This window comes from Diabrotica virgifera, chromosome 4 (genome assembly GCF_917563875.1).
Source record: "Diabrotica virgifera virgifera chromosome 4, PGI_DIABVI_V3a".
In the NCBI taxonomy this organism is placed as follows: domain Eukaryota; kingdom Metazoa; phylum Arthropoda; class Insecta; order Coleoptera; family Chrysomelidae; genus Diabrotica; species Diabrotica virgifera.
In genome coordinates this window covers 91,563,739-91,624,686 of record NC_065446.1, presented here as the reverse complement: position 1 = coordinate 91,624,686, position 60,948 = coordinate 91,563,739, and the positions used below count along the sequence as shown (strand labels likewise).

At 33.2% G+C, this 60,948-nt stretch overlaps 1 protein-coding gene across 1 annotated transcript; it reads left to right on the top strand.

Annotated features, from left to right (window-relative positions):
- Window positions 1-580: 580 nt before the first annotated feature.
- On the top strand, window positions 581-56,282 carry LOC114327237 (vesicle-fusing ATPase 1-like). The gene is made up of 15 exons (XM_028275782.2): window positions 581-711; window positions 811-899; window positions 5,506-5,715; window positions 13,655-13,800; window positions 14,697-14,835; window positions 22,850-23,010; window positions 28,749-28,930; window positions 29,035-29,200; window positions 29,346-29,515; window positions 32,551-32,739; window positions 32,814-32,946; window positions 38,005-38,162; window positions 40,647-40,831; window positions 43,870-44,028; window positions 44,205-56,282. Exons 1-15 carry the CDS (start codon window positions 709-711, stop codon window positions 44,335-44,337), a joined length of 2,223 nt encoding a protein of 740 aa, XP_028131583.1. The 5' UTR covers window positions 581-708; the 3' UTR covers window positions 44,338-56,282.
- Window positions 56,283-60,948: the final 4,666 nt, after the last annotated feature.

The following is a 60,948-nucleotide window of genomic DNA, read 5'->3' as shown; positions in this document are numbered from 1 at the left end:
CTGACTTCCATTCGAACTGTTACCCGATCGCAGTAAACTCACGCAGGTACAGTACTGTGGATCAGATCTATATTAAAAATGATGTGAAGAAATTTTAAACGATATGGCATTATTGAAAAAAGTCCTTCTCGCCAAAAACTCACAAGAAGCGCCTTGTCATTGATTATTCTCAGATTAGGATTCGCACAACTTAACTTGATGCCTATCCACATACCAAATATCATATTAGAAGTTACATACATATTTGCGGTGGTATTCAGTACAACTTTTTTAAATACGCCGCACTAGTCGTAATCGTAATACATACCAAAATGATAAGGATATGAAGGACACATAGGATATCCATTTGGTTAATATTGCTAATATTATAAAGAAATGCTACGGCACTGTCTATTTAAACAAAAAAATAATTAAAATCATTTTGTTCTTTCTTATGATTTTTAACATGAATATCATACTTCTGTTCATATATTCTATACATATATTGTATATATTCATGATATTCATAATTTTTTATATTATAAAAAAAATTTCTGCTTACACAAATCAATGCATTTTCAATACTAGTTGAATTTTGCACTGACAGTTGAGGTTGAGGTTATGTTCATGTGTCATCCAAAATCCAACCCAACCAAAATATTGTTGAAGTATTGATTTTCAAATCGTTCCTCCGCCTGCATTGCACCATAGTAGTTAAATACTTCGAATATGGTATGAAAATAAAAACAAGATTGTTTAAGATTAATTTACTTAGTTTAAGTCGGTCAAATACGAATAGAAAGATTTGACATTAAAATTTTCAATTTTTAGGCTGTCTTCAAAGTAGCAAAGTGTCCAACAGATGAGTTGTCTTTGTCAAACTGTGCTGTTGTAAATGATGGTGATTTGCCTGGAGCAAAGTGAGTAATAATTTATTTTTAACCAAGGGGCTCAACTAATTAACGAGACTGTGTTCCTATGGGATTTTTATTTTGCTTTTGGTGTGATATGTGAAACCATGTTAAATATATACCTATACCTAATTGATAGTCACTCAGAATCTGATTAATTCTTCACAAAATAGAAATTCATCATCAACATCTTTCGCTCTACAACCCATAGTGGATCTTGGTTTGTTCTAACTGCTTCTGTTCCTTCCTATCATTCGCCATGGTTTTCCAATTCGTACTCTTAACACTTGTAAGTTGTGTTCCATGTGGCTCTTAAATCATGCTCTAAGCCTGCCTCTTTTCCTCACTCCATCTGGTCTTTAGTTATAAATGTGCTTAGATGGCTCCATCTCATTAATTCTCGTTCTAGGCTCAGTAGCCTAGCCACTGCAGACTATTCATTTTGATGGACCTATCAATACTAAGTTCACTTCAAAGGCAGTAAAACTCGAAATAGAAATTAGTGTATTTTTTTTAATTCAGAGAAACCAAATAAAGGGTACATGGAAAAACCAGCTAAGTCACAGATTAACCATTTTGAGTTATTGGATGTACTGTATTGTATCTACTTTTGAATATTTGGAAAATATAATAACAGAGGATGGGAAAACAGACTTGGCAATAAGTAATAAACTGAAGAAGGCAACTAACGTGTATTACTTTTTAAATAATACAATTTTTGGAAAGTCTGAAATAAACAACAAAACTAAACTCAGAGTATATAACAGCATAGTAAATCCGATAATGACATATGGGGCGGAAACATGGATTGTGCAAAAGAAACATGAATCAATGATAAACACGACTGAGATGAAATACATGAAAAGAATAGCCGGAGTTACGAAGTTTGATAGATTCAGAAATGAAGATATAAGAAGAGAGCTGGAACAAGAACCGATAATGAGGAAGATCGAAAACAAACAATTAAGCTGGTTTGGAGACATACAACGAATGGAGCAAAAAAGACTTACAAAGAAGGTACATGAAGCCAAAATGGGAAACAAGATATAGGTGAAAGGAGACACATGAGTATGAGGGATATGAAGAACCTGGCCACCAATAGAAGCTATTGGAAGAAATGCATAAAAGGCGGAACCCGACAAGAAAGGAGTTATTGGATTAACGCATGGACTTAGCTTATTTTTCTCGTGTATGGGCATATATTGATGGGATTTTTCTCGTGACTTGTCTTGTTATTGCCTTGTTTAAAGGTTTCAGAAGATGCAAACTGGAATTTACTACAAAATGGCATACAAAATGCAATTTCTACAAAAATGGACCTAGCCGGTTTTTCCCATGTACACTTCAAATAGTATGTAAAAAAAACAATTTAGTGTAGTTTTAATTTGAAACAGTTTAATATTGTATCTTTTATTTATTTTTAATCCATCAATCATTTCAGGGCTTTCTTATGCATAAGAAAGCCCTGAAATTAGTCTTCCCACTATCACAGAAAAAACCCAGCAAAGTTCATACCAAACCCTTCTTTCAGTGCATCAACGATACAATGTCAAAATATACTAACCTAAAGTCCATTCATTTTACAGATTCCCAACTGTAATCAAACGCGAATGGAAGCTAAACAAGGTCGTCCTGAAGTGTATCTTAAAAACCAACACGCTACATACAATTTGAATTTGCAGACTGACCAGTCTGGACCTGTAAAATGAGAATCCGCCTCGTTTAGGGCAATAAATTACATTTAACAGCCTCTTGATGAATGAGACGGCGAATAGTAGCATGTGCGTTTGTTTATAGTTGGGAATTTGCTATTTGAATGTGGTTTAGAACGACAATTGTAATTTTATCCCTTGCCATTGTGAAAGTAGGTAACTATCCATCAATGAATACATAGTTTTCTGAGTTCTATATATAATAATCATGATACAGAAAATTCAACTAACTATGATGCACTGAAAAAAGGGTTTGGTATGAACTTTACCTATCTTCTGCTCTATCACATATGCAGGGTATCAGCCAAAATAGCTAGATACATAAAAAAGAAAGGAATAACACCACCTTTCAGAACTAACAACCACTTAGGCAAATACAGTAAGAACAATAAGAGCCAAAAGAAAAAGGAATTGCAGAGTGGTGTTTACAAACTGACATTTGGTGACTGTCCAAAAACTTACATTGGTGCTACTATAGTATGAGGTCTACCTATCCCTTTCTATTATAGTGTGTATCCCTTTCTAATTATGGCGTATTCCCAACTAAAATAGTAAATTGATATGACAAAGTATCAATTTATAAAATTTAACACTAGAAAGTCGGAGGGGCCAATTTGGCCCCTGTTGCGATTTGAAGTTATTGTAGTTTTTTTATTTGAGGCAATAATAATTTCATATTTTATGACTTTTAATATTTTGATACAAAGACTTATTTAGCACAAAAAAATATTGTTTACTAAAATTAAATGGTTTTTCTAACAAATCTACCATAGAAGTCTAAAGGGGCCAAATTGGCCCTGTGTAAGTTATTATCATTTTCTGGGAAATTCGACGAGCCTTTCTTTCAAATTCCTGTCGGATGGGTAAAATTATATTTATGTATGTTTATTGAATATGGTTACCCTTATACTGGTACTGATCATCTACGTAATAAAGATAAAATTGTTGGTGAACACAAAGATACAATTGTGGGTGTAGAGGCCAAATGACGCGTCTTTATACTACAAAAGTAACTTCAAGACGATGGCCTATGTACGTGTTTTATAATACTCTTAACTTGGAAGCAATAAATGCATGGATTATTTATAAAGAAATAACTGGAAGTAGACTCAGTCTTTGTAAGTTTATTCTTCGGCTGTGTGAAGAATTATGGGCCCCATACCTTGCCTCCCGAAATCTGGAAGTACGCCTAGCAACACCAGGTCTACCAACAACTATCACTGTTACTATCCAAAAACGACAAAAATATCAGTTGAAAATATTTTGTAAGGGAAATCATACTTCCAATCATTGCCGCGGCTGTAACAAGGCAATGTGTGGCAAATATCAAAAACTGCAAACTGTATGGTGTTCCGAATGTTTTTGATAGGCAGCGAATGTGTTAAACAATGAAAGTAAAAAATAAAATCAGATTCTATCGTTTAGAGTAGATTTAATTTCTTTAAACTGAGTTTTAATTGATTAAAGAATGTGGGACCAAAATGATCCCTTCTGGCTTTCTAGGTAGGTAAGCTAAGCCCGACTTTCTAGTGTTAAACAATAATTCTTCGTATTTATGAGCAATATTCACTTTGTAAAGATTTTTTTTGGCTGGAACTGTGTACCTACCTGTGTGGCTAAATAATACCATAATCTTTTTGAATTTTTCAGAAGGGTTAGTACACTATACTGAAAATCTTTAAAAAGTGAATAAAAGGCATAAATCAGTAGAATTACTATTTTAATTCTACAAACTAATATTTTGTCATATCAATTTATTATTTTATTTGTGAATAAGCCACAAAATTGGCTTATTCCCAACTAAAATAGTAAATAGAGATATACCAAAAGATTATTTGTAAAATTAAAATAATACTACTACTATTGTTTTACAGTGTTCTCTGACGCCTTCTGACCATTCTTCTCTGTTTAGCCGACCTGGAGGATTTCTCTTCCCTCTAGTTCTTTTTCAATTCCCTCCCCCCAGCTTCTTCTCAGCCTTCCTCTGTTCCTTATCCCTTGTGGTGTCCACGTCAAAATCTGTTTAGGGATCCGGTTATCTAGCATTCTCTGTACATGGCCTTGCCATATGAGTTGTTTTGTTTTTATGTCATCAATAATTGTATGTGTGACTCCCATCATTTCTCGTATTCTCTCATTTGGTATACGATCTCTTCTTGATTTGCCTGTTGCTCTTCTCCGGAAGTCCATTTCTGTTACCAGTAACATTTTCTCTGTTATTTGTTTGAATGGCCAAACTTCACTGCCATATGTGATTATACTTTTAAGTATGGTATTGTATATGAGCTGTTTGTTCACTTTAGATATTGTTTGGTCCCACATAATTCCGTTCATTGTGGATATGGCTTTTCTACCCTGTATGTTTCTCTCAGGTACTTGTATTCACCACAGTGTTTAATTTCTACCTCATCTTCTAATGCTAATGTAATGGACTGCTTTGTCCCTCCAATTTCTTTTTCTTTTTGTTGACTCTGAGACCCAATTTGTTATATTTTTCTATTAGCTTCTGCGTCATGTAACTACTACTCAAACTCAAAAAATCTAACTAAAAAAATTAAAATAATAATTTTTCTTATTTAGGCTTTTATAAATGCAACGGTAGACCGCATACCATAGTAGCACCCTTACATTGGTCAAACTAGTAGAACCTTTGAAAAAAACAACATTTTAAGAAAGCCTAAGGCTACAATTGAGTTTTAATTTAAATATTTTATATCTGCTAGAATATTCCACAGGGTGTTCCCAGCTTTAAGAAAAAACACAGTATGATGAGTACAATTCAGCGAGTGAGTCTATTATTTTGCTCTCAAGTGTAGTTTTAAGAAGAAACCAATAGTTAATCAGTACAATATTTTTAAATCATACTCAGAAGTTTCATACACATTAATTTTTTTCATTTTCAGACACGTAAAAGTTAATACAGGAGGAGGTCAAAACTTTGTGTTTTCCATCAAAGCTCATCCCAGTATTCCTAGGTACCATGTTGGATTTAGTTTACCTCAACGGAAGTGGGCTGTCCTGTCCCTTAACCAAGAAATCAGTGTTGAACCATACAACCCTGATGAATATATTTCATCTATTGTGTTGGAGGCTGATTATATGCAGAAAAAGACGTAAGTAAATATTTTATGTATCTATAGATTTGCACAGTTCCAGATTACATTAGATTTCTAGCGGTGTACATCCAAAACTATTAGCACTGTTTGTCTGATATACAGAATACAGAGTATATTATAGATTTGTGCTAATTTAAGCTGTAGTCCAGAGAAATAAGGATTTTCTCATGACACTCCAATATACAGGTAGCTGACTACTTTTTCAGTTATTGGAGACCTATAGGAAGAAAACCTACCTCTTTCCTAGAGTTCGCGTTCGTTTTTTAATTATTAACAATTTAGTGCAAAACGCTCAAGCGTCAATATACACCATTGACCTCAAGCGTTATTATCCTTATAATACCCTTGGTATCTTAATAACTATAATTAATAAACAGTCTAAATTCTTTAAACAATTCTTGAAAATATATATTTTTTACAAAAATCTATTTTTTTAATCATAGTATCATTAATGATCATAGAAAAAGTTAAAGTACACTTTAATAAATAAATTATTGTTATTAGATAATTATTTATTGAATATAATTTGTTTATTCAAGTATACCTAAACTTTTTCTATGGCTAATAATGATAGTATGATTAAAAACATGGACTGTTCGGAAAAAATTATTTTTTCAAAAATTGTTTAAACAAATTAGGCTGTTTATTAATTAATAAATGTCTAGACAAATCGCATACTTGTAATGTGCAGAAAAATTACATACAAATTAAAAAAAGAAAGATCAAAATGTATTCAGTAGATCCCGAGATTATAGCAAATTATAGTAGTTTTAAGTTGCCTTTTTTAGTTTTTGAACTCGTGCATTTGTAGGCTTCCAGCTCCCCCTTCACTTGCCATGACTAGTCACCAATTGGACTACATTTTTAAAAATTCGTGTAAAATACCAGCTTTTCGAATATGTAAATTGATTTTTTCTACGGACAATATTTTTAAAGTTATTCTAAATGTTTATAAACTACAAAATTTCAAAAATTTGGCATTAGGAATTTTGACTATATTAGATAATTTTTTTATCTTTTTTTAATACATTTTGATAATATTTGCTATACGCAGAATTGCCCTATCTTCATTATTTTCTGCTTTATGTTATTGCAAAATAATGATCTCTGGAACAAACAAATAGAATAACTTTTAAACTAATTAATGGATCGGTCTCAAATTTTGAGAGTTTGTTAAGTACCCCAATACCCAACTTTGGGTGAAACACTAAAGTTCTAAGATAGTTTTAGTAAAAGTTATTAACAAATAACGATTTTCACTTATTCTGCAGTTTGCATAGCAACAAATTAACTTTTATCTTTCAAAAACCGGCATTTTGAAGGTTTTTCAATGTTCTAAAAAATTAAATTTTGTAATTTTATGTCAACTATTTAGCTTTTGAATGGGGTGCAATAAATCGAAAAAATCGCGTCTTTTGCACTAAATTGTTAATATTAAAAAAAAACGGACGCGAACTCTTGGCAGGAAACAGGTAGGTTTTCTTCCTATAGGTCTACAATAACTAAAAAAAAAGAATGTGTGTGTACTTTGTACGCACGTAAGAAGTTATACTTCTATTATAATATAATTTCAACGAAATAAATATACCTACTTAACAGTTTCAATACAAAAAATTAACAATAATTACCAAAAATGAACCAAAACTTAACAATGCCAAATATTAAAAAAAAAAAAGAAAAAAGTATGAATCTTCCGGGATTTGAACCCGCAATCTCGCGATTTTTTGATCTCTGGTCCAATGCTCTACCAACAAGGCCATCAAGCCGCATGCTAGTTACCTTTCAGATATACATAATTATACATCACGGTGACAAGTGAAATATAAAAATAGATGTTTTATTATTTTACGCCCAAGGAAGACAAATCCAAAGACACAAAATTATAATAAAAAACCTTTTAAACCACCTTTTTCAAATTGCGCAAGTTATATTATTATTATTAATGTTAATAAATGAAATATAAATATTTTGACGTTTCACAATTTGACAATTCACTTTTAACTGCAGTGCCTTAAAATTTTTAAAGCACTATTGCCTTAAAGTAGCATTTTTAACGCTCCTATGGAGTCCTAAAAATTGCATTTTTAACACGTTTGTAGAAAAATATATTTAAAAACACTAATATATTCTTTCCACACCTTTTCTGGACTGATACATACATAAATTAAAACATTTTGAAGTATAACTTCAAAAATATAATATGAAAACTATTTAAAAAGGCAGTATAATTATTAATTAACCTTTGTTGTTTCTCTTCCCACAAATTTTAAAACGCAACAACCATACATAACCAAACCGTCAACCGTCCAAACCACAGCTGCGGTACAGCTGCCATATTGGATAATTTTTGACATGTCATTTGAACATCCAATCAGAACAAAGTTATAATGCGCATGCGCCCGGATCGTAGGTTTTAACATATAAAAATTCACCCTCATATCGCGCGTAAAGAAGTATAACTTCAAAAAGTAGTCAGCTACCTGTATATTTGAGTGTCCCGAACCCGAACACGGTCTATTTCTAGCTTATTTCCCTGGAGTACTGCCTAAGTGTGGGTATGCTACTATTGCTATTGCCTCTGCCTAAAATATGTTAGATACTTTCCCCAGAACTCTTCAAACAGAAAATCTTGGTTATTCACACCCTGGTCAGCTCTTCTAATTGTCTGTGAACCAACCATCTTTGTATCAATGAGGAATAAGCCCTTCTGAAACTTGAATTGAGCTTACATGATTATTTTAATCTGTATAAACTAAAAATAGCACATACACTTATCCGCAAAATTTTTGTACCATCAAAAATATGCGTATTTTCATATTGCCTCCTCATTAATTTGCATATTTATTACGACTGGTTCTTGCGATGTTACCATGGTCTTCGTCTTATGTGTATTTATCTTCATACCCTGTTTACATAATGCGTGATTCCATGCTTGCAGGTTATTTTGCAGGTCTTCTTCTTTTTCTGAGATAACTACTACATCGTCTGCGAATGCACATTCCGAAATGGTTACGCTATGGAGATTCCTGTACCCTATATGCAATTTCTTTAGTTGTGGTGTGCACTCTATCATGATTTCGTCCATAAAGATGTTGAAGAGGGTTGGGCTCATGACACCTCCTTGCCTTAGTCCTTCAGTTGTTTCGAATTCTGTTGATTTCATGTTTTTATGTATTATGTAGTTCCTATTTCTCTTATAAAGACTTTTGATGATTTCAACTAGTTTATCGTCAACCCCTCTTCTTATCAAGCTGTCCCACACAGTTTGTCGTTTCACCCTGTCGAATGCCTTTTCCAGGTCTATGAAGGCCATATATGCTTTCTTTTTAGACAGTAACGTTTTTTCAATTATTTGTTTTACCGTGAAAATATGGTCTTGTACTCCACGTCCCTTTCTAAAGCCACTCTGTGCTTCATTTAAAGTAGTTTCTGTAAAGTTCCTCAGCTTTTTTTCTAGTACTGTTTCATAGACTTTGAGAGAGGAACATAACAGTGTAATTCCTCGATAGTTGTTTCAATCTTTGTGGTCTCCTTTCTTATATATCGGCACTATTACTCCTATCTCCCAGTCCTTCGGTATTGTTTCTTGTTTGCTTGCTTCTTTGAATATTTCAGCTAATTGTTTTACGCCTTTCAGTCCCATGTACTTCAGCATTTCCGGTGGTATATGGTCGTGTCCAGGTGCCTTTCCGTTTTTAAGTTTTCCTATTGCTTCTATTGTATCTTCGATTGTTATCTCGATGCTTGTTCTCTGTTCTTCACTACCTGTCGCGTTACTGTTTTCTTTATTCCTATCCTCTTTTGTGGTAGTTAATAATTCTTGGAAGTGTTGTCGCCATCTTTCAATAATTTCTTTTTCTTCTGTGATTATTTTTCCTTCTTTGTTTTTAATTCTCATATCCTTACTAGGTTTGTCTGTTCTCAGAGATTTTAATGTTCTATAAAAAAGTTTTTGATTTTCTTTGCTATTGTGTTCCAGCTGTTGTCCAAATTGATGCCAACTCTTTTCCTTTTCTGTTTTTATCATATATCTTACTGCAGTTCTTGCCTCTTTGTATTTGTTGTAATTGTTTACTGTTTTGTTTCCTAAATAATTATTCCAAAGTTTTTTCTTAGTTTTCACTTGTTGTTTTATTTCGGCATTCCACCAGTTTGTTTGTTTCACCTTGTCATTCCTTTTACAAATGCCACATACTTTTTTCGCCGCTTCCAGTAATATATTTTTAAATGATTGCCATTTTTGTTCTAGGTTGTTACTATCATTTGCATTTTCCAGAGCTGTTATTTCTAAATCAACCATTTCTTTGTATCTTAGGGCAATCTCTTTGTTTCTGAGCTTGTAAGTTCTGATTGATTCGTATTCAATTTTTCTTTTGTTTTCTTTTGTATGTTCCTGGGGTTTTTTGTTTTTATTCTTTATTCTAGCTTCCAACAAATAATGGTCACTACTTATTTCTGGTCCTCTTCTGACTCTAACGTCTTGAATTACCTTTCGATTGTCGCGTTCTACTAGTATGTAATCAATTATTGATTTTTCTGATTCTCTTGGTCCTCGCCTAGTAAATTTATGTATGTCTTTGTGTTGGTAGTGTGTGTTTGTTACTATTAAATTATTTAGTACGCAGAATTCTATTAACCGTTTTCCATTATCATTTCTCACTTCTTCACCATACCTTCCAATTACATCCGTTACTGTCTCATCTTTGATTCCTACTCTTCCGTTGAATTCATCAATGACGTAAATCCGCCCTTTACTGTTTTCTATTGCTATATTTAGGTCTGTCCAGAATTTTTCTTTGATTTCTTTTTTCTCATTTTCATCGGGTCCATATGCCGTAATTATTGTCTGTGGCTCTCCCTGTTCATCTTTCATCTCAAGAGCGACTATTCTTTCTGACCAGCCTTTCCAGTCCTGTATATTTATTACTTTTTCTTTTTTAATTATAGTACCTACTCCTGCAGCTGCTCTCTTTTCCGGTGGAACACCGCTATATATAAGCAAATGACCGCCTTCTAGGTATATTTCACCAATTCCTTTCTTTTTTGTTTCTGTAATACCTAATATTTCTATTTTGTTTTTATCGAACTCGTAGCTCAATTCTGTTTCTTTACCATTTAGTCCTCTGATATTCCACGTTGCTAGTCTCCAAATATTTTTCTTATCCTGTTTGCCATTGTCATTACCTATTTCTTGCCTTATCGTTTCCTTATGGTCCTTGCACTTGCTTTTCCTTGCAGTTAATTTGTCCAGTTTTTTGTATTGGCTATGACTTTTGATTAAAAAATAAAATAGCAATTCTGCTTACTGCATTTGAAAGTTTAAGTCAAATTCTATCGGTTTTGATTATTTGCATTGAAAAAAATTAAGTTTTTATTTGTTAAACGAAGCCATAAACACATAGTATTTCCCGTGCCCAGTGCATGCGTTTTAATGTACGTAATCTACGTAGAAATTGCCTGTATGCGCGCCTACTCGTTCGATTTCAAATGGGAAATGCATTGAAAACATCATTCAATCACTATGTGTTTATGGCTTTGTATAACAATAAAAAAATTAATTTTTAGCAATGAAAGTAATCAAAACCAATAGAATTTAACTTGAACTTTCAAATGCGGTAAGCAGAATTCCTATTTTATTTTTCAATCAAAAGTTATTCGAGTTCAAAAATTGCAATTTTTCGATTTTTTGAAAGTTCAACCGCGTTTATGTAGAAAACTATGCATCCTACGAAAAAACTTGTAAACACATTTTTTGCTTAGGATGACCCAAAAAATACAAAACAACGTTTTGTTTAGCGAAAAATCGCGGTTATGTGATTCCTCAAGTTCTTTGTTTATAACAATCTTATCGACATCCGGATCGACTGTTACCCAAAAAATTAGTGTTCTACGGGTCAAAATACATAAAAAAAAACTTAGGTAAGTCCATCTGAATTAAGGAGGCCGTTGTACCCCCACTGGCGACAGGACTATACTCCCGAGGAAGACAAATCCAAAGATACAAAAATTATAATAAATATATTTACAAACTAAAAACACTAATATATTTTTTCCACACCTTTTTTGGACTGATACTTGTAACTTAAAAGATTTAGCAACGAACAACATTCTGTGCGCATGCGCGCAGAATAATAAAAATTCACTCCCTATCGCGCCTAAAGAAGTATAACTTCAAAAACATTAGCAGAATCTGTTCATGAGAAAATCAACTATAAAAATGAGCATATTTTTTTTGTGTTGCAAAACTTTTGCAGTTAATTGTATATTTACAATATAAACTTGCATGCATAGGAATCGGCCCACTTAAAAATTTGGTCATTTTTGATGTCTTGAATTTCCCAAACCTGTTGTCCGATTTAAGTGATTTTTTTAATATGTTATAGCCTTATTCTTTAACAATATCGCTGTAATAATATTGTTGCTAAACCAGTAAATTTTCATTGTATACCGGGTGTACGAATCAAACTGTGTTTTTTCTCAAAGTTCTAGCATTTGTAAAATACTGAAATTAAAACCCAACTATAGCCTCAGGTTTTCTTAACATTCTGTTTTTTGATTCATTCATTCGCTTTTGTTGGATAATAAAAAAGTTAGGTACTTTAACAACTAGCCATGTTCTTCATCAGTACAGGGTGTTTCTAAATAAGTACGACAAATGTTAAGGGGTAATTCTACATGAAAAAATAATGACATTTTGCTTTATAATCGTATGTCCGCAAATACTTCGGTTCCGAGATACGGGATGTTGAATTTTTTCTTACAAACTGACGATTTGGGTACTATGATGGGTCATATTACCCGTATGCGCGCCAATGGTGAATATTAAATTCTTAATTGTATGTCAAAAAAATGTGCAATAACTACGTCTTAAAACCCACCAAAGGACCAGGCAACACTCCTTATGGAAAAGTGGTCCCGGTCAAATTTGATGAAAGTTTGGTCAATGATACTTCTTGATGTGTAGATTAAAAAAGTCCATGGCACCTGGGTCTGAATAACTACTATTCTCGAGTTATAGCCTTCTGAAGTTGTTGGATTCGAGTGCTCGGTTTACGTTAAGTGCACTAATTTACGGTCAAGTGAACGAAAATATTTATTATTAGAAGAAGACAAACTCATGTTCTTCATACATACTTGCGTGTTGTTTATGAATTCGTGGTCAAAAATAGTTGGATCGTAAGATCGTATTTTAGTCTTCAGAAAACCTCCGAAAAGTCTTCAGAAAACTAAAGAAGTGCGGTATAAAAGGTGCTGCTAGATCGATATAAGCATTATCATGTTTTCATGAATGCTTCTTGTTATGGAATACCAGCAAGACTACAGTTCCGCCTTATCTTTAGAAAACTACTGAACAGTGGCGGATCTAGGGGATGGGGGTAATTCCACTCGTAACATGTTCCAGAATAATTAAAGAAAACATTGTTGAAACATAAAAAAATACATTAGTTAACATGAAACTTGTCCCGGATATCAGATATAAGACAGGTAGAGAACATGGACTTAATGAAAAAACATAATGTTAAACATTATACGTGAGAAAAAACATAATGTTAAGAAAACCTGAAGCTATAGTTGGCTATAGTTAAAAAATTAATTTTAGTATTATTTAAATGCTAGAATATTCCACAGGGTGATGCGAACTTTGAGAAAAAAACACAGTTTGATTCGTACACCCAGTATACAATGAAAATTTACCTGTTTAGCAACAATATTATTACAGCGGTATTGTTAAAGAATAGGGCTATAACATATTAAAAAAATTACTTAAATCGGACAACAGGTTTAGGAAATTCGAGACATCAAAAATGACCAAATTTTTAAGTGGGCCGATTTCTATGCACGCAACTTTATTATGTGTTCATCTCATCTCTTCTACATCAAACATAAATAAATTAGTAATTATACATAGTTTAATAGACTCGTGGTTTATTTTCAGAACATCACAAGAACAGTATGACACAGATGAGATGGCAAAAGAATTCCTGTATTCTTTTCCCAATCAGATGTTTACTGTTGGACAACAGCTAGCTTTTGCCTTTAAAGACAAAAAGCTACTGCTTCTTATGATCAAAGATATTGAAGGTAAGATCAAAACTATTAACAATAACTTTGGATTGGATTTTCAATAACTGAAACAACAGTCTAATATAATCTGTAATTGACTATATTTTTACTGCTTAATGCTGCTTCATACTTACAGTGAAGTGAATTGACATTATTTCTATTCAATAACAGCAACCTACAAACATTAATTTAAGTGAATATGTAAAACCAATCAGTCTTCTGCTGATTAAGTAGCTTTTCTTATCTTATTCACTCTGTGCGAAGTTCCTCGACGAAGTACTAGGGAAAGTTGTCCGTAGTGCATCTTTACACACTCATTTAACTTCAAGGAACACATCTGCGCTGGGAGAAACTAACTTCGAGTCCTTTGACTCGGTCTCAAAAACCGACACAGAATGGAAGTAGCCCGAGGCGAAGCGAAATCGCATGAAGTACCTTTCTAAACTCTCGTGCTCGCGGAACTTGGATCAACTTTGCGAGTAGTATCGTCGGCGCTTTACAGATATATTAAATTGCTTTCCCGACTTAAGCAGAAAAAACAAAATAGAAATAGTCTTTATTATTGTTGTCAGTCACATACCCTGATTGTGGTCCTGTGCTTTAGCTAAGTCTCTCTTCACCACCTTAAAATATTCCACCACCTTTTTCTATCAATGTAGAGGTACCTTCGAGAATTTACGGAGTTAGAGAGTATTGTTAATGTAATTAGTAATGGTGATATTTGTAATTAAGTGAGTTTTGACTTAAATAAAGTTAGTTAAACCACATTGTGCTTAACTTGATTATGAATCTTGAGCCGTTTATGACAAATCTTAATTTAACATTTTAAATTCAATTATTGATACAATTTGTACTTTATTAAAGACAAAAATCCACGAATTACATATATAGTTATTAATTTCTGTTGTTTACAGTTGTGGACATCTCGAAAATAAAAGCTGGTGGTGATGTCAAGCCCAGAAAAGCAAAACTTGGTCAGCTGATACCAAACACTTTAGTGCAATTTGAAAAAGCTGAAAGCTCTTCATTGAATCTAGTTGGAAAATCTAAAGGGTATGTATGTACAATTCATGAATTTTATATCTGACTTGTCGCGCCTTCTTAGATATTGTATAATAAATATCAGGGGCCGTTTATTGTCCTTTAAAGAAAAGGGACATAGAATGTCAAGCTAGCAGGTTGCTTCGATAGAATTCAAATGACTGAAATGTTTTGTATTAACCACCGATATACGAAAGGATATGTTTTTACTCCGTCTTTACCAAAAAGCTCTGTCTGATGAGCTAATAATAGCGAAATATATATCATATAATGGGAGGTAGACAAGGTGTGAATATTCGTTTTCATATATCGCACCTTGAAAACCATATGGCAATATCTGCAATTTTTTCATGAAATGACCTTTGAATGAAGTCTAATAGGAAAAAAAATATTTTTTAATGCTATGTAGCTGCATCTGCAACTAATTTTAAGTTCGGCACCAGAAAGATACGCCCCTATGGCTTTCGTAAAAAATCGATTCGTCTTTTTATATCATCAGGCATTATCTGCAGTTGTTGCTCAACGGTTCTAAAATAGGAACAAAAACTCAGAACTATATGGCACTATGTGCAAAATGTGACCCACGCTCGTAAAATAAAAGTAAGACGTACTGAGGAAAAATAATTTTAATGAAAAAAAAACAGCACAATTTCATTGCAACACTGGAAATAAGCGACGCTACAAGACTATAACAAATTAATATACAACGTCGTACTGTAGATCAGTGGTTCTCAACCTGGGGGCGTGAGAGAATTTCAGGGGAGGCGTGAGGGTACAAAGAAAAAAAAAATTAAAATTAAAAGATATATAAAAAACTGTAACAAGAAGTAAAACCACTTCTATGTAAATTGGTATATTTATTAAAACTTAAAAATCCCAATGGATTGAATAAAATATGTCCAATTCAGAACGTTTTCAGACCTATCGGTCCATCATCAGTGAATCTACAATAAAATAAGTAATCCCACTATTAGAATTGAAAGATGGTTGAAATTTTTAAAAAGCTAAAAATGTGGTTAGATTACTTACGTGCATACTTGCTAAATAGCCCCAGAACCAAACGATGGTTGAATTTAAAATTCAATTTACATTATTTAAAAATAATATTCAACAGGCTAAACGCCGATGTTACAGGATATTGCCTATGGGAACATGGTGAAACCCTACCAAAACCTCAATCAACCATCTTAGGCCAACTTTGACTATAAAGTGACACTAGTGTGTATGGAACTGTTTGAAGTGACATTGACAGTAGAGAAAAAGGTAGTCGATTTTAAAGTTAATTAACCAAAAGGTCATGACCCACAACAAATGATAAAATTTTTTTAATATCTGAAAATGTCTAACATTTTAAATCTATTGGTTATTGAAAAGAACTTGTGATATACAAAATTAATTTAGAATATAAGATTATTTATATTGACTGTATACCATAACATTAGATTGATCAAATTGATAGAAAGAAAGTTGAGCTGCTGTCAATAATGATAAAAAGATAAAAATAGATGAAGGTGAGAGAAGAGAAAGAATCAGTATTAGTTGGAATGTTATTGTACAAAATGAATAAATTGGTAGGCAATTTAATCTAGTCTATATTGTATTGGTGGTTGTATATGTAAAAGGAAAATATTGTTATTTAAAAAATAAATGCAAATTTTTGTAAATAATGGATTTGAGTTAGGATACAGTCAAATAATTAAAAGTGTGTAATATGTGAATGAAAAAGATTTGTGATTATTATGAGATGTTTTATTTTTTAATTTTATTTCAAAAGTTTTGAGAGAATTCTTGTGACAAAGTGAGGGTATGTGAAGTTAGAGATAAAGAAAAGTATGATTATAGCTGTTAAGTCCAGTTGATACACGAATGAAATTAAAATGAAAATAATATTGAAAGTGTACTGAATAAAATAAAACCAAAGTAAGAAAAAGAATATTGATATAATTTAATTGTAATGATAATGGATCTGAATGTGAGAACTGAAATTAAGTGATGTGATGTTAGTTGGAGAGGTAAAAATTTTCTTGGAAAAGTCAAAGACAAAAAGTAGAGGGCTGTGGTGTAGGGTATAAAGACAAGAATTTTAAGGGAAAGAGAGGGATAAAGAAAAGATGAGGTGTGGAATTAAACTGAACGAAGTAATGAAATGAAAAAGAAGTAAAAAGATAGTAGGGTGAATTAATGAGGTGATGGTTAATAGGGTTCAGTAGTTAATAATGTTAGTCGGGTAAAGGAGTTTAAAACAGTGAAGGATAGAGGAAATTTTGAAAAAGAAGGGAGAGAAAGTCGAGAGAAAGTTCTCTCCCTTCTTTTTCATGAAATTTTATCATTTGTTGTGGGTCATGACCTTTTGGTTAATTAACTTTAAAATCGACTACCTTTTTCTCTACTGTCAATGTCACTTCAAACAGTTCCATACACACTAGTGTCACTTTATAGTCAAAGTTGGCCTAAGATGGTTGATTGAGGTTTTGGTAGGGTTTCACCATGTTCCCATAGGCAATATCCTGTAACATCGGCGTTTAGCCTGTTGAATATTATTTTTAAATAATGTAAATTGAATTTTAAATTCAACCATTGTTTGGTTCTGGGGCTATTTAGCAAGTATGCACGTAAGTAATCTAACCACATTTTTAGCTTTTTAAAAATTTCAACCATCTTTCAATTCTAATAGTGGGATTACTTATTTTATTGTAGATTCACTGATGATGGACCGATAGGTCTGAAAACGTTCTGAATTGGACATATTTTATTCAATCCATTGGGATTTTTAAGTTTTAATAAATATACCAATTTACATAGAAGTGGTTTTACTTCTTGTTACAGTTTTTTAACTATATGGTATACAGCCAACCTAGGGAACTTCCCTTTTAGTTTAAAAAATATATATTTTGTTAAAAAACAAAATATTTTGTATTTCGTATTTTTATTTTGTTTAGAAATATTTCTTTATTTAAACGTGATAAAAATCGTTTTACTCAAACACACAACCTGAGTTAAACACGACAGTCTTGTGTATGGCAACATCGTAGGAGCGCAAAGTATATTTACCAACACTATATTGCAAGCACTCCTGGCTCCAGTTCAGTGACTCCGTCTCACGCGTCAGTCTCAGTCGACAGGTCTGTGTGCTATTTGTAGCAATCAGTGTAATCGTTATTTAATAACAGAGTGATTGTTTGTGAATTATTTAATAGTGTTGTGTAACAGCTTTGAAAATGGCTAAGTCACTTCCAAAGAAAAGATTGTATTCAGACGATTGTATCAAGTATGGTTTTACCTTTATGGAGAAAAAGGCAGTCATTTACCCCAGTGTGTCAACTGCCATGCTGTTCTTAGTAATGATGCAATGCGCCCCGGACGTTTGGAACGGCATCTAATTACAAACCATTCTTCTTTGAAAGATAAAGACCCAGAATTTTTTTATTGCCAAAAAAGCAGCCTAAAACGTGTGCTCTACTGCAAATTTTCGTGTTAAAAATGAGAAAGATGTGGAAGCATCATACAAAATAGCACTTTTGATAGTTAAAGACAAGAAACCACATACTATTGGTGAGTCACTAATTAAACCTTGTTTACTTACTGCTTGTAGTACCGTACTTAGTGAAGACAGTTGTAAGAAAGTAGAAAAAATGTCTCTCTCAAACGACACAGTAAAACGTAGAATTGATGACATGGCCCTGGATTTGAAAAATCAACTATTGCAAAAATTAAAAGGTTCGCAGTTTTTTTCTTTGCAGTGTGACGAAACAACTGATATTTCAAAGCATGCACAGATATTGTTTTACTGTCGATTTAGACAGAAAACGGTTCCTGGAGGAAATATTGTTTTCAACATCTCTTGAAACAACAACAACAACTAAAGCCATTGACATATTTTCTGCTCTTGAAGATTTTTTAGTAATCAATGAACTTCTATGGGAGAAAGTAATTGGCATATGTACTGATGGGGCCCAAGCCATGACAGGATGTCGATCTGGATTTATGGAATTGGCAAAAAAGAAGAACCCTAGGATAATTGGTTCTCACTGCATTATTCACAGACAACCTTTAGCTAGTCAGACTTTACCTGAACTTCTCAACGTCACATTAAACTTAACAATTAAAATAGTTAACCACATCAAATCCAGCGCATTAAATACTAGGCTCTTTCAGGCACTATGCCAAGAACTGAATAGTGATCAGGAAACCCTCCTGTTTTACACAGAAGTCCGGTGGTTATCCAAAGGAAATATGCTTGCAAGATTATTCAATTTAAAGTCAGAAGTTGAAATTTTGTTAATGACTTCAAAACAAGAAGATCTTCACAGAAGATTTACAGATGATAAAAATATCTTTTACTTGGCTTATTTGTCTGACTTTTTTGAGACACTTAATGTCCTGAATCTGAAGCTTCAAGGCCGTAAAAACCTCTTAAACACTTATCCTTAGTTCCTTTGGCTTAGTTCCAAGCCAAACCTTTCCTCTTTTCCTAAACTGAACGACCTCCTCGATGATATTCAAACCCTTCCACTACATCTAGTTTCGGATTTGAAAGAGGTCATATCACGACATTTGGAAGAACTGAAAAATTAAATTCGAAAGTACTTTCCAGATGTTAGCTCGGAAAACTGGGAATTTAAGTTGACAAGAGATCCTTTTCATATCGAAGTTGACATTCTTCCAGTTAACCTTCAAGAGCAGGCAATTGACCTAAAATGTGATTCACAAGCAAAAGCAGATTTTGCAAACATGGACTTGGAACAATTTTGGTTAACCTACTTTCCTGTTTACCCAGAAGTGGCTTTAGTATCTGCGAAGTTATTAGTCCAGTTTTCATCCACATATCTTTGCGAATCTGGTTTTACTGCATTGGCGTATATAAAATCAAAATACCGTTCAAGGCTGGATTTTGAAAGTGACTTGAGGTGTGCTCTGACACAGTTTTAACCGAATATCGAAAAACTTGTCAAGAACAGACAATGCCAACCCTCTCATTAAAAGTGCAGGAACACTCATATAAATAAGACTTTCAACTTTATATGCGTATTTGATTTTTTGATTATTCTTTTTCTCAAATAAATAAACAATGTTAAGTTTAATGAGACATCAAATAAACTTTCTTATTTAAATATATCTGGATTTTTATTTTGCATCCCAGCTTTTGCTAACGTAGAGTTAGCATCGTCAGTTTCACAATTTCACTGTTCTAACTTGAACCAACCAATTATTGACTGGAGGGGAGGCGTGAGCTATCTTCAGTGTTCAAAGGGGGCGCCAGTGCTAAAAGGTTGAGAACCGCTGCTGTAGATGGTTATCTCAAAAGAAAAGCGAGGAACTCATAAGAATGGAAAAAGAATCAACGAGGTCGTGAAACAAAATATAATGATTTACATCGAGTCCATTCCTTGACTGGAATCTCACTGCCTAAGGAAACAAACTACCAGATAATTCGTCATCAGTGACAAAACTCTTGCTGATATTGATCGCGATTATATAAAATTCTGCAAAGAAAAAGGTTCGGTGTGACAACAAATGCAGAACACTGCTATCTTTGGTTCGAGCAAAATATCGTCGTGCCTGTTACAATTTCTGAGGAACCATGCCAGGAAAAAAGAAATAATATTATAATCATACTCATATCATATAACTGCAGTGGGCAAAATAAAAACAACTATATTGTCTGTCTATATCAATATGCAATACAGAAATTAAACATACCTAAAATTACCCACAAATTTTTTATAACGGGTCACTCCCACAATGAGGTAGATAGCGTGCATTCTTTGGTTGAGAAACAAAAAATGTCGACATCGGATATATTGGACTTTAAAAATCGATGTAAGGAAATGGGGAACAATTATAACATTGACGAAGAAGGAAATCAGGTAGTCTGGAATAACATTAAAATGAGCAAGGTGGAGAAGACACTTGAAAATAAGTTTCAGGTTAAGGCAAGCTTCAACGATACAGAGTTCAGAACCATTAATATAAGGCGGAGACAACGAGGGATCGTGGCTAATATGGAACTAAGTATATTCGCATCCACCAGGAATATGCAATGTCAGAAAACAAGATGTAGACTCTCACTATGTACGGCTAATGTTATTCAAGAGCACTATCATAGTTTATCAATGCAACAGTAGAAACCGAACAGACAGATTATAATATGCAAGACTTTGATTAAGTGTTAACACTAAAAATTTGTAATAAATAAGTACAATCTTAAAAAAACTGTTATGTGATATGCATTTTTACTGCATCATTTGCGAACATTGATATGTTTTTTAAAACCATATGGCCGTATGTGCTAAAATACCTATTTCCCGAAGAAAATTTTATATACTTCTTAATGCATATAAAAATATACAAAATTAAAGATAATTATGCTAAATACCAGATTTGTAGCTTAATTTTTGGAATTAAAGTAAATAAAATTAACTTTAAAAAAACTTGAAATGCTCATAACTCAATATTATGATTTTTGCAGTTACTGCCCTATGGTTTTTTAAGGTGCGATATTATTTACACATTATTTTTATAGTTTGTTCAAAGTAGAAAGTCACAATTATTTCTACTTGATGGGCCGCTCTTAGATATTTTATGAAAATTATCAGGCCCCATCTAGCGCCCTTAAAAGAAAAGAGACAGACTGTCAAGCTAGTAGGTTGCTTCGATAGAATCCATATAGTGATACATAATATATAATAGAAAAAAACATAAAAAAGTTAAATAACATAGATGTAGTACAAAAAATTACGCAAAAAAATGTTTTTATTTATTTTTGCATTGATTTCTAGCTATAAATTATGAAGGTTATAATATAAGAATTCCAATACATAAAACTTTATACCTCCTTCGGGCTGTCATTAAAAAAATTATGGGTTTATTGATTTTGTGCTGATAGAGTAATTAGTGGTTATATACAAACTAATGAAAAACAGAGGAAAACGATTATTATAATATTAACTACTATATTTATTTTAACCCATTAATAAGAGTAGTTAATATAAAAATACCGATAGAAAACAGTTTCAGAACTATATTAGAATTGTTAATGATAGTTAAAAATTATTTAAATAACGGCCAACATCTAGGGCAACGTTAGCAACCATACTATAATTATAGTAGATGTACTTTATTATAATTAGACTCATTTTTACTATGTGTTGTCATGCCTTTACAATAATCCTTATATCTACTATACTTTGCATAAACCACATTTTTAGATAAAAATACATTTTTCGTAATTAAAAAGACTAAGTTTTCAATCTAATAGCACATAAAATAATACTAAAAATATTACTCTACATCCCACCAGACTGAAAACAATGGGAACCTTCTCTGGTTACACCTCCGAGGCTTCTAAAATTTGCAAGCCATAACGGATGCTGAGACTAAAGAAGATGAGGGAATTCTACAATTTATAATTCACGTCCCATCTGCTCAGCGCGTTAAAGTTATTCATTTTTTATTTTCGTAAATAATTTGAAAATGATTTTCATTTCTTGCCGAAACGATGACTCAAATTGGAGAGTGATGAGCATGTACAAAAAAGTTAACAAGTCTACAAGAATCAGGAGTTTCACTGATAATCTTCTATATAACTAGTGACGAGGTGTAGAAGAAAGACCTTAATAAGTGGAAAACATAATTATGTAAAAATAACTTTTGCAGATGAAATTGTGTGTGTAGAATTATTAAAACTGATATCTGAATAAGGAATAAAATGGTTAACAACTAAGTTTCAAGTCTCTTGTGAGAAAACTCACTGCATATACATATACTTTCTCAAAGATTTCAAAAACATTATTAACAACTTAACATTACATAATCAAATAATAAATACACACACAAAATAATCATATGATATCATCCTGGGGGTACAAAAACCACCATCAGATTTTTCAACTAAAAGCAAGGCTATTTTCCTACAAGATCGAGACCAAATAACTCGCCCGTCAATTTGAAAACGTAATCGCCAAATAACTTGGGTCTTGGGTTTTAATAATAACACCTGCCTAATTATTTCTATTTTTATTTGTAGAAAAGTAGTTCGCCAGTCAATTATCAATCCTGATTGGGATTTCCAGAAAATGGGAATCGGTGGTTTAAGCAATGAGTTCAATGCCATATTTAGACGTGCTTTCGCTTCAAGAGTATTTCCCCCTGAACTAGTGGAGCAGCTTGGATGTAAACACGTAAAAGGTGAAATTCATAATTATTTTGCATCTTTATATTACGTAAATATTAGAAAATATAACTTTTTAAACTATGGCAGTCTTCCCGATTTTATAGTGTCAGTTTTTTAATCCCTTGCTATTCGGTCCAGCCCCTCAGAACATCTCTCACTAATAAACCATGTACTCTATCTAAAAATTCACTTGCAGCACACAGCCTAACTAGACCAACCTCCCCTAACCCTGACCTATAAGAAACAACCCCTCCTTCACCCAAAATCCCCATAACACACACCCAAACCTATCACACAGCCAAACCAACCTACCCTGTTCAAACCGCAACCAGACCACCCTCTCCCTTTCCCAAAATCCCCAGAATACAACCCATAACAAGTAATTGGTCTTCGTAAGTCCTAGGTTTTCACCCAACGTAATCGAAAGTAGAACTGGAAGTCGATATTTCAACGTTTCGTGTAACTTTGCGTCGATCGATATACGATTTAACTAATTTTGATTCATTTTGACTAAACTTTGGGTCATCATTGTTTAAACAGGAACTAAAGATTAAAACTCAACTTTTCAATACGCTACGATTGATGTTAGACCGGTCTACTTAGACTCAAAAATAGGAGTGAGGCTACAATAATTACCATCAAGCTGAAAATTGGCAGGATTGTTCAAAATACCATCATAAATGAAATCTAAAAAGTCCTCATAAATCCGACCCCTGCTAAAAAATTTACGCGGTGTCAAAAGTCACCAAATATGGTTTTTAGCGATTTTCAGCGAAACGGTAAGTTTTATCGTAAAATTAGCTCTTACAAAAAATGTAGATTAGATAATTATCTATAAAAAATATCTTAATAGTTTTTTTTCCTAAGAGGCACTGTTTTTGAGATACAACGATTCAAAGAGTTGAAAGACTTCTAATCGTCATAATATATGTATTAGTACACCAGGTATATACATCACTGAAGCTGTAATACAAGTAAACATAATATTCTACGGTCAACTTAACTTATATTACACATAATAATATAAGATTATAAATATGATAATGTTTCTACTCTACAGCTTGCGGTCTACCGAGGGATGCAATCCATAAGCTGTATTATATTACAGTGCCAACAAAAAAATCTTTACAAAGTGAATGTAACGCGAAAATAATAAGAATTATTTGAATTTTACGGCTTAATCCCAACAAAAATATACAACAAAATACAACAAATGACAAAGTATTAACTTATAATAATTCTTTTTATTTATGCGCCTTAGTTCAATTTGCAAAGATGGTTTTGTCGGAATTAACACGTTCGTCAGCTAATCTAATCACCCTACCTATTCTCTTCTCCGAAGGGTTTGAACATAATAATGAAAGACAACTTTCTAGGCAAAATGTTTATTGCTAAGTACTAATAAATACTTATGCAAATTACACCGTAATTTTCCTGGGTGGCGAAATCCTTCAGGTAGATGACACCCTCGAGGTATTAATTAGTCTTGAGTACTACTCCGGAGTGAAAATACGTGTTAAACCTATATTTTTTATCGTGTATTTCGTGTTATTTTCATTGTTATAACAAAAATGTCAGAATATCGTTTTATTTGCGCGTATTTGCGCGTATTATTTGACTTAATGATAATTGAAACAGCCATAGAGCAATTCAATTTAACAAATACAACTATTGTTGTAGGTGAAGATGTAGACTTGCTCGTAATACTCACTGGTAGAACTCCAATCGAAAAAACTATCTTTTTTTTTTAAACCTGGAAAAGCTCAACACCAATCGGAAATATATTCATCGAAAAGTTTATCTACTTTTGCAAACATCTGCATTTTTCAGGAGGGGTAAAACGACTGTTTTTAAAATGCTTGAAAAACAAGATTTACTTGAATGTGCTGAAGTTTTTAAAAAAACTAATTCAACTCCACAAGAAGTTATTTCCAACGGAATTAGCTTCCTTCTCTCTATGTATGGAGCGCCTAAGAAAACTACGTGCTTAGATAAGTTTCGATATGCATGTTTTTTTAAAAGTACTCGAAACAAAAAACAAGTGCAGTTATCTTGTCTTCCTCCAACCTCAGCGGCTGCTCATCAACAACTTTTTCGTGTATATTACCAAGTTCAAGTGTGACTTGGTTATCAGCTAGATCCAAAAGACTGGGGATGGAAATTAGTCGACAGTTCATTAGAACCAATTGAAACTTTACTCCCCCCCTGCGCCGGAAAAACTCCTGAACACAATTTTTTGCAACTGTAAAAAGGGATGTAGCGCTAAATGTGGTTGCAAAAAGTTGGACTGTTTTGTTTGGTAGCATGCACTAATTGTCAAAACCGGTCGTGCTCCAATATTGAATCACCAACAATTGAGGATTCATTTGATTCTATCGAAGAGCCATGCCATGTGTCATTATTGGGACAATTTACTTGCACCCAGGATGAACAAAAAGACGAAGAAGAAGAACAAGAAGAAGAAGAAGAACTAGAAGATGAAGAAGAGAAAGAAGAACAATGAGAAGAAGAACAAGGGAAGCAGAAATAATAGAAAATTATGAACCAGTTTGATACATTTCCCTTTTTTTTAATTTATACCGCTTTATATAAAGTTTAATCATTTTTAACCCTTGCCAATATCAATTATTAAATAGCTTTAAATTAAACAGAATCATAACAGATCTGTGGAATAGGCCTACTGGGGAAACCACGTTAAAAAAAACGCGCTAAGTACACTACCTCAAAGGTGGTGTGATTACCACTTTTGAATCGTTATATCTCAAAAACGGTGGCTCCCAGGAAAAAAAGTAATAAGGCATTTTTTATAGATAATTATCTAATCTACATTTTTTGTTAGACTAATTTTACCATAAAACTTACCGTTTCGCTGAAAATCGCTAAAAACCATATTTGGTGACCTTTGACCCCGTGTAAAATTTTTAGCAGGGGTCGGATTTATGAGGACTTTTTAGATTTCATTTATGATGGTATTTTTAACAATCCTGCCAATTTTCAGCTTGATGGTAATTTTTGTAGCCTCGGATGCGTAAGTTGACCGGAGTATGTGTTACATGTACTATTATTTCTGCGACTATAATGGCACTTCTGGTTAGAACTTTTTAAGCGGAAATGATATAAAACCAAAACCAAAATTTGTTCTCATCTTGCTAAGGTACGTCGAATGATATATCACTTATACTATTTCGGTGACTTTAGAACAGTTCATACGATTGCAACTCTAAAACCAGAAATCCGATGTCAAATTTCTCATCTTTAATACCATCCTTGGGTTATAAGCTTTCATTCGACACCTCATTTGTCATTCTATCTGTATTAATAATGGAGGAGTTGTATTCCCGGACGGAAAGACAGTCATGAAACCGGAAGTATATATTTGTTCTCTTCTTGAGAAGTAGCGTCGAATTATATATTAGGTGTACTATTCCGGTGACCTCAAAACAGTACTTCTGGTCGCATTTCTAATTTCATTTACCTAAGTCCTAGGTAAAATTTCGCACATTTAGTACCATTCTTGGATTATAAGCTTTCATTCGACACCTCAATTGTTATTCTACCTGGTCTAGTGGACGGAGGAGTTATATTCACAATCGGACGGACAGACAGCCTAGGTCAAATTTCTAACATTTAGTACCATCCTTGGATTATAAGTTTTCATTAGACACCTCATTTGTCATTCTACCTGGTATAAAGACGGAGGAGTTATAGTTGCGGTCGAACGGATAGACGGACAGGCAGCCGAGGTCAAATGTCTCAACTTTAGTACCATCCTTGGATTATAAGCTTTCATTTGACACATCATTTGTCATTCTACCTGGTATAATAACGGATGAGTTATATTCGCGGTCGGAGGGACCGACGTAGAGACAGCCTAGGTCAAATATCTCACCTTTAGTACCATCCTTGGATTATAAGCTTTCATTTGACACCTCATTTGTCATTATAGCTGGTATATTGACGGAGGAGTTATATTCGCGGTCGGACGGCCGACGGACAGACAGCCTAGGTCAAATAGCTCACCCTTAGTACCATCCTTGGATTATAAACTTTCATTTGACACGTCATTTGTCATTCTAGCTGGTATATTGACGGAGGAGTTGTGATTACAGACAGACAGACGGACGTGGATAATAGTCCTGTCGCCAGGGGGGGTACAACGGCCTCCTGTATTCAGATGGACTTACCCAAGTTTTTTTTATGTATTTTGACCCGTAGAACACGAATTTTTTGGGTAACAGTTGATCCGGATGTCGATAAGATTGTTATAAACAAAGAAGTTGAGGAATTACATAACAGCGATTTCTCGCAAAACACAACATGTTTTTGTATTTTTTGGGCCATTCTAACCAAAAAGTGTTCCTACAAATTTTTTCGTAGGATGCATAGTTTTCGAGATAAACGCGGTGGAACTTTCAAAAAATCGAAAAATTGCAATTTTTGTACCCGAATAACTTTTGATTAAAAATAAAATAGAAATTCTGCTTACCGCATTTGAAAGTACAAGTCAAAGTATATCGGTTTTAGTTATTTGCATTGCTAAAAATTTATTATTTTATTGTTAAACAAAAGTATAAACACCTAGTGCTGGAGTGATGTTTTCAATGATTTCTCATTTAAAATCGAACGAGTAGATAGAGTAGGTACAAGTGCAAGCGAGGCTATTTCTACGTAGCATGCATGTAAACGCATGTATTAGGCACGGGAAACACTATGTGTTTATAGCTTTTTTTAGCAATAAACACATAAATTTTTAGCAATGTATATATTCGAAACCGATAGAATTTGACTTGAACTTTCAAATGCGGTAAGCAGAATTGCTATTTTATTTTTTAATCAAAAGTTATTCGGGTTCAAAAATTGCAATTTTTCGATTTTTTGAAAGTTCAACCGCGTTTATCTCGAAAACTATGCATCCTACGAAAAAACTTGTAGGAACATTTTTTGGTTAGAATGGCCCAACAAATACAAAAACAGGTTTTGTTTTGCGAGAAATCGCTGTTATGTAATTCCTCAACTTCTTTGTTTATAACAATCTTATCCACATCCGGATCAACTGTTACCCAAAAAATTCGTGTTCTACGGGCCAAAATACATAATAAAAACTTGGGTAAGTCCATCTGAATACAGGAGGCCGTTGTACCCCCCCTGGCGACAGGACTATAATTCAGTTTTCACATTTTTTCAAAATTGGGTGAAGACAACAAACACCCGAAATCAATTCAGCAGATATCCATACAAACACAAGGTCTTACTAGTGATCGAAAAAAATGATAATTTGAAACAAATCTAAGGGAAGACTGCTAAAACAACGAAATCCAAAAAGTCGGAGATCTAAAGATTTCTTACGTTGGAAAACAAATCCTGGTTACAACCTAAATCCGAGCCTTCTTCAATTTACGAAGCAAACGGACGATAAATGGATAGACGTGGAGAGTCTACAATATGCAGTCCACGACACGTCAATAATTATTGATAATTATTGATATAGGTACCTAGATAAATTATTTATCTAGGTAAAAATCCAACGAATTTGATTCCTAGTACTCAATTTGTGAGTAAACGATAGTACAGAAAGACAGTATAAGATTTAGTTTCGTTTCAGAGACCACGACCATCCGTTTATGCACATTTCGTCCTCTTAGAGTCTTCAGGACGGCCCGTAGTGTGCTTTGAATTTCAATATAATTTTGGATATAAATGTTACTAACTTTGAAGGAAAATTTTAAAATTCATGTCAATTATTGCGTTGCAGGTATCTTGCTCTATGGACCACCTGGTACTGGTAAAACTCTCATGGCGAGACAAATCGGCAAAATGTTAAATGCGCGGGAACCTAAAATCGTTAACGGTCCTCAAATTTTGGACAAATACGTTGGTGAATCCGAAGCTAATGTCAGAAGACTATTTGCAGAGGCAGAAGAAGAGGAAAAAAGGGTAAGTATGTTAGGTCACTAATGAGTCAGTCATATAAACTCTTTGCACATAATCTAGAGTCACGAAATAAGCTAATGATTTTGCTTTCCTCTTTTATTTTGTAGGCCGGTCCCAACAGTGGTCTTCACATCATCATATTTGACGAAATTGATGCGATTTGTAAACAGAGAGGATCTGTTGCTGGAAATACAGGTGTCCATGACACAGTTGTTAACCAGCTTCTATCTAAAATTGACGGTGTAGAGCAATTAAATAATATTTTAGTTATTGGTACGTAAATTTAAACACTTGTTTTTTTATGTGGTTTTAACAAAGTTTGTGATATTATTCTGCAGAAATAATTTTAACTTCTAGGGTTAAAACTATGTTATATTAATAATAAGTTCAAAATACATGTATATTTTCACTTATATAGGTATGACAAACAGAAGAGATATGATAGACGAAGCTCTACTTAGACCTGGTAGATTAGAAGTGCAAGTGGAAATTAGTCTTCCAAATGAAGAAGGACGAGTGCAAATTCTTGAAATTCATACATCCAGGATGAAGCAGTACAAAAAAATAAGCTCCGATGTTGATATAAAGGTGGGTTTTTTGCAATATCAAATTAAATGAAAGAAAAATGAAAAATAAATGTGAAATGGCAATCAAAAAGAAAATAGTAAAACAACGATAGATCTCACCCATTTATCTTCAAATAGGGAACTTGCACATTTTTTTATTGCATAATAATGTTCAGTTTTGTTTAAAAATGAGATTTCCAAAATTTCAAGCTTCAAAAACTCGTAATAACTTAGAAATACATATTTAAAGTTTTCTGCGGTATAAAATATTTCAAACGACCCGTGACGTCACATAGTTTTACATTAGTTATTATTATGGTTATATTTCGCTGTGTCTAGGTACACGCTAACGTGTACGCAAATAAAAAAGTTAGGTACACGCGAATTAGACTTCATCAAGCCAGTGGCGTCATTATTTAGCGTGCACAGTGACTGTATATTTTGGTACAAGCTATTTTGATATGTTTAGTGTTTGTTTGATAGAAAAATATTTGTTAAGGGAAGGGAAGCAGAACTATTCAGATGTTTCAAACTTAATTGTAATAAATCAATGTATATATAAAAGTATATATTTTAGCAAAATAAATATATGTATTTAGTTGACATGACACGTACAAAATATTGTTAAAATAATTTTTATACGTAAGTTAATTATTATAATCAATTATTCTAAATGGGAAATAAGCCACAATTTAACTAAAAAAATGATTTTATTACCGTTTCGACGTCCAAATCGGATGTCATTGTCAAAATACAAAAAATAAGTCAGATTAACTAAATTATTAGAAAAAATTTTTTACTAAGCAACAACATTTTTGTTTAATTTAATAATATTTTGTATTTTGACAACGACGTCTGATTTAGACATCGAAACGTTAATAAAATCATTTTTTAGTTAAATTGTGGCTTAGTTCCCATTTAGAATAGTTGATTACAAAAATGCCACAAGGAAATAGCTTCAGAACTAGTTAATTATTATTGTGAAAGCTTTAGGTCTTCCTTTTATTTTAATTTTGGACTGTAATATTATTTCACTTATAACTAAAAAAATATATATTAATTTATAGTCTCTTAACTTTTTCATACTGTTTTAAAATGTTGTTAAACTCATTAAAACAACTAAATAATTGTCCACACTGCATAGTTAATTTAAAAACAAACACTAAACAAATAAAAAATAAGAAATCTCTTTACTAATCAATAGTAAAATTAAAGTGTAAACACAACGCGATTAAACAAATTCCAACACTCTGACACTCTAATTTTTTAATTTCCGTACACGTTAGCGTGTACCTAGACACAGCGTTATATTTAGGTATATTCTTCTTCTCCTTCTTTAGTTTATTGGCCTCCACCTACTTGGGTATTTGGCCAGCTCGTCGTCGGAGAATAAAGGAAAAATATTTATATTCTAATGACATTTATCGTATGTCGTTGTAATAATAGGTTTGTTCTAGCAAACAGTCAAACTAGTCAGAAACCGTCAGCAAACGGTTGGTCAGTGAGATAACATAATACAGTCACCAGTGCTATCCCCTCTACTCGCGCTGGTCGACTATTCGCTGATGGTTTCAAACCGTTTGAAACTGATGCTAGAACAAACCTAATATATACCATTTTGTTGAGATTGGAGTTTGATACAGTTTTTGAAGGAAAGAAGTTTTACTATTGAAAATAAAACCATTGTGTAAAAGTACAAATTTTCTATGAATAGTTCAAACGATCAAAAACACTTTTAACGTCACATAACTGTATTTTTTACTGACGTTTATAATGTCTAATTTAAAATTAAATATACAATTGGTGTAGAATGTAAACAAACAACGGTGTGACGTCACGACGCGTTTTGGGGTGGCTGGTATAAGTTGAATTTTTAGTCGTCTTTAGGGGCCAAATGAAAGACAAACAAAACTTTTTTATCTTTGATACAGGTTCTAAATTATGTTCTGTTGTGATTTATAGTAAGTTCCCTATTGCCATCCCCCCCTCTATTTTTCTCCTTCGTAAGGATGTAGTGACCTCATAATGTTTGACTCTTTCTGTTAGCTCTGTCCTGTATGTGTTGTTTTGCTTCGGAGAATAAATAATCAGTCATGCCCTCTATTTGGTCCGACCATCATGTTAAAGCTCTTCCTCTGGATCTTTTGCCCGCTACATTGCCTTCAACTATCATTTGTTCCATGCATTCTATTCTTCTAGGTATATTTCCAAAATATCGCAGTATATTGTAGTTGATAGTTGTGGTGAGTCTAATTTTTATTTTAAGTTCTTCTAGTATTCAGTTATTTGAAGCTGCCATAGAGCACTACAAATTGTTTCCTTGAATCTTCATTGCCATTTTAGTATCATCATCACATCGACAACCCTTTTTTTTGGTCATTACATGGTTTGTTACAGGATTCTTCTCAATTCTGACCTGTTTCATGCTTTTTTCTCCAATTTTCTGTTTTTAAGGTTGATAGATCATTTTCTATTCGTTCTATGGATCTCATCTTCGGCATTCCTCTTGTTCTTTTTCCTACTGGTACTTGTTTGCTATTTTGTTAGATATTTCGCCTTTTTCCATTCTTTCCACAAGCCCCATCCAATGCAATCGTCCTATTTTCATGTATGTTACGATATCTGATATCTGCCACTCACGCGGCGTGCATTGCGCATGTTCCAGTTTGTTTGATGGCTTTGGTAAAGACCAATTAGCCAGATGCTCCAGTTGTTTTGTGAATGTATACCTGTTCTACATTATCGTCAGTCTGATCGTCGTACGCTTTACTGTCCTGTTTTAGATCAGAAATTCCCGGCACCTCAAGCACAAGCCTTTCAGGAAAAGGTACCTAGCGATCTAACTTAAATTTTATTTACTTTATAATTTCTTCTTAACATCTATCTACAAACTAACTCTTTAGTAACGAAAAACCAGATTTAAATACCTGTACTATATACTCTCGAGACATACCGCTTACCCTATGGACATGATTGCTGTTCCAGTAGTGTCTACGTATATACTTACTATAGACTACAGTTACTCTGGTCGTCTTCTAACATAATAAAATTTTTCAGGAACTAGCAACATTGACCAAAAACTTTTCTGGTGCCGAAATAGAAGGTTTGGTGAGAGCTGCTCAGTCAACTGCGATGAATCGACTGATAAAGGCCTCGAGCAAAGTGGAGGTAGACCCTGAGGCAATGGAAAAATTGTTAGTTAACCGTGGAGACTTTATGCATGCTTTGGAAAACGACATCAAACCAGTAAGCTTATTTTAAATTTAAATTATACAAAGTTTAAATTAAAGTGATAATTTATTGCAATTTAAATTATTTAGGCTTTTGGTACAGCTCAAGAGATTATCAACCAATTCCTAACAAGAGGTATCATCAATTGGGGATCCCCTGTTACGGGTATTATGGAAGATGGCATGCTGTTCATTCAGCAAGCAAGAGCGACAGACACATCAGGTATTCCAGTAAAGTTTGATTTATTGTGTTGACATATGTATATTCTGTCTTGCTTTATTATACTATTTCTCGTTTTTACTATTTATGTATCAATACAATTCAGGCTTTGCTTCCTCAAATTGTAAATCGCTTCTTCTTTTGGCATCATAACCCTGGATGGGTCTTTGCCTGTCTGGCTATGTCCTTCCATTCAAATCTCTCTTGTACCCTTCTCCTACATTCGGCTTCCATTGTAATATTTTTTTTGCTGTTTTTGCATTGTCTCTGGACATGTCCCAGCCATGACAGTCTTTAGTTTTCACAAATCTTACAATATCGCACCCTCCATTCAATTCATTAACCTCGTCGATTCTCCTGATTCTCCATGTGCCGTCTTCCTCTTGCACCGGGCCATATACTTTTCTCAATATTTTTCTCTTGAATGTCCTGAGTTGGACTTTTTTTGTGATTACTCAGGTTTCACAACCATAGATTACTACGGGTCTAATCAATGTTCCATAGGGGTCTACCCCAAAATCCCGACAGCCAAAATCCCGACGTCCAAAACACCGACACGCCAGAATCCCGACAGGCCAAAATCCCGACATGCCAAAATTCCGACAGGCCAAAATCCCGACAGGCCAAAATCCCGACATGCCAAAATCCCGACAGGCCAAAATCCCGACAGGCCAGACAGGTTTGATAAGATTTTGTTTAACATATAATTACATTTATTTCTTGTTTTTTGCTTATAGTCATCTGTTTTTTATTTTTTGTTACTAAACAAAAGTATTTATACACCCGTGTTGAGCTGGCCCCCCCCCCACTTGCAAAAATTAAAAAACAAATAGCTCTGATTTATGAGCTATTTATGAGCTCTCATATTCCGCAAACTAAAAATTTTGAGCTCGTTCCACTGAGCAGGAATTTAATACCCTAGTGGGGGGGGCTGAGTCAGCCCCCCCCCCACTACTTAAAAATAGGAATATTGAATCGGTTTTTGCGGCAGAATTACGAGCTATTTATGAGCTCTTGAAATTATATAGTTTCGATTTTTGAGCTCATCCCCTTCACCCCCAAACAACCCTTTAATTGATTTAACTTAAGAGAAAGATGCTGAGAAAACTTAAAATATATCGCATTGCGGATATAATTCCTATAGCTTATATACTCTAGGAATAAACTATTAAATCAAGGGCATTTCGATTATTGAGCTACAACCCCTTCGCAAGAAAACCACCCTATCTTCCCGGCTTAAGAGAAAGTTGTACTTAAAATGCGTTAAACTAATTATTTGGCGACTACATATCATTTAATAATTTATAAGCTTCCAAATTACGCGCATTTAGATCAGTAAATTGCAATTTATTTTGTATAGTGCAGTCACTGAAGGTAAAAATCAACGATTACCTTCAATTTCGGTGAACCTTCATCGATTTTCACGAAAATTGGTCAGTGGTTAGAGGATACGTCAAGAAACAAAGGTGACATGGTACCACCTTGCGCCTTTACCCTGAGGGTGGATACCGCCCCTTCTCGGGGGTGAAAATTATTTTATAAAAAATAACTGCACAAATCAATAAAAAAACAAATTAAAAGCAAAATTTATTATACAAAGTTAATAAAATAAGTCAATACTTTTTAAGTTATTAAAGATCAAAGATTTTAATTATTTGTGAAAAAAATGCATGTTTTGAAGAGGTTTTTTGTAAATCACTGAAAAACTGTAAGTTTTTACAAAAAAGTTAATAGTAGTTTAATTCGTATAGCTTATATTCTAAGAATAAACTCTAAAATCACGCGCCTTTCGATTATTGAACTACAACCCCTTCGCAAGAAAACCATCCCTTATTCCCGGCTTAAGAGAGGGTTGTACTTAAAATAATTTAAATTAATTATTTGTCGACTATATATTGTTTAATAATTTATGAGCTCGCAAAATATACGCATCTCAATTATTGAATTGCCATTTTCTTTCTATAGTGCAGTCACTGAAGGTAAAAATCAACTATGACCTTCGATTTCGGTAAATCTCCATTCATTTTCACGAAAATTGGTGAGCGGATTTTGATACTATCAACTTTTTCTGGATCTTATTTTTGATGGGTATTTCAAAGTACTTTGACAAGTATTTAGTACCTAAGTGTTATAAAATGCATCTTTTTCCCGTTATTTAAGCTTGAACCCTTAGATTTGAACAGTCGCGGAAAAAAATATACATTTAATTACCAATAACTTAATTTAAATTAACATTAAAGGTTTTTCAAGTAAGCAATTTATTATATTCTTTATTAGCTTCAATTTTAGTGATGAAAACTTTTTTGTAAAAACTTACAGTTTTTGAGTCATTTATGAAAAATCGCTCTAAAGCATGCATTTTCTTTACAAAAATTAAAATATTTGATCTTTAATAACTCAAAAAGTATTGATTTATTTTAATCACATTATATAACAAATTTTGCTTACAATTTGTCCCTCTCTCGATTTGTGGGGTTATTTTTAATAAAGTAATTTTCACTCCCGAGAAGGGGTGACATATACCCCAGGCTAAAACCCCAAGTTGTTATTGTCAATTCGTGAAAATAAATGGAGATTTACCGAAATCGAAGGTAATAGTTGATTTTTACCTTCAGTGACTGCACTATAGAAAGAAAATGGCAATTCAATAATTGAGATGCGTATATTTTGCGAGCTCATAAATTATTAAACAATATATAGTCGACAAATAATTAATTTAAATTATTTTAAGAACAACTCTCTCTTAAGCCGGGAAAATGGGGTCGTTTTCTTGCGAAGGGGTTGTAGCTATGTAATCGAAAGGTGCGTGATTTAAGAGTTTATTCTTAGAATATAAGCTATGCGAATTAAACTACTATTAACTTTTTTGTAAAAACTTACAGTTTTTCAGTGATTTACAAAAAACCTCTTCAAAACATGCATTTTTTTTTACAAATAATTAAAATCTTTGATCTTTAATAACTTAAAAAGTATTGACTTATTTTATTAACTTTATATAATAAATTTTGCTTTTAATTTGTTCATTTATTGATTTGTGCAGTTATTTTTTATAAAATAATTTTCACCCCCGAGAAGGGGCGGTATCCACCCTCAGGGTAAAGGCGCAAGGTGGTACCATGTCACCTTTGTTTCTTGACGTATCCTCTAACCACTGACCAATTTTCGTGAAAATCGATGAAGGTTCACCGAAATTGAAGGTAATCGTTGATTTTTACCTTCAGTGACTGCACTATACAAAATAAATTGCAATTTACTTATCTAAATGCGCGTAATTTGGAAGCTTATAAATTATTAAATGATATGCAGTCGCCAAATAATTAGTTTAACGCATTTTAAATACAACTTTCTCTTAAGCCGGGAAGATAGGGTGGTTTTCTTGCGAAGGGGTTGCAGCTCAATAATCGAAATGCCCTTGATTTAATAGTTTATTCTTAGAGTATATAAGCTATAGGAATTATATCCGCAATACGATATATTTTAAGTTTTCTCAGCATCTTTCTCTTAAGTTAAATCAATTAAAGGGTTGTTTGGGGGTGAAGGGGATGAGCTCAAAAATCGAAACTATATAATTTCAAGAGCTCATAAATAGCTCGTAATTCTGCCGCAAAAACCGATTCAATATTCCTATTTTTAAGTAGTGGGGGGGGCTGACTCAGCCCCCCCTACTAGGGTATTAAATTCCTGCTCAGTGGAACGAGCTCAAAATTTTTAGTTTGCGGAATATGAGAGCTCATAAAAAGCTCATAAATCAAGGCTATTTGTTTTTTAATTTTTGCAAGTGGGGGGGGCCAGCTCAACACGGGTTATTTATACTACATTCGCTCTCGCGAGATTTTTTTTGACACTGACGTTAGTAATTTCTTTTTTGAAAAATTCAGTTGTCAGAAGTGACTGGAAATTACTACAAAACCAACGCACCTGCTCATATCCAATATTATTAATAGTAAACAGACATAAAAATAACATAAACCTTACGCCAATCAATATTTATTTATTTAAACCATTATAATGTATTGATAGCAAATGAGAAAATTATTTATTGTACAAAATAAAAATATTTTGTAGAAATAAACTTCACAAAATTTTATGAGATTAGTAGACACTCCCACTATTTCTAATAATTCTTCTTTTTTTAATGAAAGATTAAGTTGATTTGAGTTGATTTTAGCAGTTAATAGTGTGAGGTAGGAATTTTTGTGTTGTACGTTTCCTATTCCGAATGTCTCAAAAAAAATCTCGCGAGAGCGAATGTAGTATACCATTTAATATGAACTAATTTTCTAAATAAAATTTCTAACATGGGTATATGAATTAAATTATTTTTTTTGCCAATATATAGTCCAATAATATATGTATAATCAAATCCTGAATTCAAATTTACTTTCATATAATCGATATTATCATGTCACTTACAACCTTCCATTTCAGTAAGTATAGCTTTTATATTATAAAATAAAGTGTTTAAATAACTTTTCTTTTAAAATACATAATAATTTGTACCCGTACTTATTAGTAAGTAATAATTTTTCAATTTCAATACTCTATAATATGATTTGGTATTGCATTTGAAAAGGAAACAATAAATATTCAAAATGTAGTGGTCGGAATTTTTACTTATGCGAGGATTTTTGCATGTCGGGATTTTGGCCTGTCGGGATTCTGGCGTGTCGGTGTTTTGGCCGTCGGGATTTTGGCTGTCGGGATTTTGAGCGCCACCGGTTCCATAGATAGCCATTTTGGTTCTTTTATCTAATAATTTCGATGTCATCAATCTTTTATTAGAATAGTATGTACGATTCCCACTGGAAATACGTGCATTAATTTCGCTACTTACGGAATTCTTCTGATTAATTTATGTGCCCAGATATATGAAGACATATATCCACACGGCCAACTGTATAGTGGTCCATAGCGATAATATTTTTATTGTCAAGTGTTGTAAATTGTTTATAATCTTTTTATATTGTATGTGTTATTAAACTGAAATGCAGACTGCTCTCACATGATGTAATATAAAGATTCGCCACACTATTTTTCATAAATAATAAATTTATTTTGTAGGATTGGTATCTGTACTTATCGAAGGTCCCCCGAATGCAGGTAAAACTGCCTTAGCCGCTCAATTGGCCAAAAATTCAGACTTCCCATTTGTCAAAGTGTGTTCACCTGAAGAAATGGTTGGTTACACGGAAACGGCCAAATGCTTAATGATCCGAAAGGTGAGAGTTTGTTCTAATATACATATTTGTACTAACACTAAGTTTTCCTTGCGTAACTTATATAAAATTGTATACACGTATGAAATTAAAAATCTCTATGAGACATAGGGAATATACAGTGAGGACGTTTGAGTTGGAATAAATTCATTATCTGGAGAATGGGTGAATTTGGAGAGAAATCCTGAGACAGGTCGATTTTTATTTTTAAATTAGGATTTTTTGGCATATATATCATACTAGTGACGTCATCCATCTGGGCGTGATGATGTAATCGACGATTTTTTTAAATGAGAGTAGGGGTTGTGTGATAGCTCATTTGAAAGGTTTTTCAATTCTCTGTTCATTAATATCAACAATAACCTAATTATTTATACAGGGTGGCCAAAAAATATTTTTTTTATTAAATTTATGGACACAAAAAGAAGAATGTAAGCAACTTATTTAATTCACAATACATTTTAATGCTGTCAGAAAACAGTAAAAATGTTTATTTCACAAATAAACATTGCTTTTCGCTTAAATTCAATTTTCAAAATGCTAAGAGACAGGTGGGTGACAGCTTTAACATTGAATTTAAGCGAAAGCAATATTTATTTGTCAAATAAACATTTCTTTCTGTTTTCTGACAGCACTAAAATGTATTTTGAATTAAATGAATTACATACGTTCTTCTTATCTCAATTCATTTAATTCAAAATTAATTCTTTTGGACACACTGTATAAATAATTATTTTCAAGTTTATATTTCTGAATAGAGAATTAAATAACCTTTCAAATGAGGTATCACACAACCCCTACTCTCATTTAAAAAAATCATCGATTACGTCATCACGCCCAGATGGATGACGTCACTAGTATGATATATATGCCAAAAAGTCATAAATTAAAATTATAAATCGACCTGTGTCAGGATTTCTCTCTAAATTCTCCCATTCTCGAGATAATGAATTTATTCCAACTCAAACGTCCTCACTGTATATACTAGGAAATTGAACCTTTACCATCAAAAGGCTCTGGTAGATATTAGATTGCTTCATCAGTACTACTTATTTATTTACGATCTATATATCTACGAGTTACACAAATATGTCTTAATGAAACAAGTTTTAAAATGTTCATACATGTCTCGATAAGATACCCTATTAAACAGGTATTCATAAACTTGTTTACTTCTGTTCCAGAGATTTTTAATTCGAATCAATTTGACATTAATTCAACGTTCTATATACGTGTAAATTCATTCATAAAATGAAATTACTAATGAGTCCCTAACTATTCATAAAAAATCAAAAATTAGTCTATAAAGTATATATACACCCACTTTAAAATCTGCCAGTAGTGAATTAAAAGTCGTCCACCTCCTGGGTCCACATTTTAACGCGAAAAGGTAGGTATGTATATGACTCCAAAAAGTCCTTTTTTCTGTTAATCGGCAGGAAGACGGTAATGCAGATTTTGACAAAATAATTTATAAGGGCAGGCTCGGTAATTAACCGGGGATTGAAACCCTGGGGAGGAAAGAAAACTCTTTCTTTATATATTGTTTTAGACGAGAGTAAAAAAGGGTTAAACTTATCTCAGAAATACTTATTTCGCCACTAAACTTTGCTGATTAAACTGATTATTGAAAATGCAAAACGAAGAATGAATTGAAATTTGTGCGACTGGGTGTTTTATACCCTAGCTATACTAGCGAGACTAATTGGGGCTGAATGGTAATAAAAATATTCTTAGTAGATATGTAAACTTGTGTGTATAATACACAAAGGGTTTCAACTTAGTCCAGAGTCCAGACATAGACGGAAGTAGATTACATGGTTACTTAAAAATCAATAGCTGAATTTATAATACGCAGTCGGTTTCATGAAGAATGCTACGTATTTTTAAATATTTTTACACTCAGACAAAATCAATGTAGAGTGAGATGGAAAGCTAACGGCAATAACGATAATCTACTAAATATTATTGGTACATCACTATCAAAAATCTTGAGGGCTGTTATTTCTAGAAAAATTGAACGTCACAGTTCTTTTTATTTAACATATCCCCAGAAAAAGAAATCCAGCGAAGTAAGGTCTGGCGACTTAGCTGGCCCTTCTATTTTACTCCTTATCTATTGATTTGGAAATATTTCGTTCAAATAATTACGAACGGTCTCATCATAATGGGGAGTAATGCTGTCTGATTGATATCTCAAAGCTTCATATTTCATATTGTTGATGCTGGTACTAATTTTTGATAGTGTGTTGATAGTTCACATAAGACAGTACAACTGAATACGCCCCTATAAAAATTAATAAATAATCATTAATAACGAGAAAAATACACATTTCGCAAGATGAGATGATTTTCTACATATTGGCGACTGAATCAATTGTTAGTGTAGTGCGAGCTCTATTTGTCCCGTAATGCAGCGAACGTGTTAATATATGTGGCGATCAAATCAAAAACATAATTATTTTGTAAATAAATCTTGTCTTTCAGATATTCGATGACGCATATCGATCAACTCTAAGTTGTATTCTCGTAGATAATATTGAGAGGTTATTAGATTATGGTCCCATTGGTCCAAGATACTCAAATTTAACCTTACAAGCACTACTGGTGCTGTTAAAGAAACAACCACCACCTGGAAAGAAATTATTAATTTTGTGCACCACCAGTAGGAGGTAAATATGATTTTCATTATTTTCATCTTAAAGTGCCCTCTTCTCAATGGAGGTTGGCTACTACAATTATTGCAAACTATTCTTTGTCTTCAGCTGTTCTTATTAGCTGTTCAAACTTTAATTTTCATTATCAACGTGCCTATATTAAATTTATAGTTCACGAAGTAAATTAATTTGCAAATATTTGGATTCTTGATAATTTAACAAAAAAAAATATAACTTTTAAATGAAAGTTTTTTATCAAAAATGAATAACCATTTTCAATTTCGTTGCAACACGAAACTACAGCCGCATCATATTCTAGTTCAATCAGAGAGTGCAGCAAGTACCTCTGGGCCCATTCAAGTATTACGTAACGCAGGTTAGGGGGGGGGGGTCAAAAATCTTCAAAAATTGCGTTACGCAATAGTTAAACTCCCATAAGAGTGCGTTACGTAGGGGGGGGGTTAAAAATCTTCAAAAATCGCGTTACGTAATACTTGCACGCTCCCTCTACCGGTTTCGAAACTTATTAGTCTCCCATCAGGAGGCACATATGCTGACCTCTCTGACCCAACCAGGACAAACCCCGGCGTGCAGTTACGGATTGCAACGAACGAAAAGGCAGGGATGCCCTAGCGACAACTGCTAGCAAAAGACTAAGTTTTCAATCTAATAGTACATAAAAGAATACCAAAAATATTACTCTGCATGTCACCAGACTAAAATCAATGGGAACCATCTATGGTTACACCTCCGAAGCTTCTAAAATTTGCAAGCCGTAACGGATGCTGAAAGGTTTTTAATAAATTAAGTTATCTGTATAAGTCAAGACCTTGTATTTTTTGCCAATTTGTTATTTGACAGGTTATTATCATAATTATACTTATAAGATTATCCAGCTAAGCAGGTCTGGTTTTTTATACTTTTTTGACGTCCCAAAAAATAGTCTAATAAATCAAGAGATCTAACTGGCCACCAAATTGAACTTATTCTTCTTAATCCCTGTCGTGGGAAACTTCATGTACGCTTGAGTCCAGGGTTCTTTAACCGTGCGTCGTTAATACCTGGCGAGATAAAACACATACTTTTTATCTAGCATCATTGTCTTCCACACATAAAACTAAAGACAAACCAGCTACCGCCTGTTATTAAGTAAAAACACATGTTATTTTTATGAACGCTCTAATCTCAGTATACGCTGTGAGCTCGTACGTAGAGGGGATATTTAAAAGTTCGTGAGCGCCAGTAGTGACAAGTCAGTGAACTTTTTCTGAAAATGGGACATAAATGTCAAAGTGATTAATTTAAGACATTGAAATTAAAAACATTAATAGGAAAAAATATTAGTTGGTCAAAGTTGGTTTTACCTTAAAAATATACTTACGTTTTAAATACTGAATTTAAGTTTTTTTAATATTTCGTAATATGTAATTATAAATTAATACATTAATCTAAGCTCCATCTACACGATAATTGTGAAAGTATCCGAAGTAAGAAACTAATATTTCATCAATAGAACGTCAAAATGATTAGCAAAATCTTAAAAAAATCCATTACAATTTAATTACTTTTTTGCGTTGTAAATATTGCGCGATAAAAATTAAATAATAAATTTAAAAATTTCCGGCGAAAGTTGCATTAGTAATCCGCTAGTTAGCGATACCAGCGAAGCTCAGAGCGTATATAGGGCTTTTCATCGATTGTCATTTGTTTCTAGCTTCTGTCATGTGTCGTCTAATATTAATATATCTACGTCATACGATATTGGTATATACGTATGATACGTATACAATGATACAAACCAAAGACGTATGACGTAGATATATTAATATTAGATGACACATGACAGAAGCTCGAATCAAATGACTGTGAATGAAAAGCCCTATTGAAAAGAGATAGGTACAAAAAAGACGCTTAGGAATGTTTTCAAATTTTAAGTACATTGTGACGTTTCTGGTTTGTTTACTTGTGTGGCTGTCAGTCTGTTGAATTTTTTTATGTTTTTTGTCGAATTTTTGCATTTTGAAGTTTTTTATTTTACACAAACAGTTTTTTTCACAACTAATTTTATATTGTAGTTTTAAATTTTATGCTAAGTGTATTTTATTTTGTTAAGGAAGTTTTGTTAAGTGACAATTAAGGAATAAAAATATAAGGTTGTGTTAATTTTCCGCCAAAGTGTATGAAATGATAAAAAGAAAATATGTTATTGAATTTTTTTATAAATTGTTTATTAGTCTATTAATCACTAATGATATTAATAGAATTTTTTAAGCTACTTCAAATGTAGCTGTAATTCTGCACCAAAATTTTAAAGCAAAACTTAGATTTGACATTTTATTTATTTGATAACGTCAAATTTTAACCCGTGATCGGAGCAGTACCTACTTACTGTCACTTGCTGTTGCGTTTAGTAAATTTCCGACTTATTTCGTATGCTTTAAATAATGACGCACGAGTAAATAACCATGGACTCAAGTGTAAGTAATTACGAACATCAACGTTAAAATTTGGAGATGCGCCATCGTGAAACCAAATGTCATTGAAATTTAAATCAACAACATTCCATACTGCGGCAATTACTTTATTTTGTAAAATAAAGACGGTACTGTAATTGAATTGTATTTTAATTGAATTGAACAGTTTTAACGAAGGATAACAGTCGTAAAGGTCTTTTCTATCTAAAGCGAGCAGATACTATGGCACTATGGGTTTTCGATTTTTAATCATAGAAGTTTCCTGAATGTAAGCTTTCGTATTGTTTTTTTACATTGTTGATATAGTATTTTTTAGATATTAGTCATTATTTAGATATTATAGTCAGAGAACGAAATAATTGTCAGAGATTCATTTCGAAGTTCGTGGATCATTACGGAATTCGAGGAGAAAGAGGAGTAATTTCAGTGGCGTGTAAAATTATACTATAATTTTACGTGGATAATTCTGTAATTTTATAATTATACTATTATTTTAGTAAGCGATAAGTAACATTTCATGCAACAATTCACTGCTAACTAATTCGTTCTTTGAGTATAGTCATTATTACACATTTTCAGACAAGTATTGGAAGAAATGGAGATGCTGTCAGCTTTCACCGCAGTATTACATGTACCAAACTTATCAAAAGCGGAGCATTTATTAAATGTATTAGAAGCTTCCGATGTTTTCTCAAATCAAGAACTGAAGCAGATAACTCATCAAGTTCATGGAAAACGGTATGTAAAAATATCTTAAAAAAACGTTAACTAGTTTTATGGCTATTTGAAATTTTGATGTGGACTTGAAATATTTCTGTATTGTTTTCCCATTTTCAAACCATTGCTCACTATTAGCTTTAAAAACCAAACTTTCGCAGATTTCATACATTTCTTTATTTTGAACCTTTCTTTAGGATATTCATCGGTGTCAAGAAACTCCTGGCATTGATCGACATGGCTAGACAGACAGACGAAAGAATCCGTGTTATCAAGTTCATATCGAAGCTCGAAGAAGATGGCGCCTTAGAAGACCCTGGAATGGCATAGGATGAGTTGTTAGAAACATTCCAAGAATAAACAAAGACGTGATAGCTAATTTTAACAATTTCCAAATGAAGGTATTATTTGTATCTTCTATTATTAATTTAAGTTGCTCGAAACTTCGAGAGTAGAGTCCAAATGTTGATTTTTTTTATTTAAATATAAAACAATTAAATGAGATCGTTTTTAGTCTACAAAAATGACGCTTACATTATTAACCAGTGATACCCGAAGCCATATTTTGGTCTCAAGCATCGAGATTTTTCAGAGACCATTCGAAATTATTTGTTCTATTGATCTATTCTATTTATTCCTGTATATGCACGCTCTTTCTCTTCTGCGCATATTCAAAGTATTAATATGCACTATGCTAACGTCTTTTTGGCCTGCAAGAGATAAATGAATTAAATATAAATAAACTGTATACTGTGGGTTACCTCCCACTTTGAGTTGACAAATGAAAGATTTCAGCAATGAAAAAAAGGACCTGACAATTATTGTGAAGAATAAGATTTTACACATAGCCAAAGAAGACAATACGAAACAAATGACAGATAAAAAAAAAGAAGGTTGAAGGAAAAAGAATTCAGAGATGTCGCCGCCATCTTTGTAGGCGTGTCTTGTGATGTCAGAATGGACTGGTGGATTCTGACATAATTATTTATGTAATATTCTTCTTTCATTCATTCTGAAGCATGAAGCAAATATTTGCGAACAGAAAAGCGCTTACACGACTGGGCAACATTGTCGATCATTCAGCTCATTGTTTTGCTTAAATACCCTTTGTAAATTTGCAAGTCAAGATGTAAGTGTCTCAAGGACACTCTTGAGAGCTTTTAGCACTGCTGAACAAATAATGTATATATTCGCGTGTCTTTGACCTGTTCAGCCTAAATACAGGAGCTTATACCTATTTTATTCGCTCCTAGGTATGTATCGTCATTGTACGACTAAAAATGAACTGAATTTATGCGTTTTAAGACGGTATTTTCACTAGTCCTCTTCACACAACCCGTAAAATCGGTCGCGAATGTAGCAATATCTAGTAAAACAATTAGTCAATTGCACACTTAGTAGAAGTGTTCAGAATGTAGTTGGTTAACTAATATTCTTTTTTAGAACATCTAAGCTTTTTGGAGTGTGATGATCATTGAACTTCGAAACTTCTGAAGTACCGATTTGAGATTATATAAAAACAGAATGTCATTGTAAATTGCAATTTTATATATCTCCTAAGTTTGTTTATACATAATAGTAAAAGTATAATATAGTGCTTCTCAGAGTCTTTTTTCAGTGCGATACAAGTGACAGAAAAAAAAGGTACGTCCGTGATACATACACATTTATAACATTCATTCTAGTTGTTGATAGGTGGCGCATTAATCAGAAAACAAAATGATTTAGGTATTTACCCATTATTTACCTATTACATATGAATACGACTATAATTTAAAGTTCTTCTCAGTCTTTCAGTGTGTCATTATTGACGTAATATATGATTTTAAGAATGTAGAGAATCATAGCATGACATTTTAGTTAAATCTGACAGTTGTCAGAATCGTAATCCTAATTTGGTATAAAAACAAATCAATTGTATTTATTTCATTTATAAAAAGGTATGTTCTTTGAATTGTATAGTCTTATAAATTGTACAGATTATAGTCGTAGAGATAATACATAAATCATTTTTTGTTCGATTATAGCGCCATCTATTAACAACTAGAATAAATGTTATAAATGACTTTAATCACGGACGTACCTTTTTTTCTGTCACTTCCAACTTAATGTGTTAGAAAGAAATAAAAAAACTGTGACGCACTGAAAGATGACTCTGAGAAGGAGTATATACTAATAATATTGTTACTATCCTTTTGAATTTTTTCCTCAGCTCAAATCAATTTTCACTAGCTCAAAAATTGATCTGTTTTCTTTCCACTGTCAGTTCTATCGTCGCAATAATTTCAAACTGACTATGTCGTAGAACCGTTGCACTTTAAGAGGCATTTTCAGTTTTGAAGATCTGAAAAAATCGCAGTGTCATAATGCTGGGACACGATAGCCTGATGTACGGGGACCTAATATTGATCGATTTTCTACCTCTGATACTGTATTCGTCGCATTCGTTTAAATCTATATTCAATATCTTCGAAACATTGCACTTATATCAACAATTTTCAGTTGTGGAATCCCGAAAAAGTCGCACGCTGCTATACGATAACCTGTCAAAAACTGTTACACAATGAACAACTGTTACAAACTGTTAAAAAGTTACAATGAATGTGCTGACGCGTTATTGGGATGAAGACAACTAAAACTATAACGGGGAGTGAGACAAGGAGACACCATTTCTCTCAAACTATTCATCCTTGCGATAGAAGACATTTTTAAGAAATTAGAATGCAATAGCAAGGGTATAAACATCGACGGATCATACTTAAACAATTTGAGATTTGCAGATGACATCATTTTAATAGCAGACAATATCCAAGAACGAAACAAAATGTTACAACCATTAAATGAAATTTTCGGAGCGATAGGCTTAAAAATGAACTATAGTAAATCAAAAATAATGAGTCAGGACCAGACAAATATAACAATACAAAAACGTACCATAGAAATGTTGAACATTATCTATATTTGGGCCATGTCATCAAACTGGAAAAACCAAATCAAAACGCTGAAATTAAAAGTTTACAAATGGGAGTTCACAAATTTACTCTTTCAGTAAATTAGCATATATCTTGAAAACGCCGCCATTCCTATAAACTTAAAAAAAAAGATGTATAACACAAGAAAATCTGCTAAAAACCTAGAAACAACGCAAAAAGCAAAGGAACGAAACAGGTTTGGAATGATACTGAGAGGCAAAATTAGAAACACCGAGATAGACTGAGAACAAAGATCACGGATATTGTGGAAGAAATTACAAAAATGAAATGGCCCTGGGCCGGTCACATAGCCAGATATGATGATAACAGGTGGACACAGAGAATTCTAGAAAAGAGACCAAGGAGGCCGAGATGGACGAAAAGAAGCATGGGAAGACTTCAAAAGAGATGGGTAGCTGACATAAGGCTATATTTAACAAACGAGGAAATAGTGAAGATGAAATACAACATAGGATCAATAAAGGTAGAAGCATCACTAGATCCGTCAATTCAATTTTATGGGACAAAGATATCAGGAAGGAAACAAAGAGAAGAATATATGAAGGTATAATGAAGAGCGCTAGAATCTACGGTGCAGAAGTTTGGGACATAAGTGCAAGAAATAAAAAAAAACTACTTAGTACAGAAATGGACTTTTTGAGGAGAGGTTGTCAAGTTTCGAGATTAGAACATGAAACAATTAGAGAACGTATGAAGGTGGAAAAAACTATAATAGACGATATTGAAAATAGACAGCTGACATGGTACGGTCACGTTAAAGAATGAATGCGACTCGCTGGCCGAGAAAAATATTAGAGTGGGTCCCACCGGAGAGAAGAAAAAGAGGACGACCACGGAGAAGCTGGAGGGACAATATTCAGGAGGCAATGGATTCGAGGCAATTAGATGAAGATATGTGTTACGATAGAAAAAATTGGAAGCTGGGTATGGAGAGGCGGCGACAGCCTTAGAAATCCATTATATATAGACATAAAGCAGTGGCCCTCAAACAGTTGATTAGATTGGCGCAAGATAGGGAAAGCTGGAAGAAATTGGGAGAGATCTACATTCAGAAGTGGAAGGAAAATGGTTGACGAAGAAGAAGACGTCACGGAATCTTTAGAACTTAATGTAAAATTATTTGTTAATTTCCTGTCTCTTGGACCGTATTCATGATGCACAAACACCTTTAACTGCAAACCCACGACTCGTCACAGGTCTTTTAAAAGTCACAGGTTACATCTTCTTAAGCTATTTTCATCATAAACGATGATTTCCAAATTGTCCAGAACGTTCGGAGTCATAGGCGTAACTAGGGGGGGTTTGGGAGTTATAACCCTATACGCTAAACACCATTACTATTTCATACCCTCCAGACACCATCAAGTAGTTGTAACCCCCCCCCCCTTAGGGTCATCATGGCTACACCTCTGTTCGGAGTGAGGTTGGCACTTTTTGTAAATTCTCGTAAATCAAAAGACTAAGTTTTCAATCTAATGGCATATAAAACAACATAATGTTACTCTACATCCCACCAGACTGAAAACAATGGGAGCCTTCTCTGGTTACACCTCCGAGGCTTCTACAATTTGCAAGCCATAATGGATGCTGAGATTAAGGAAGATGAGGGAATTTTACAATTTATAATTCACCAGAAGGGAACTATTCTCGTTTGAAATTTACCACGCTGAGCAGATGGGACGTGAATTATAAATTGTAAAATTCCCTCATCTTCCTTAGTCTCAGCATCCGATATGACTTGCAAATTGTAGAAGACTCGGAGGTGTAACCAGAGAAGGCTCCCATTGTTTTCAGTCTGGTAGGATGTAGAGTAACATTATGTTGTTTTATATGCCATTAGATTGAAAAGTTAGTCTTTTGCTAGCATAGCTCCGTTTCGTTCGTTGCAATCCGCGACTGCACGTCGTGGTTTGTTTTTTTTTGCATCAGAGAGAGCAGCATATGTGCCTCCTGATGAGAGACTAATAAGTTTCGAAACCGGTAGAGGTGCTTGCTGCTCTCTCTGATTGTACTAGAATATGATGCGGCTGTATTTTCGTTTTGTAACGAAATTGAAAATGGTTATTCATTTTTGATCTCGTAAATCAATTTTCCATCATTTTTGAGCTCCAATTGATATCGCTAGAAAATCTTCAGTGGCATTGCAAACATGAGTATCCTAACAATATACTAGGGAGATAATATACATATAACATTATGTTGAGCCTAGAATCATACTTATTTTTCACAAGGAGTGATACAAATGTGAAATTAGTGGTATACGCATTAGTATCACGCTCAAATTAATTTTTCAGGCAACTGAAAATCTTTCATTACATTTTCTAGATTCTCTAGAACTCATTCGCAATATGTAAGCAATCTCTAATTGGTTACTAATTTATTTAGTGTACATGTATTATCAAATCGCTGAAGTTCAAGGAACGCACCACAATTCCAGAAAGTTTGTATTTATTTGTATTTATTTAATTTATCGTATATCTCGTCTTGTATGAAATTTTGGTGTAAACACGTAAGTAATCTGTAAAGGATAAATGTGCAAGAAGTTCCAATAGGAATTGAAAAAGTTTTGTGCCACAAATGTTTTCATATCTAAGCGTAAAGGTACTTTCGAAAGTTTCAAAACAGTAACAAAATCTTTCAAATCTATATTTTTAAACACGGAATCTCATGGAATGTGGCGTGGCACTCTTCGCCAGTTCACGTCGGCAAATAGAAATAAAAATAGATAATAGTGAAATGAAAAGAGTACACGTTTGGTGGCCCACTTAACTCTGAAGTTAATAAGTATTAACTTTTTGATACATTCGGTCGGAACATTTCGATGGAACGTGTTCACTCGAGTATCGAGGGAACCAGTGTTGGCGGTAGAAATTTTAGTAAGTTGGTCAATTCATACAATGATAAATATTCCAACACAACGTAGTTAGACTACTCCATAGTAAAATTACCACGGCACTGACCGCACCAATCTCTAGCTGAGTTGGAAAGGTTTGTATTTCTAGATTTCCTTTGAACCGCGCCCTTTTACCGACAAACGATGGGAGACTTCGCGTCGATCCAGGCCGGCCATAAATAGAGGGTTTGGTCCTAACCCAAGATACTGACAAATTTTGAGGGAAATAACGCTATTTCACGTTGCGTTGATTCCCGTCTTTAGCTTTTATCTTTTTCTATTACATATTTTCTAGTTCTCTTGGCGTGCCATGCCACGTTCCGTTGGATCCCAGCTTAAGTGATTCACTGACTCGGTAGTATATTAACGGTATTTACCTGGTTATTTACCCGTTATTATCCAGTTGTATCTGTATAAAAATCCAGTGGTATAATGGATACCATATCATATATAATTATAATTGTCAGTAATAATGACTGATAATAATTTGTATTGGAATATCTTGCGGGTTATTAGAGTGAGTCATAAACTTAAGCCATTGAATGTCCCTATAAAATTTAATCAATGCTTGATTTGTTTCTGTTTGCTTAATCGGGAATCACATTAATATTTTTTTTGATTGCCGATAAAAATGTTAATCAGCAACTAAAATTTTTTAGTATCTAATAATATTCTTACAACGAATTCCCAACAATAAACAAAGGCGCATGAGGCAAATTATCTTCGATGTTACACTATAAAATCGATATGTTACGGGTACAGTTAGGTAAACGGGTAATCCTAGGATTACCCGGGTAAAATACGAAGTACCCGCGAGGTATCGGTAATATCCGGTAGTATGTCTGAAATATAATTTAAATAGTTCAAATTTCGGGTTTTACTCGGGTAAAACACATTCTACCTGCTGCCTCGTGGTTAAATGCTTAATTGGGTATACTAGTAATGACAAAGCCGTAACTGTTTGAAAGATATCTTAATTTAAGAAAAAATGCATTTTCCAAAGTAAGGAAAGTAAAACTATCCGCTCTGAGCTCGTAGGTAGAGGGATAATTAAAAATTCGCGAGCGCCAGTAGTGACAAGTCAATAAACTTTTACTGGAAATTTGACGTTCTGCATTAAGAGTTGCATATAATTTTTACTAAATGTCTCATTTAAAAGACCGAAAGTTCCTTAGAATAAACAAAAAGTTTCTTTTGAACGAGATATTTCAAATCACACTAAATTTTCTTTTTTTTTTTTTCACCCCTGTAAGTGATTAAAATAAACAGAAATTTTCAGGGACTTTTGACCAGAGACATGTTAACCGTAGACAAGGCATACTGAGCAAAAAAGCGTAACGCGCGGCTAGTCGATCAGTGGTCTATCTATCTCTTTTTACTAAGCGATACCGCTCATATGACGGACAGATGGCTAGACCACTCAAAATGAATATTGACCAATGGCGTCCTTGATATCGGCGTTACACCTCGCTAGAGCGGCCCATAGCTAGCCTAATCTATAAGTTATTATATCTATGCTTTTGACCCTCGAGAATAATGCAGTCTTTCATTCTGCGTTTAAATTTTTCAAATATACTTATTGGTTCTCTCAGGATTCGAAAAAAAGTAATGCATTTAAAAAGAGTTGGCCCGAAATTTTACGTTTACGCTTTTACTTAATTATTTAAGTGCAATAAATGCATAATTTAATATTTAAGAAGTATTAAACTATAATTATATTAAATTATTATAGTTTTTTGCAGAATAAATTTTTTCTGATATTATCTGTCAACATAAACTTTAAAACGATAAGCAAAATCTTAAAAATAATCATAATGAATAATAAATTTAATAAATTCTGTACTTACTGATATTAATTATCGATTACAATCCAATTACTTCTTTACGTTGTAAATATTACACGGTAAGAATTAAATAATAAGTTTGAAACAATTATTATTTGCTTTTCTCCTTTCCTCTTTAAATTTCCGGCCGAAACAGTAAGTCATCCGCTAGATGGCGATACCAGCCATACCAGCGAAACTCACAGAGGATAGGCAATACTTTTTTTTCAGCGAAATTTCCAACGAAAGTTGTACTAGTAATCCGCTAAGTAGGTGGCCATACCAGCGAAGCTCAGGGTGTATAAATACTGCAGAAATAAAAATTATAATCTATTTGTTAAGACAATACAAGCTGCCGTGGCATTTGGAGTTACAAATATTTCCAGCACCTTTACATTTGCATTTATTTTACCAAAATCTGGCGGGTACTTCGTACTTTACCCGGGCAATCCTAGGATTACCCGTTTACTTTACCCGTAATAGATACACCAATTCCAAAGAGTAACAAGTCTAAATTTTAGCGATCTGGACTTAAGTATTGGAAAGTGCTTCAATAACCAATATTTACGAGTTCCAAAGGGTAACAACTATATAATAACGTTCTGTAAAGATGTCACGCATACATTTTGTCACAACGCGGTAATTATTTTAGTTCCAAAGTGCAACAATTCGAATTGTTACCCTGTTTTCTCGTATGTAACTAATAAATTTTGACTTGTTACACTTTGGTGTATCGAAATGTAAATGTAGAGGTTTTTTATCAAGTTTAAAGAAATAGATATTAGATTTACCTACTCCCAATCAGTTTATTTTACGTTGGACGACCGATTTAGAACACTAAACTTTGCTGTTCATCGTCAGTTCTCCGGACAGGTTACTTAAATGCTAAAATTACAAATTTAAACTATTTGGATACTATCAGGTGTACTATAAATTATGCCAATATTATGTATGCATCGTTTGAAAGAGTACTTGTATAAATTATTGCCCTTACATGCCGATGCAATGAATGTAGTTACATACAGCGTATTTCAACCATGCGATGCAGTATACAAGGATAGCCCCATACAAACTTAATGAGAATTTTGCTGACAACGTTGCCACTCTTCACGGCAGCGGTCGTGAAAGGTAGTATTAGGGAGGTACTTGTAGAGGATTAGCGCTGTTAGCTATTGCGGAATACTAAAGGAGGATTTATTTATGATAATTCCCAGAATAGCAAACCCGCTTGAAATATACAACCATACTGATTCTAACGTTAGAAACGGAGTGTAGATGCATACTAAAACGCTCAATTATGCTACGATGTTGTTTGAGGGTCATCAGCTTTATTGCATATCGAAAATTGTGGAATGTTTATTGAGGAGGAAGTTAGAAAACAAACAGAAATAGAGGAAACTATTAATATAATTAATATTTTGTTGATAATGGATTAGCCACAGTTAGTTGATTGTAACGACAATTACATTTTTACTCTTACAAAACTGTCTTTTCTATTATCTTTTAGGCACTAATGTTTAGTTTCAGTTGACTTTATTTATTTTTAATAACTTAGTTCTAAACAAATGAAAAACACTGAATTTATATCTTTTATTTTACAAACTTCGATATATAATTTAGTTATTAGACTAAATCTAATACTTTATCTACATAATTACAAATTCAAAAGTAGACCGCGCCCGATACATATCAAAGTACACCGACGTATTCAAATTCACAACTGACCTACTAATTCCAAAAACCCCTATTTATACATTATTACAATGTTCCAGAATGAGAAAGATTATTACGGAAGAATTCATCTTATTCTAGAATAACAAGGCTTATTTACATAAATATCAAATAAGCATTTTCTAGAATGAAAAAGAAATATCGAGGTGTGTACCTGTTAAAAAGGTCCCCCTTTTAAAAGCATTCACAAACAAATTCAGTACAGGTCTGTTAAATTATAATAAATAGGCCAGTAGCTGAAAACAGTCCTGTGACATAATCATGTCACATTACCTAAAAAGATTTGACGGTTCGATTTCCGTTCCGTAAGTCGTTTTTAAAATAGTTATTAGAGAAAAGAAATTGTGATGAAAACAAGTAATGAAAACAATTTCCGGAGTGGAAATGGAAACGTCAAATATTTTTAGGAAAAATGTAATAATGACATTTTGTCATTTTAATTGTCATTACAATCAACTGTGGTTAATCCCATATAAACATAATATTTACTTAGACATGCCACAAGAAAACAGTTCCAGAATCTTATTAATAATATATGATTGTTTGTCGTACTGTAAGTGATGTTATATTTTTTATCAATGTTATTGTTATTTATTATAGAGATATGTTTAAAAAATGTGTGATATTTAAGTATTTATAGGAACATTCTGTTCAATTAAAGTAATGTAACCAATAAATAAATCGAAGAATGTCCAAGAAACTTTTTCTGGACTCCAGGTCCGATTAAAAAAGGGGACATTCCCGTTTCTACGGGATGTTTGATCACCCTAATTTATATAAATTTCTGATTTGGTTTTGCCAGTGTCATTAACTTAGGAAAAAATTCATTTTTGATTAGGAAATGTTTATTTTTATGTCTTAAACTTATTACGCCTGCGTCTGGTCTTTTATGTGCGTCAGATCCTGATTCGGTCTCGAATGTTGGGAATTTGTTGTGTTAATATGGTTTAGTTATTGGATCTATATTAAATTTATACATTTTTACGTAATATTTATAAATTTTTAACCAAGAAGTGTAATGATGTTTAGTTTGGTATGTTTACGGTTAGTCGGGATCATATTGTTTTGATTCTTGTTACTCAATTTGTTTACTCTTGGCTATAGCTAAAAAATGAATTTTTGTCTTAAACTTATCTAATATTTTCAGATTCAAAGTAAAGTGGTCATACCTGTGATGAATAAAAAATAAAGAAGTGTTAGTAAAAATGAAATAACTTGAGTTTCGTTTGTGTTGGAAGTTTGCAGTTAAACCAGTGGCATATGCATCCGACACAATGCGATAATGAATAAAAATAAAGCGAATGGGAAAACAAAAAATAAAATTTACTATTTTAATTGGGAAATAAGCCACAATTTAAGTTGAGATCGAAATACATTTTGTATTTCGATAACGACCTCCGGAGTGGAAGTCGAAACGTCAATAAAATCATTTTTCAACTTAAATTGCGGCTTATTTCTAAATTAGAATAGTAAATTACATAAATACCACAAATAAATAGCTTCAGAACAATATTTAAAAAATAAAACATAAATTATGGTAACTTTCTGTGGAAACTGACTCTAAACTCTCTAAAAGGAGTGGGTAATCATTCTGTGAATGTAAAGCCAAATTCGTGAGTTGTTGTATGACTTACAAGATTCTTACTCTCAAATTTGTTTCCAATGCTTAACTCTTTACTCATAGGCGAAAAAAGTGAAAATTGACCGTTTTTGACCTTAATTTGTTAATAACTAATTAAGTTCAAACAATCGACTGCAGAAAACATATAGGATCTTCTTATAGAGGTCCATACTACTCAAAACGACTGTCGTTTGCCTGGTTGGGTCAGCATCACGATAAAAATCTTAGTTCCTTGGAGGAATCAGCTATTTTACGAGTGCAATTAATACTGGTGCAGCCATTTTCTAAAAATAAGTAAATCCAGAAAGTGAGAAAATTTTAAACTTTAGAGAAGAATTTAAAACGCCGCAAAATATTTAAAATAAAAGATTTGTCAAGACTAACAGGCTCAACCAAATAAATGATCACTATTAACCAAAGTCACAGCGACATGCAATACACGGTATTGGGACCGTGCAAGTTCGGCAAAGCGACCTCTATTTCTACGCTCTGTACTTTTATTCGCACTTTTAATTATATTGGCCAATTATATTAGTCCTGGTTGCTGGATAATTGTCAAGGCCATAGTCCAAAAAAATAATAAGAAAAAATAAGATGCAGGTTATGTTTAGCAAACGTAAACAATTGTATGTAGTAAATAAAATTAGTTATTAAAATGCAGTACTGCAAGCAAAATACAATTAATTAAATTTACCTTTATATAATAATTGCATATCGTATCAATATTGTGGAGCAATATATAATTTTTCTGCGTCAATGACAGAAGGTATGAAATATACGTCAATTTGACAATTTCAATTGACAATATGAATTATTTAAGATAGTTGCAATATTTCTCCGCGACTCGCGCACGGTCGTTTCTCGTTTCCCTTCCAAGTACTTGCACACCGCGAATATTGGTTTGAGATATTCTCAAATTCTCGGTATATTGAAAAATTAATATAAAAAATTCTAACTGTGCATCATAGATATGATGTCTCAATTCATTAAACTTTTTTGTTGGAGTATCACAGAAAAATATTGTTATTAGGTATTTAAAAGATCCCGACATTATGTCTAATATTTCAACAAACAAACCATTTGTAAGTTTTTTGTATATAATTTGTATATTTTTTGTATTAAATGTGTACAGTGTTAAAGCTTGAAAATACATATTAATTGTTGATGAGAGTATTGTATTTAGAAATACTATTAGTAAACTATTTAAATCACAATCGCATTTTTCATTTCCGCTCCATCCTGAATTCTACTGAAACCAAAACGCCTCTGTCAGAACCGAAATGGGTGATACTGAAACCATAAACATCCAAAGAGGAGTTAGACAAGGTTGTATACTATCACCATTATTATTTAACTTGTACTCAGAGGAAATCTTTGCACGAGCTTTAGATGAAGCATAAGAAGGAATAAAAGGCAATGGAAAAATCACGAACAACATCAGGTACAGTACTGATGATACAGTACTGATTGCTGGCAGTGAAAAAGAACTACAAATTCTTTTGGCCACAGTAGTGCGAGAAGGAGAACTATATGGCCTTAAGGTGAATGTAAAAAAACTAAAACATTGGTGATTTCAAAAAACCACACACCAGTTATAAACATACTAGTCAACAACAATCTCGTTGAACAAGTAAGTACCTAGAATGTTGGATACATGAAACCTTAAACCAAGAACAAGAGGTTAAATTTAGAATAAAACAGGCAAGAAACACCTTCTTAAAGATGCAACAGTTACTCACTACCCATAATCTTGATTTGTCCCTACGATACCGCATGATAAAGTGTTATGTATATATGTTACAGTTCAAGTTGATTCTCGGTTAGAGTTGACTCCAACTAGTTGGAGTCGACTCCAACTGAAACGATCAGTAAAAGTTGATTTTAAAAATTTAAATCAACTTTTACTAGTTGGAGTTGACTCTTCCTGGATCGATTCAGTAAATGTTGATTATACGAGAATCTCAAGTGCATTTTTGATGAGTGTGCGTTTCTTTGTTTTGACCGTTTCAACTACTTATTAGTATAGTCTGTAACGTCGCCCCCGTTAGGTAAATTATTCTGATTCGATTTTTTGCACAAACTTACTCAAAGAAATACATCCGTATAACAATCCCTATAACAAATACATAGGGTGTCACGCGGTACCGCGGTCGAAAAATTGTTTAACCAATTTCAGTAAAGTCAGTCAGTAAAGTGACTCTTTATCGAACGAGTCTGATATTACGAGCAGCGGAGCAGACGCGTTCGATAAAGAGTATTGAGGTGGTGCGTACAAAATTGTATCGTCAATAATAAAAACCATTAACACTTACTTACAACTTTGAGGAATTTTTTTAAATTTTAGACGAAATAAAAAATTCGAATGACAGATGACTTTTGCATGATGGCCGGTTTTGATGTTTAATCGATAGTTATCAATATGTATACCTACCTAATTACTAAATCTGTAAAGTTTTGATTTATTTTGTATGAATATAATTGCGAAACACTACAGAATTTTACTTTTTGACATAAATTTTATTAATAATAAGATAAATTTTGTACAATATTTTTAATAATTAAAGTAAATAAATTTTAATTTCACTCAAATAAATAATCGATTGATGCCATTGACCACTTACATTCAATCTCGGTTAATTTGATTAATTATCGCGGCAGGTAAAGTAACATTCTTCTTTCAATACAACAAAGTGAGGGCAAATGAGTACAATACTGCCGAAAATGAGGGCAAATGAGTACAATAATGAATGATTTTAGTGACTTTTGGCGATAAAAAATTATTTTAAACAAATTCGCAAAAATCAATTTTTTCACTTCGTACAAATTTTTTTTTTTTTTTTATCCTTTGGGCCTTTTTTTCTCTAAAATTGACTGTTGTCGAGTTATTAGCGACTTAAAATTTGAAAAACGCCAAAATAACCATTTTCAAGGTTTAATAACTCGGTTAAAGATAATTATTGTGAAAGTCGAGCGAGCGGCCGTAGAGTAACGGCATAATCGCTGGCCTCATACGCCAGTGCACGTGGGTTCGAGCCCTGCTAAAGACAAACCATTTTCATTTCCAATAATGACACGAGCCGTCTCACCGTGCCTCGGAGAGCACGTTAAGCCGTCGGTCCCCCTGGGCTAGTGTACATCGACACTAGTTACTTGAAACAGGGTTAAAGATGTAATTGGCGCCGGAACTGCCCGAAAGGCAAAAATGGCATACGATATTATATATTATGAAAGTCAGAAACTAAAAAAAATCAAAGATTAAAGCTACCTCTATAAGATCCTGAAGAAATTTTTGTCATTATTTCATTAATAAGATATTATTTTTAATTATCAACAATGAGCGCTAACCGTGTATTGAGGCGGCCGTCAATGTGAGTGCGAGTGAGATGCACCATTGGACGGCTGGAATGGTGCATCTCTTTAGCACCCACCATTGACGGCCGCCTAATACGCACTTAGCGCTCATTGTTAATAATTAAAGATAAAGCTTAGTAATAAAATAGTGACAAAAATTTCTGCTGGATCTTGTAGAGGGGGCTATAAACTTTGATTTGGTCACTTTCCGACTTTCATAATAATGGATTTTAACCGAGTTATTAAGCCTTGAAAATGGCTATTTTCGCATTTTTCAAATTTTAAATCGCGTATAACTCGACAACAATCAATTTTAGAGAAAAATCACAAAATACCTTTTTTCTACGAGCGTGCAAAAATGTCTACTTTCGCGAACGCGTTTTAGTTTAGAAAGTTTTACTTTTCCGTAAGCGTGTTACTTTTCCGCACGCGTTTTACTTTTCCGCACGCGTGTTAATTTTTTAAAGACTCGTAGAAAAAATATTGTTCCTAACGCTTGCTGAAAGTCTCTTTTCCGCACTCGACTGCTTGCCGAACTCCCGCTTCGCGTCGTTCGGCAAACTGCAGTCGCGTGCGGAAAAGTATGATTTTCTGCACTTGTTAGGAAAATAACTATTTTTGCTCAGAATAACCCAAATGATCTAAAAAAAATTGTTCGAAGTGAAAAAATTATTTTTGTGAATTTGTCTAAAAAAAATTGTTTAAACAATTTATCGATCAAGGTACTGCCTGGCACCCAGTAGATTTGTTATAAGGACCTCTTTTTGAGTAAGTTTGTGCAAAAAATTCGAATCGGAGTAATTTACCTAACGGGGGCGACGATACAGCCTAGACTAATTTGAAAATATTCAGTAACATTTAATTTCTAGAATCGGCTGTTTGTGTGAATCAGAATCAACTTTTACTAAATGGCGTTGGGAAGAGTATACTTTTCCTAGTTGGAGTCTACTTTTACTAGTAAATGTTGAATATAAATCTTCATTTTATATTTATAATCAACTTTTACTGAAACCAGCCGTTAGAGTTGACTCAAACTAGTGGAGTCAACTCCAACTGGATAATCAACTTGAACTGTAACATATATACTAAATTTAAATTCAAAATGCAGTAGAAATAAACAAACAAAGATACGTTAAATGCTACTAGGAGCATAGGCGTAACCAAAATGATCCAAAGGGGGGGTTACAACTACTGGAAGGTCTCTGAGGGCTATGGTGTTAAGCGTATGGAGCTCAAAGTACATCCCAATGGGGGGGGTTACAACCCCCAAAACCCCCCCCTGGTTACGCCTATGACTAGGAGCACTCCCGAATCAAAATTATTTACAATGTATATAAATTGTAAATCCCAAATCATGATTTCCAAAGCTTATACATTGTAAATTATGATTCGGGAGTGCTCCTAGTAGCATTTAACGTGTCATGGTTTGTTTATTTCTACTGCATCTTGAATTTAAATTTAGTATACAGGGTGAGGCAGATAAAGGGCCTATTAGAAATATCTCGAGAACTAAAGGTAAGAGAATTATGAAAATTGGAATACAGGGGCTTTGAGGTATGAACTAGTTAATGAAAATATTTTAGTCTCTTTGCTACCTCCGGTTATACCGGAAGTTGATTGTAACTTCGTTTTTTTAAATGGGATACCCTGTATATTTTTGGATTCAGCTCGACGTCTTCTTTCTTAAAATATGAGGTTTTGTAATATTATACAGGGTAGTTTAAAAAATAATTACGGTTTTTTATAAATTTTATAACAAACTTCACACCCTGTAGAATTGTACTGATTTGATATCAAAAACTCCATTTATGTTCAAGTGATATTTAATATAGTCTATAGTCTGAGAACAGGTGTTTGGATCTTTGATTCTATTCAAGAAATTTTTCCCAACCTGAAATGGTGGATGTGTGAATTGTTCGTAAGGGGATTTTTCCACATTCTCTATTTCATTTGTTTGATTTAGTTACGTTTGGTCGGTAAACCAATAACTTAGATCTTTTGATCACTGAGTGTGTTTCAAAGATTTACATCTTTTGTTTATATATATATATAGTCTTTTGAGTCCCTTTTACTTTTCAGTGTCGGGACTGACACATCCTTTCACGTGTGTACAAATGTTGACCATTGTTTCTTATTGTATGCTAATCGGCTTGCTTCTGCTATTGTTTTCCCCTTCCTTTGGATGATTTTAGCGACTACTGTATCCCAATCTTCTCTAGGTCTTCCTCTACTTCTTTTCTTTTGTATCCTGGCTTCCCATATTTTCTTCACCGGTATGTTGTCTTTCATTCTTTTCATGTGTCCCCACCAACTTAGTTGTTTTTCTTCAATATACTCAAGTACAGATTTCGTCTTAATATCTGTGCGTATATCTGTGTTTCTTATTTTGTCTCTCATTGTCACTCCTCTAACTCTTCGTAAATACTTCATTTCTAGGGCTTGTATCTTGCTTTTTAGTTTTCTAGTTAGTATCCATGATTCACAGCCGTATGTAAGCACTGGTCTATATATGGTGTTGAATACAGTTAG

What these genes read in the sequence shown, in the direction of transcription:
- LOC114327237 (XM_028275782.2), top strand. An exon ending in TTGTGCACCACCAGTAGGAG is followed by an intron (nt 40,832 to 43,869) that starts GTAAATATGATT and finishes ACACATTTTCAG; the next exon opens with ACAAGTATTGGAAGAAATGG. An exon ending in CATCAAGTTCATGGAAAACG is followed by an intron (nt 44,029 to 44,204) that starts GTATGTAAAAAT and finishes ACCTTTCTTTAG; the next exon opens with GATATTCATCGGTGTCAAGA.